The sequence below is a fragment of the Hyaena hyaena genome, unplaced genomic scaffold, assembly GCF_003009895.1.
Source record: "Hyaena hyaena isolate Hyena2069 unplaced genomic scaffold, ASM300989v1 scaffold_37, whole genome shotgun sequence".
Taxonomy (NCBI): domain Eukaryota; kingdom Metazoa; phylum Chordata; class Mammalia; order Carnivora; family Hyaenidae; genus Hyaena; species Hyaena hyaena.
Window position 1 is genome coordinate 5,622,771 of NW_024080669.1, and position 72,089 is coordinate 5,694,859.

Sequence of the window (72,089 nt, forward strand, 5' to 3'; positions counted from 1 at the left end):
TGCTTCTTTATTGACTTTTCTGTCTGAATGATCCATCCATTGATAGAAGTATATTGTTAAAGTCTTGTGCTAGTATTGTGTTACTGTCAATTTCTCCATCTGTCTGTTAATAACTTATTTATGCATTTAGGTGCTCCTACATAGGTGTCTCCGACATAGGCATTTATAGTTTTTATAATTCTCTTGTTGGAATAATCCTTTTATCATTATGTAATGCCTTTCTTTATCTCTGGTTACAGTTTTTGTTTTAAAGTCTATTTTGTCTGATGTAAATATTGCTATCACAGCTTTTTTCTTCTTTTTTTGCTTCCATTTACGTGGAATATTTTTATCCAGCCCTTAAACATTCAGTCTGCATATGTCTTTAGGTCAGAAGGGAATCTCAAGTAGGCAGCATATACATGAGTTGTGTGTGTTTAATCACTCAGCCACACTGTGTCTTTTGATTGGAGCATTTAGGCCATTTACATTTAAAGTAACTATTGATAGGTATAAATATTGCCATTTTGTTGTGGTTTTTGTAGTTCTTCTGTTGCTTTCTTCTCTTGCTCTCTTCTCTGTTTTGATGACTTTCTTTAGTGTTCTGCTTGGATTACTTTCTCATTTTTTGTGTATCTAATAATAAATTTTCATTTACAGTTACCGTTGGGTTCATATGAAACATCTTATGTATATAGATATCTACATGAAGTTGATGACCACTTAAATTTAAACACATTCTGGGGCACTTGGGTGGCTCAGTTGGTTGAGCTTCTGACTTTTGATTTCAGCTCCGGTCATGATTTCATGGTTCATGGGTTCAAGCTACACTTCAAGCTCTGTGCTGACAGCATGGAGCCTGCTCAAGATTCTCTATCTCCTTCTCTCTCTGCCCCTCCCCTGCTCACTTGCCTTGTCTGTCTCTCAAAATAAACATTTTAAAAAATTGAACATATTCTAAAAGAACTACATTTTTACTGCTCCCTCCATGTTTTATATATCGGTCATTTTACATCTTTTTACTTTGTGTATCCCTTGAGTAACCTTTGTACTCCTACCTGATTTTATTATTTTTAAGTTTTAATCTCCATACTGGCTTTATAAATGATTATTTTACATTTACTATGTTTGCCTTTACAGTGAAGTTTTTTTCTTTCATAATTTTCTTCTCTTTTTGGCCTTTTCTTTCCATTTCAAAAATTCCCTTTAACATTTCTTGAAAGGCAAATTTAGTGATGATGAACTCCTTTAACTTTTACTTGTCTGGAAATCTCTTTATCTCTCCTTCAATGCTGATTGATGATCTTGTAGGCTATTTTTTGTTGCAGGCTTTTTCCTTTCAGCACTTTGAAGGTACCATGCAACTCCTTTCTGGCCTGCAAAGTTTCTACTGAAAAATCAGTTTATAGCTTTATGGGATTTCTCTTGTATATGACTAGTTTCTTTGTTCTTACTGCTTTTAATATTCTCTTTATCTTTTTTTTTTTTTTTCTAGGAGAGAGAGAGAGAGAGCATGAGCAGGGGAGGGTCAGAGAGAGAGGGAGTCACAGACCGAAACAGGCTCCAGGCTCTGAGCTGGCAGTCAGCACAGAGCCCGACGCGGGGCCCGAACCCACGAACCTCGAGATCATGACCTAAGCGAAAGTCGGACGCTTAACCGACTAAGCCACCCAGGCACCCCAATATTCTCTTTATCTTTGACTTTTGCTTTTTTCTTTTCTTCTTTATTTTTGAGAGAGAGAGAGTGCACAAGCATGAGTGAGTAAGGGGAATAAAGAGAGGGGGACAGAGGATCTGAAGCAGGCTCTGCACTGATAGCAGGGAGTCCAATGTGGGGCTCAAACTCATAAACCATGAGATCATGACCTGAGCCACCCAGAATTTTTACTTTTTTTTCCTGCACCAATACTTCATATTTTGACCAAAAATAGATCCTGGGAGAAAGTGCAAAATGCAAAATCAAATGACCGAAAAATGCTGAACAAACAGCATTATTAATATACAAAATATTTATATTACTGGACTAGTAACAGTTGATATTCTCCATGTTTGTAAAACTTTGGAACCACATAACCGATTTGTTAAATCTAGTCCATGCCAGCTTCCAAACACCAGAAAAAAATTTTTGGTTCGCTTTATTCTTCGATGTCTCATCAAAATTTTCTACAAGACCTATAACATCATCCTCCTCCTCATCATCAATGTCTTCTGGCATTGGTGCTTTGCTGTCCAACACTTGCCGAAGGAACTGTTCAGCTAACTTCTCAAGACTGGTTAAGCTGTCAGCACCAAACTGACTTAATATTCCAGGAAGAATTTCTGTGATTGGTTTGGCTTCTGCATGATCAGTAATTGCAAAGGTTTTAGAAGAAAGAGAAGCTTGGACTTTGTGATTGTTGAAAAGAATAACTGTCCCATCATCTTTAATCATGTTCACCTCTTCAATACCAGCAGCATTATTCACAGCCAGTTTTTTTAGAGAACGCTGAAGTTTTTTGTCATCAGCTATAGCTATTCTATGTACCACCTTCTTCTTTGAGCTGTACCCTTGCCCCCTATCTGGATCTAAATTTGGCTAACTTCTTGATTCATACTGTTGGTAAATTTGAGGGTCCCCCCTTAAAAGCAGAGTTCAGTTTTTGGCATTCAGTAAAACCTGAAGCAGGGAGGGTTCTCCAACACTAGCACATGGCAGGAGCAAGATGGCTGCCTCCTTTACTTTTTAAATTATGTGTCTTGGTATGGACCTCCTTGGGCTCATCTGTTTAGAACCTGGATATCTGTTACCTTCCCCTGTATTATAGAAGTTTTCAGCTATTTATTTAAGTTTTCTGCCCACCCTCCCTACCTCCCTCTCTCTCTCTGTCTCTTTCTCTCTCTCCAGAGATCTCTGTACTTGGACCGTTATTATGCTTGATGATGTCACATAGTCCCTTAATGTATTCTCATTTTTTTAATTCATTTTTCTTTTCAGCATGGTTGGTTTCCACTATCCTTTCTTCTATATCAATGATCTAGTCTTCTGCATCCTCTAATTTGCTATTGATTTCCTCTGGTGTATTTTTCATTTCAGTTGTGTATTCTTCAGCTCTGACAGGTTGTTTTTTATATTTTCTATCTCTTTGTTGAAGTTTTTCCTCAGTTTACCAACTCTTCTGTCAAGTCCAGTGAGTATTTTTTATGGCCATTACTTTGAACTCTTTTAACAGGCATATTGCTTATCTTTCATTTAGCTCTTTTTCTATGATTTTTTTTTCTTGTTCTTCATTCAGAACATAGTCTTCTGTTTCTTCATTTTGTTTATCTTTCAGTTTGTTCCAGCTATGTCTACTGATCTTGAAAGCAGTGGCCTTGTATAGAAGGATTCCTTTGATGATCTGTAGCATAATCCCCTTTGGTCACCACAGGTAGGCCCTCCATGGATTTCCCCTATGTAAGCTACATATAGCATCCAGTTATGGCTGAGTTGTAATTGCTGTAAGGATGCTGAGTGGTTAAGCTGACCCTCAGCCCTACTTGCTGTAATCAGCCACCTTGCTTGTTGTAGGAGAACTGGGCAGCCACGTTTGCTCTTTGTGCTGTTAAGAGGCTCAGCTGCAGACCCACTGGTGGTAGGACCAGACCTTAGTCTATCTGTTCGCCATTATCCACTGTGACAGCTGTGGGTGCATCAAAGAACAGAGCTTGCTCACTGAAAAGCCAGGTGAGAAGCCCAGTTGCGGGGACTAGAAGGTGCTGGTGTATCAGGTTAGTTTCCCACATCCACAGGGCAGGATGCCCTGCCCACTGGATGTGATAGGGTGCTTTGGAGATGGGGTGAGGAGTTAGGTGAGGCAGGTCTACAGGGTAATGCTGGGGAGGGGCATGAAGTGCTAGCAAGGTGAAAGAGAGTATTAGAACTGGCTCCAGCAAGCATTTGGCTATCTAGACTGGAGGAGGGTAAGAAAAATGGCACTCACAAGCACTTTCATTCCTGTAGAAAGCTCCTACAGACCCTTGCCCTTCTCCAGCACACATCCTAAAATTAGTCAATAAATCTCTTTCACATATACTCCATACACTTTTCAAACTGCTGCTCCTGTACTATGTCTCAGGCTGAGTTATTTAGTGCTAGCTCTTTAAGGGATGAGTCTCAGTTTCCTATTGCCCACTGACTCTCCTGGAGTTAAATCCTGCTGGTTTTCTTTCTTTTTCTTTTTAATTTTTTTTTAACATTTATTCATTTTTGAGACTGAGAGAGAGAGCATGAGCGGAAGAGAGGCAGAGATGGGAGACACACAATCTGAAGCAGGCTCCAGGTTCTGAGCTGTCAGTACAGAGCCCATTCTGGGGCTCGAACCCACAGACTGCAAGATGATGACCTGAGCTGAAGTTGAAGTTGGATGCTTAACCCTGAGCCACCCAGGCACCCCTAATCCTGCTGATTTTCAAAGCCATATACTACAGGGACTGGGCTTCTCAGTACAGGTCCTCAGGACCAGGGATGTCTGATGTGGAGTCTGCTTCTCTTGTTCCTCCATGTGTGTGATGTCCCTCCCATTTGTGGTCAGTTGTACCTGGAGGTTTGGTTTCCAACTGAATCTGTACCTCTCCTACCATTTTTGATGTGGCCTTTTCTCTACAACTAGCTATGGAAAATCTGTTCTGCCAGTCTTCAGATTGTTTTTGGAGTTAGTTGCAATGTGTATAGTTGTTGCCTCATTGTGTCTGAGATGAGGTGATTTTAGGATTTTCCTAAACCACCATCTTTCCTCTTTCAAGATTGAAGTCAGTTATATATTTTGGCACTTAGGCAGCATATCTTTTTTGTCAGCTACCTACATTGTTGGGATTTGTAGTATATGTTTAGGCAATTAAATTTATGCATACTGAATTATATCAGACTTATAAATGGCTCCAAAAATAACAATCTGGCAAGAAACTGCCTGGTTGCATTAGAAATTATGGTCCAGGAAATAAGGAAACCACAGAGGTGTAAAGAGGCCTCAAGTTGCTTCAAGTCTAAGAACATTTTTGGGTGTAATAGTTGGGCATGGATGATGGTTGCCATGGCAGGGATAAGGGATCTGTTTTTTCCATAGCCTGAGCTTTCAGCGGGTTCATGATTTATTTATATGTTCTCCACAGAGTTTCACAAAGTTCTTTGCCTACAGTAGGCCCTCAGTAAACATTTGCTGAATATATGAAAAAGGGGCAATTATAACCATTGATTGTTATAATGAAAGCCATTCATTTGCTTTTCTGAAATTCACTTAAATTCCAGTATAGCAGAACCATCACTTTTATGAGTGAGATGGCTTTGTGTTGACCACTGAATTTCCTGTGATAAAATGAAAATATCCACAGAAATTTCTAGTTCATAGAACTTTAATTGAGATGGGTTGACTGAAACAGATATGAGAAGCCACCAAATAAATTTTCTAATTCTGTAGCTTATCTGAGACATTTTCACATTACCCAATTATTGGATTTTTAGGAATAAATCTTAAGTTTAAATAAAAATAACTTGTACATTTTGAGAGAAGACAGCTGAAATTAAGGGTTGCTTTGACATTTAGATATGACTCAGGATTAATATTGGTTTAAATTGATAAGAAAATAATTTCTAAGAATAAAATTCCTCCTGTAAAAACCAAGATGACTGATACTCTTTGTCCCAGGAAATGAAAGATTGAAATGGTTAATGTGAAAGAAATTTCTCAAAGTAAAAATGTCATTTAAATGGATAAATTGTGAACATGGCAAGCAACAGCACAATAGACTTACTATTACGTGGTAAGACCTCAGTGTAAGTTCTTTATCATTTCAACCCCCATGTTTGATCTTCAAATAAAAAAAGGGAAAATAAATTATCCTGATATCTGCCCATATATTAAAGTAAAAATGAATCACTGGTTTCATTTTGATGAGATTGAGCCACTCTTAACTCTCTATAAATGGTTTATTTTCCTTTGCTTTGATATATTTAAGATATTCTGAGAAAGTAAATGGGTCGGGATTCTGGAAAATCATTCTCCTGGTGAGGGCAGGGATCCAAAGATCCAGAGAGAGATGTGGAATTAATCAAACATAGGTCTTTGGTTTTATCTTCTAAATGATTGTCTACTGCAAGCCAGCCTTTCCATCTTTACCACCTGTGGTAATTCAGACCTTCATCAACATTTTCGTATGCCAGTACTTCTCAAAATTGAGTGTACATCATGATTATCTGGAGAGGTTATTACAACTCAGATTACTGAACTATATCTCCAGGGCTTCTGGTTCAATAATTCTGGGGCAGTTGAAGAGAGAGCTAAATCCCGTATTTATAGCCTCATTAATTCACAATAGCCATGATATGGAAAGAACCTAAGTGTCCACTGCTGGATGAATGAATAAAGATGTAGTCAATATATACAATGAAATATCATTCAGCTTTAAAAAAGAAAGAAAGCTTGCCATTGACAATAACATGGATAAACCTGAAGAACATTATGCTAAGTGAAATAAGTCAGATACAGAGAGACAAGTTTCACTTGTATATGAAATCTAAACAAGTCAAATTCATAGAAATAGTAGAATGGTAGTTGTCAGGGTTTTGGGGGTGGGAGAAATGGGGAGATGATGGTTAAGGGTATAAACTCTCATTTATAATATGACTAAGCTCTGGGGATCTAATGTACAGTGTAATAACTATTGTTAACATAGGTTTGAAATTGGCTGTGAAAGCAGATCTTAAGTGTCCTTACAAAACACATGCACACGTGTGTACACACACGCACACACACACACACACACACACACACACACAGGAGCACCTGGCAGGCTCAGTCAGTAGAGCATGTGTCTCTTGATCTCAAGATTATAAGCCCTGCATTGGGTATAGAGATTACTTAAAAATAAAAAATAAAGCACACACACAAATGCAAACTATGTGAGGTGATGGATATGTTATTCAACTTGATTATGGTAACTATTCTGCAATGTATATGTATATCTAAATATCTTATTGTATACCTTAATGTATAAAATGTCCATCATACCTCAATAAAGCTGAAAAGAAACAGTTTTGAGGTGAGATCCAAGAATTTGGATTTCTCACAAACTTTCAAGTGAAGCTGAAGCTACTGATCCAAGGTCATTACTTTGAGAACCTCATTCTAAGTTATTATATGTCTGCTCCTTAGGTTTGTCCCACCTAAAAACATCCTCTGTGATGCCTGTTTTTCCCTAGACAATATTTCCATTACTTTCCATCATCAGGATAAGGACCAAATTCCTTGACTTGCTTACAACCTTCTATGAATGTCCACTTGTCCAGCCCCTTATTCATGCACTTTTGACCTTCACAAGATCTCCAGAGGCTATTTTCTGTACTTTGTCATATCCTTGAGTGTAGAACTTAGGTCAGTCTTATTCATTATAATGTTTTAATTGCCTAGCACAGTGAACTTCACCTCAAAGTATATAGGTCTTCTGAATTAAGATGGTGACTATATCTAGTCAACTGAATTCATTCCATCCACATAAAATACATCTAGGGAAAGGAAGGATTTCCAGGGCCAGAGCCACAGAGACCTCCAGAAAGGACAAAGGAAGTCATGAGAGTAATAATCCCCTCATCAAGGACACCATAGGGCTGCAGAAGTGAGGGGTCAGGGCCTCTGGACAGTGACAGCTGCATGGAGTGGTGGAGTCATGGGAGATAATGCTATAGCTTCTTGACTTTAGAATAAAGTAGATTGAGGTGAAGGTTCTGACTGCTTCCTGCTTGGTGTAACTTATTTTGGCCAAGCTCTTTAATATATCTGTGCTGAAATTTCCACATATGTGAAATAAGCCTAATAGTCACTCCAGATTGTTTTTACTGAGGATTCTGTCAGACATATCTTTGGCACAAGGTTAAAATTTGTCTCAGTGGGGAAACTTGATTTCTGAAATTTGAAGCATTTATTCTTCCCCATCTATTCAAGGTAAAGTTGAAGTTGTCAAGAGACAACCTTGTGAATTTGATTACCAAAGTCACTTTGGGACATTAAAAATAGGATAAAAAAGGGGCACCTGGGTGGCTCAGTTGGTTAGACATCCAACTTCAGCTCAGGTCATGATCTCATGGTCCATGAGTTCGAGCCTGATGTCAGGCTATGTGCTGATAGCAGAGCCTGCTTGGGATTCTCTGTCTCCCCCTCTCTCTCTGCCCCTCCCCTGCTTGTGTGCACTTGCTGTCTCTTGCTCTCTCAAAAATAAACACTTCAAAATCTATATAGTAAAAAATATATATTTATGATATGACATTCATGTCAATGGGTCTTATTAAGTATGCCTATATATATATATATATATATATATAATATATGCATATTACATTTAAGAAGGGGGTCTGTAACAGACCATGACAGAAACTGAAAATTTGTCAACACCTGTGTTTCCTGTATGAAGTCTTCTCAGGTGGCAACCCCTTATTTTCTCATCATGATTATCAATAAAAATATTAAAAATTAAAAATACATTTATATTTTTAACTTGGAAGAAGTGAGCATTTGAGGAGGTAGCACCTGATTCAGTAACTAGGGATGAGAGGGAGAACACCAGGGAGAAACTGTATTTATTATGTGACAAATGAAAGAAAACAGCTTAATCCTTGGTCTTATGGGAAGGAATGATGTCCTAGAACCTGACTTGGGCCTAATAATGGGGCTTAGAGTTCAATGATAAAATGATCTGCAAGAGTTCTTGGATATGGAATCAACTGTGAAACCGACTATTCACCTGTGAGGAAACCTATCTGTATTTCCATGCAATAGGAGAAAAAAACTGGACATTTTTAATAAAGCTTGGAATCCAGAAGTAAATGTGTGTATTGGAAAGTGAAACAGGGTCAGGCAAATTGTCATAAGTATAGTCCACTTTAGAAGCATGATTGAACCAAAAATATATGCAGATCTGCTGGACCAGGAATTTAGGATTTCCTGAGAACAAGGGAGGAGAGTGTGTAGGAGAATTCCCCCTAACCCAGGCTGCAGTGATGACCTCAAGAGGGAGCTGTATGTGGCCAACAGGGAAAATGGAATCAGCACAAGTAGACTCTGCTGTAGAGTTAAAACATGGCCTTCAAAATGAAAAGGAATCTACATCTCCATATTTATGCTTCCTTTCATTTATTTTAAGTCCAGTCTCTTTTGTCTGAGCCATAGGATAAAAGAATTGTTCCACATCTTGATCAGGAAAACAAAAAAGTGAAGGTGACATAGCATGAAAAGGAAATCTTGTAGAAATGTAGGGTCAGTTGTGCCCTGCCCTCTGTCCTGGTATCATCATAATGTTGGAAATGGAGTTGAACTTACATTTCTAAGATACTGTATTATTCCACTTGCTTTTCTGAACTCACGTCACAAAAAGAAGGCCTTTCTATAGTAGCAATGACCAAACTGTGGAACCAAAGTCTTTTAAAATGATGTAACTATTTCATGTTCAAATAATTTTGAAGTTCTGTCTTCTATCCCCACTTGAAGAGATAGATACTAAAGTTACTGAAAAGGCCAGCTGAAAATAAACGTATTTAATTATTTTCCCAGATTGTATTTCACTTTTTTTCCATTCAGCAGTTGAGAACCTTCCAGGTGTTAGGCATCACTGGACTATGAGACAAAGTGGTGACTCTCAATAGCTTCCTATCATATATAGATGGCCTCTGAGCTCTGCCTACCCATCTGACCTCCTTGCTCCCTCATTCATTGCATTCCAGCCTCAGTGGTTCCCTTCACCATTTCTGAAACATTCTGGTATGTTCTCACCTCAGTTCATATACCCTCTCTTGGGAATGGTATTTCCCCAAAAATTCATCTGGCTCAATTCGTCACTCCATTCAAGGTGTTGTTCAAGTGACCCATTCTCAGGTTAGTGTCCAAAACAGGCCTCACCTGCCTTTTCTAAAATAGAATTCACCATTTCATTAACATTCTTTATTCTGGTGACTTTATTACAAACTTGTTTGTTGTCTTTTTACCCCACTAGAATGTAGAATTCCCAATGTTGCAGACTTTGAGTCTGGAGTTCTCTCTTGTCCAGCAAGAAAACATATACAAAATTAAATGTGAGAGAGGCTAATGTCTGGGAGGAGACAAGAGCCCTGAGTAAGGGTCCTTGCTCTGTTTTTATTAGGATCAGAAGGCTTGCAATGTGATGGACATGCAGAAAGAGAAAAGGAAACCGTGATCATCAATTCATGCTTGTGAGAAAAAGGGAGTTTCAAAGATTTGTCGTGTTAGGGATTTGGGTCAATAGGAAACAAAATCTTGGTGTAAGCACTGAAGTGCTGAGTCTGTTTATCTTAACTTGCCTTAACTAGGGGATAAGACAGAGCCTGCTATCTTAGTGTCAACAAGGCACCTTTTTTTTTTTTTTTTGCTAATTAGCTATGCTCTGGGCCTCAGCAGTCTATGGCCCTGTTTATCTGCTTACCTATTCTTGACCTCTGGTCCTGTGAAAGCAGCTTTCTGCTCTTGTACTATGTTGGGTGTTCTTCCTCCCTGTTTACCTAATCTTGAATGCTTTCATTCAAAGCCTCACTAACCCATTGGTGCAAGCCCAGGGAATTCCTAAACCTATTTCCCACAATTCAGAGCTATGTCTGAAACATAGAAAGTCCTAACTATTTATAAATTGAATAAATAAATGGCAAAAAAATAGTTACAGCTATTGACTCACAGAGCTTACAATTCAGCAGAAGATATAAAAATAGGTGTGTGATTTAATAGTATAATGGGTATTATCATTGGGGAAAACCAGAATGTATTGAAAGAATATGGGAATAGCACTTTACCCAAACATGAAGGAGATGCTGTTTAAACCAAGACTTGTAAAATATCAGAGTTGAAAGAGCACATGGTCCATTTGTGAAACAAAAGTTTAGCTTGTCTGACAGAGCAAGGCAGCACAAGGGTGAGACAAACAAGCTTCAGAACTAGGCAAGTCCTTGTAAACATTAAAGAGTATGGATTTCACCCTCCGAGCAATGGGGTCATATAAAGGATTTTAAGCAAGGAAAAGTAAAAGTCATCCAGATTTTAGAAACCTTAGTTTGAAGACAGTAGATTGAAGGAAACAAGACTGTGGACAAGGAAGCCAGCTCTGGGATTGTGCAATAATCTAATTGAGGTACAATGATAGCTTATCCAAAGATAAAGGCAACAGCAATGGAGTGAAATGGCTGGGTTCAGGAGCTATATGGGAGGTACAATTCATAGGATTGGGTGATTTATTTAATGTATGGGGTGAAGTAGATTAATGATAGCATTCATCCCCTCCTTTTTTTTTCTTTTTACATAGCATCTACTAACTTTCTGTAGGATTAGTGTTCAATAGAATATGTGATAGAAAATACTGATCTCTTAAAAAGTTACCAAATATGGAAGTATTATAAACCAATGTAAAGTGTTTCATTCATTATACTCCTTAAAACTATGGGTATAGAGATGATCTGTATGAGGTCTGTGAGTATACTCACAGCTGAACTGAATCTGAATAATAGATAGAATTATAACCAAAGCCACATTCATTTGACATTAGGGAGCTTGATTAGGAGAAGTTTCTAGGCAGGGTTGGTCTGAACCTAAGCCTACCTCTTTGTATCACCTACCGTATATGATGGACTGTTACCTGTGGAAAAGACTGTTTTTCCTTTCTGAGATAGCAAATATTTCCACTGCTGGTGGTCAGATGGGTCAGACCTCACAGGGAACACGTGGAGGCCTCATACAGTAGAAGGCTTCTTGTCTTCATAGTCCAGGTCTTCACACAGTTCAGCACTTGAGTTCAGGGTCAGACCACACAGAGAAGAACTAGGAGGTGCCATTGTCAAACTGGCCTGTGGAAATCACCTTGTCATAGCCTTGATTCCTTGCCCTCCAGAGAGCTGACACCCCTTCACTGGGGTGGATGAGCAGGAGACAGAGAGATCCAGCCCTCCCAGAAGAAAATGAAGCTGACAAGATAGGTGCTGTTGTTGAAGTCTGTCACCTTTTCTGAAGCCTTCAGGGGTAGGAAGGACATCCTGGTCCTCAGGAAATCTCCACCATATATCTTCCTGTATCTGAAGTGGTCTTTCACCTCCATTAGGATGTCTAGCTGATCCCCATGGAGTAGACATCTTGAGGATGGAGGATGGCGGCTGTGCTGTGTGTCACACTGGTCATGGTGGTCATGCGGGTGAAAGGTCTGGGTCAGATCAGCTGATTTACTTTCTCTGATTCCCTTTATTCTCAGCTCAGTCTGTTAGTGAAACTGCTGGATTCAGTGCTACTTCAAGATGTAAGGACTTGCTTAAGATGTTCCATTGATCCAGGGCAGTAAGGTTTCTCACACTGAACAAGAACTGAAGTATTAAGGGAAAAGGAATGTGCTATCAACAAATAATATGGTTTGCTTTCAGTATAAATTATTATGGTCTGACTTACACACATTTCAATTGGTGTAAACACCTATCAAAAATGGATTCTAACAGTTTTCAATTTTGGAATCCTAAGAATCAATTTCCATGAAATGTGACTTCCTCTGTTAACAATAGATGATTTTTTTGGAAGTCATTGGCTTAAAAATTAATGACATAAAATAAGCATATATCACATTGTGATAGAATTTTAAAGTGTTTCCCTTTCAAACCACTGTAAGCTGGGAACTCTGTAAGAGTGAATCCTGTAACTCTGCTTCCTTTGTGTGGGTGTATTGAAACTGCACCTTTAATGAAAAGGACTCTGTGCATCTTACTTCCCCCCCAAAAAAGTGGGATTTTGGATGCTGAGGGAACTATCTGCTGACCCCATGTGTGTGGGTTGTGCCCCTTCATTCATCAGGTCATAATCTACATATTCTCAGTTCAATACACAATTCCAGCTTCTCAAAACATGAAGTATAAAAGTTACACATAGTGCTCCTTAATGAGAAAACGGAGATAAATATTTAATCAAATGAAATATTTGTTTAACTGACATTGAATGTCATTGTGTTCACTTGGACAACAAAGTAACTAAAAGGAATGTCATCACCAATTTAATTTCTGTACATCTTGCGCTCACGTTGGGAGCACATACAATAAAGTCTGTTCATCTGTTAAGGTCCCAGCAGCCTCCTAAGCCCCATAGAGGTATATTTAGCCATGGCCTAAAATAATATGGGGGAAGCTGCTGTTTAATATTTATCCAGAAAGCCTTGAAGCCCAGGTATACTATTTCCTCTGTCATAATCATTGTCAATAATTTATTGATAATAATAATTTATTAGTTATTATGTATATTATATATTTATATTTATATGTAGAATAAGAAATTTAATTATGCCAAAATTAAAACACCTCCTATATTACATGCTACTAATTAGATAGTTGCCGGAAATATTCTTAGAAAATCCATCTTTTGATTGATAAATGAACAGCTAAATGCTCACCATGATTGTACTTGGATATGTATCAGTTTAAATATTTTGGTTAAATTATAAAATGCTATTAAAGATATTTGCAAATATTAGAGATGAAAATGGAGACTTACTATTTTAAATTACTTTTATTTATTTATTTTTTTAATGTTTTTATTTATTTCTAGGAGAGAGAGAGAGACAGCGTGAGCAGGGGAGGGTCAGAGAAAGAGGGAGTCACAGACTGAAACAGGCTCCAGGCTCTGAGCTGGCAGTCAGCACAGAGCCCAACGCGGGGCCTGAACCCACGAACCGCGAGATCATGACCTAAGCGAAAGTCGGACGCTTAACCGACTAAGCCACCCAGGCGCCCCTAAATTACTTTTATTTTAATACCAGGGTATTTTAGCTGTATTTCTTCTCAAATACTTTTTTTTTGCCAACGTATTTTTTCTGAATGGTCTATTTCCTTTGCCCGTTTTTTTAAATTTTGATGTCAACGTCTTCAATTTCTGAGTTGACAGTTTTATATAATAAACACCTTAACACTCAGTCTCTCAATTTTGCAGAAAATATTTTATTGTTTGACATTTTAGAAGCATTTAATATTTATAGCTAAAGCAGTAAAGAATTCCTTCGTGACATATTTCTATTGCTTCTAAATTTAGACTCTTCTCCAAACTTTCATTTCTAAATATTTAATTTTATTTTTTAAATATCTTCTGTGATTGGATTTTTTATTTTGCATGCCTAGATTCAGCCAAGTGGATAGAAAGGTCTGTGGGGTGCCTGGGTGGCTTAGTCGGTTAAGCGTCCGACTTTCGCTTAGGTCATGATCTCGCGGTTCGTGGGTTCGAGCCCCGCGTCGGGCTCTGTGCTGACTACCAGCTCAGAGCCTGGAGCCTATTTCAGAGTCTGTATCTCCCTCTCTCTCTGACCCTCCCCTGCTCATGCTGTCTCTCTCTCTCCTAGAAATAAATAAAAATATTTAAAAAATAAAAAATAAAAAAAAATAAAAAAAAAAGAAAGGTCTGTTCTACTGGTTATTATGATAACAATGCTCTCTGCTCTCTTACTGATCTTATTAAATTTAACTTAATTATTACTAATTATGAAGGGGATACACAATTGTTATTTTTAGCTGATATGATTATACCCTCAGGAAAACCAATATCAGGAGAAGAGCAAACATGCACACTTATTACAAAAAAGTAAATAACCTGAAAGATACATAAGCAGAATGTCATGGTACCTAAAAGATTGTAGCAAACTTGGCCTGGGACAGTTACGACTGGCTTCATGGGGCTGGGGGTGGAATGGAAGTTATAGTTTAGTGGTCATGGGATTTCCATGTGGATAGTGGTGATGGTTGCATAGTATTGTAAATGTAATTAATGCCATTGTTTTATACACTTCAATGGCTAAAATAGAAAAGTTTTATGGTATCTATGACCACAGTATTTTTGAGATAGGGGGCAGTGGGAGAAAGAGAATCTTAAGCCGACTTCATGCCCGGGGGCACCTAGGTGGCCAGTCAGTTAAGCATTCAGCTTTGGCTCAGGTCATGATCTCACCATTGCTGAGTTCAAGCCCTGTGTCGGGCTCTGTGCTGATAGCTCAGAGCCTGGAACCTGTTTCAGATTCTGTGTCTCCCTCTCTATCTCTGCCCCTCCCCTACTCGTGATCTGTCTCTCTCTCTCTCTCAAAAATAAGCAAAAATTCAAAAATAATAAGAAATAAATAAGCTAAAAAAAAAAAAAAAAACCAGACTTCATGCCCAGCGCAGAGCATGATGCAAGGTTCAGTCTCACAACTGCAAGATCATGACTTGAGCCTAAATCAGGAGCTTAACTGATGGAGCCACCCCAGGGGCCCCTATAACCATAATTTTTATAATTAATAATACAATATACCAGAAACCATTGAATTATAGACTTTACATAAGGATTAGGTGGTAAGTAAATAAATTAATCAAAAAGCTTTTTTTCTTCTTTAAAGAATGACTGTACAGGGCTGATGACCTTTGATTCTCAAAAGACTAGAAGGAGATTATCAGAAAGGAGGAAAAATAATCTTTTAGGTAGAGAAAGCTATCTTTGGCATGGGATTTTTCTTGTTAGAAAAGTCTTATTTTCACTGTATCTGTGAACTGTGTAATTGTAGCCTACACATTGTAAACTGTGTCCATAAATCCAGAACCACTAAACTTCATTTAAGAACAAATTTTTTGAGGCAAGGTGATTAGTGTCCAAAAAAGAGAGATTAATCTAAATATTTTGAAGAGTTTAGAGAAGCTCTGAGGAGCAAACTTCATAAATACAGTCAGCCATCTTGGTTTCCTTGTGTCTGACACAGTCATTGATTATAACCAGGCAATTCTCCTCCCTGATCCTTTTATAATAACAAATATCCTGTGGGGCACCTGGTTGACTTATTCAGTTAAATGTCAGACTCTGGATTTTGGCTCAGGTCATGATCTCCTGGTTCATGAGATGGAGCCCCACTTCTGGCTCTGTGCTGATGGCATGGAGCCTGCCTGGGATTTTCTCTGTCCTTCTCTCTATGCCCCTACCCACTCTCTTTCTCTCAAAATAAATAAATGTGAAAAAAAATATTAACAAATATCCTAATGTTCTTACATTAAGAAGATTCAATTAATAACCAAATTAAGAGTCTGGGCTAAGAGGTGATAAAGATATTCTGGTTGGTTTTGAAGAATTGCAATTTTTTAAATTGAAGTATAATTAACATCTAGTGTTATACTGATTTCAAATGTACAGTATAATTTGAATTCAAATGTACAGTATAATTTAATAATTCTGTACATGACTCAGTGGTCATCACCATAAGTATACTCTTAATCCTTTTTATTTCACTCATTCCCCATCTCACCTCTGGCAAGTACCAGTTTTTTCTTGTGTTAAAAAGTTCATTTTTCTGTCTCTCTTGTTTGCTTATTTGTTTCTTAAATTCTACATACAAATGGAAGCATATGGTGTGTGTGTTTGTCTAATTTATTTCTCTACATTATGCCCTCTAGGCATAATGCCCTCTAGGCCCATCCATGCCATTGCAAATCACAGGATCTCATTCCTTTTTATGGCTGAGTAATATTCCATTATATAATACACCATTTAGATGGCATATATTTGGCATACATTTGGCATATGGCATACACACACACACCACATCTTCTTTATCCATCTACTGATGGACACTTGGGCTGCTTCCATATCTTGACTATTGTAAACAATGCTATAATAAACATAGAGGTGCATTATTACATTTTTGCTAGTCTTTTTGAGGAGAACGGTAACTTATTCTTGACATGGAACTTCGAGATCAGAGTGTTCATCTGATTCCTCAGGGCTATCATATGTTCTTGAGCTTGTTAAAATTCTTAGCTTCAGGACTCATTTTCTAATGTTGGGTCCTAAATGATTGAAGGGACAAACTAGAAGTTGAAGAGTTGGGATCTCTTCCATTAGCCAGTGGTCATACCTGAAACTCTGAAATCTAGCTTAGTATTACTGAGAGTGACATTATCAAGGACTCAGAATAGACAGTTTAAGACATTAGATACTCCAAGAAAATAGGAATTTTTTCCCTTCAACACAGATATAGTGATTATATGCTCCAATAAAAACACTGAGTTTTGATTCTTGGTATCACCATTGACTATCTGTGTGATAATGCATTAGACAAGGTTCCATTTCCTCATTGTGAAAGCTGGGTTCTTTACACATGGGACATTTGTGTTGAAACAACATAATAGAATACATCTATTTAATTCCAGAGGTACCATGTAAATAGCAAATCACTGGATCATCTTTAAAAAATTTTTTTTCTTTGGCCCATTTTTGTGTTGCGTTAAAACATACATACAAAATTTACCATTACAACTCGTTTTTAAGCATACAGTTTAGTGGCATTACACATATGAAGCTATATGCTATCATTTTAAAGATATGTTGGCTTTTTATTATGGATATTTAGAACATACAGATGCAGAGAGTAATGTAAGCAACTCTTACTCCTGCAATGTACTCATCACTCAGCCTCAGAAATGTGTGTCTGCCTCCCCAGAATAAATCCCACCTGCTCACTATGAATGATCCTTTTAGTGTATTGTTGAATGCAGTTTGCTAATATTTTGTAGAGAATTTTTGCATGTTGTTCATCAGAGACGATAGCCTGTAGTTTTCTTTTTTTATAGTGTTTGTCTGGCTTGGGTATTAAGGTAATGCTGGCCTTGTAGAATGTATTTAGAAGTTTTGCTTTCTCTTCTATTTTTTTTTGGAATAGTTTGAAAGAAATAGATATTACTCTTTTAAATGTTTGGTAAAATATATCTGTGAACTCATGTAGCCCTGGAATCATTGTGAGTTTTCAATTATTGATTCCATTTCTTTACTAGCAATTTTAGATTTTTCTATTTCTTTCTGACTCGGGTTTAGAGAATTGTACATTTTGAGGAATTTATTTATTTCTTTTACTTTGTCCACTTTGTTGTCATATGATGGCCAATCCTAGTTCATTTACACTGCTTTTCACTTCCCATTCTCCTCTTACTGGATTATTTTTTAAAAAATCATATTGTTTAATCTATGTATACTTCATCTTTATAAAATATGAATACTCATTTATAAAAGCATAAGAATAAAATATCATTTTATCCAAATACAGAATAATTTCTTAAGGTTAGTGTACAAATTTCCCTTAGTGTTTCATAAGGGATTTTTTTTAATTACAGTTGAACAATATTATATTTCAGTTGTACAACATAGTAATTCAACAATTCTATACATTATAAAATGCTCACCACAATAAGTATGGTTATTAATGTCACCGTACAAATTTATTACAATATTAATAGCTGTATTTCCTGTGCCATACTTTTCATCTTCATGACTTATTTTATAACGAAGTTTGTACCTCTTAGTATCCTCCACCTATTTTGTCCATCCTTCGTTCCCCCTCCTTCTGGCAACCACTGGTTTTCTGTATTTATGTCTATTTCTGAGTTATTTTTGTTTTGTTTGTTCACTTGTTTTTTATATTCTGTATATAAGTAAAATTGTATGGTATGTCTTTATCTGACATCTTACTAAGTATAATATCCTCTAGGTCCCTCCATGTTTTCATGACTGGCAATACTTCATCTTTTTTAATGGCTGAGTATTCCACTTATAATATACCACATCTTTATTCATTAATTTGTTGATGAAAACTTTAGTTGCTTCCATATCTTGAGTACTGTAAATAATCCTACACTAAGCATAGGGATGCATATATCTTCTTTAATTAGTGTTTTGGTTTTCTTTGCATAAATGCCCAGTAATGCAATTACTAAATTATAAAGTTTCTATTTTTTTTAACTGTGTTTTAAGGGTTTTTTTGTTTGTTTTTTGTATTTTATGATCCTAATTTTATTCTTAAACCTGTTCTTTTTTTAAAATAGTTTATAGTCAAGTTGGTTTCCATATAACACCCAGTGCTCATGCCCACAAGTGCCCTCCTCCATGCCCATCTCCCCCTCCCCCCCACACCCATCAGTCCTCAGTTTGTTCTCAGCATTCAAGAGTCTCTCATGGTTTGCCTCCCTCCCTCTCCCCCACTATTTTTCCCCTTCTTCTCCCCCATGGTCCTCCGTTAAGTTCCTCCTAATCCTCCTATACGTGCAAACATATGGTATCTGTCCTTCTTTGCCTGACTTATTTCGCTCAAGTAATAACACCCTCAAGTTCCATCCATGTTGCTACACATGGACAGATTTGGTTTTTTGAAAAAATAAACAAAATTGACAAACCTCTAGCCAGGCTTCTCAAAAAGAAAAGAGAGAGTGCTCAAAGAGACAAAATCATGAATGAAAATGGACTTATTACAACCAACCCCTCAGAAATATGAACTGTTTTAAGTTTTAAAAAAGAGATAAATTTCATTTATACAGTGACAACACATTTAAAAGCTATCTTATATATCCCCATCTATCAAATTTGAGTCTCCTAAAATGATAAGAAATAGAAAGTTCACTTTAAATATATTAATGTCAGGAATCAAAGTTGGGCATAAACAGAATATTGTTATGAGACGTGTTTGTTCTTGATTCTTAACGTGAGCACCTTTTCTATTATGTAGAAAATTGTGGGCAACGTAATCTAAGTTTTATTCCTGTTATCTTCTAGCTAATTTAAACATGATCCACAAACTTCTTGATGCTAAAAATCTTACTGTTACCAGTAGTTTATCAGGTCACTAGAAGCTTAGATTTGGTGCTAATAACAATACTCAGAATTACTCTGGACAACTCTATTTCCTTTTCAAGTGAGGGAAACTCACTTTGAGTTAGGGGGATATATGATTGGAAATAGCATATATAAGAGGTCTGTATTATAAATACAAATTCATGGAAGATATTTTTGATTTTTCGAGGAACCTCCTTACTGTTTTCCACAGTGGCTGCACCAGTTTACATTCCCAGCAACAGCGCACAAGAGATCTCTTTCTCCATATCCTCACCAATACACTACTTCATATCTTTTTTATTCTAGCCATTTTGACAAGTGCAAGGTGATATTTCATTGTGGTTTTGATTTGCATTTGCCTGACAGTGTGTGATGTTGAGCATCTTTTCATAGGTCTGCTGGCCATCTGTGTGTCGTCTTTGAAAAAATATTCAGGTCATCTGCCCATTTTTTATTTGGATGGGGGGGTTGTATAATGGGGTTGTATAATGGTATGTATTTTGGATATTAACTCCTTATTGGATATATCATTTACAAATATCCTCTCCCATTCAGTTTTGTTCATGGTTTCCTTTGCTGTGTAAAAACTTTCTATTTTGTTGTAGTCCCAGTAGTTTCTTTTTGTTTTTCTTGCCATTGCCTGAGGAGACGTAGCTAGGAAAATGTTACTAAGCTGATGTCAGAGATTAATGCCTGTGATTTCTTCTAGGAGTTTTATGGTTTCAGGTCTCACATTTAGGTCTTTAATCCACTTTGAGTTTATTTTAGTGTATGACATGAGAGTGGTCCAATTTCATTTCTTTAGCCTATTGCTGCCCAGTTTTCCCAGTACTATTTATTGTTTTCTGCCCATGTATATCCTTGCCTCCTTGGTTGTAGATTAATTGACCATATAAGTGTGAGTTTATTTTTGCCCCTTTATTTTGTTCCATTGATCTATGTGTCTATTTTTGTTTTAGTACTATGGTGTTTTGATTTTTACAGCTGTGTAGTATATCTTGAAATCGGGGATTGTGATGCCTCCAGCTTCATTCTTCTTTCTCCAGATTGCTTTGGCTATTCGGGGCTTTGGTGGTTCCACACAAATTTAACATTATTTCTTCTAGTTCTGTGAAAAATGCTATTGATATTTTGATAAGGATTCCGTTGAAAGTGTAGATTGCTTTGGGTAGTGTAGCTATTTTAACAATATTTTTCCAATTCCTTAGCATGGATTATCTTTCCATTTGTGTCCTCTTTAATTTCTTTTGTCAGTGTTTTATAGCTTTCAGAGAACAGGTCCTTTTATCTCCTTGGTTAAGTTTATTTCTATAATTTAATTTTTTTCATGTACTTGTAAATAGGATTATATTCTTAATTTCTGTTTCTGCTATGTTATTAGCATATAGAAATATGACACATTTCTGTATATTAATTTTGTATCCTGCAACATTACTGAATTCATTCATGATTTCTAATGGGTTATTTGATGGCGTCTTTAGGGTTTTGTATGTACCATATCCTGTCATTTGGAAAAAATGAGTTTTATTTCTGCTATACTAATTTGGGTGCCTGTTATTTCTTTTCCCTGTCTGATTGCTGTGGCTAGGACTTCTATGTTGAGTAAAACTGGCAGAAGTTGACATCCTTGTTCTCTTCCTAATCTTAAAGGAAAAGCTCTATTTTTCACCATTAAGTTTGATGTTAGCTGTGGGTTTGCCATATATGGCCATTATTATGTTGAGATATAGTCTCTCTAAACCCATATTGTTGAGGATTTTATCATGATAATGCTTTTTCTAAATCTGTTGAGATCATCAGATAATTTTTATCCTTCATTTTCTTAATGTGTTGCATCATGTTAATTGATCTGTGGATATTGAACCACCCTGGCATCTCCAGAACAAATCCCACTTGATTGTTGTGAATTCGATTCTTTTTTTTTTTTTTTTTTTACAAATAGTTTATTGTCAAATTAGTTTCTACATAACACTCAGTGCTCATCCCCAAAGTGCCCTCCTCCATGCCCATCCCCCCCTCCCCCCCACATCCATCAGTCCTCAGTTTTTGTCAGCATTCAAGAGTCTCTCATGGTTTGCCTCTCTCCCTTTCCCCCACCATTTCCGCCCTTCTTCTCCCCCTTGTTCCTCCGTCAAGTTCCTCCTAATCCTCCTATACGTGCAAACATATGATATTTGTCCTTCTCTGCCTGACTTATTTCGCTCAGCATAACACCCTCAAGGTCCATCCATGTTGCTACACATGGCCAGATTTCATTGTTTCTCATTGCCATGTAGTATTCCATGGTATAGATAAACCACATCTTCTTATAGTGTACTGTTGAATGCAGTTTGCTGATATTTGGTTGAGAATTTTTGCATCCTGTTCATCAGAGATAATAGCCTGTACTTTTTTTTTTTAATAGTGTGTTTGTCTAGCTTGGGTATTGGGGAAATGTTGGCCTTGTGGAATGTAGTCAGAAGCTTTCCTTTCACTTTCATTTATTTTCATTTTTTTGGAATAGTTTGAGGAATAGGTATTCTTTTTTTAATTATTTATTTTATTTTTGAGAGACAGAGAGAGAGAATGAATAGAGGAGTGGCAGAGATAGAGGGAAACACAGAACTCAAAGTGGGCTCCAGGCTCAATGCTGTCAGCACAGAGCCCAAGGCAGGGCTTGAACTTACAAACTATGAGATCATGACCCAACCCAAAGTTGGATGCTTAACCAACTGAGCCACCCAGGTACCATCTTTTTTTTTTTTTTTAATATTTGCTAGAATTTGTGAACTCATCTGGTTCTGGAGTCACTGTCAGTTTTTAATTATTGATTCCATTTCATTACTGTAATTGATTTCATATTTTTCTATTTCTTTCTGACTCCAGTTTGGAAAATTGTACATTTTGAGGAATTTATCTATTTCTTCTACTTTGTGCATTTTGTTGGCATATGATTTTCTGAGTAGTCTCTTTGTGTATCTGTAATATCTATTGTTACTTCTCTTTCATTTCTGATTTTATTTAGGTCCTGTTTTTATTTTTTTTTTCCTTGCTGACTGTAAAAGTTTATCAATCTTATTTCTCTTTTCAAAGAACCAGCTCTTGATTTCATTGATGTTTTGTATTGGTTTCTCAGTCTCTATTTTATTTGTTTTCACTCAGATCTTTTATTTCCTTCCTTCTACTAACTTTGGACTTTGTTGTTTTCCCAGTTCCTTTAGATGTAGATTGTTTATTTGAATTTTGTTCTTATTTCTTGAGATAGATCTGTATTGTTATTAAGGTCCCTCTTAGAACCATTTTTGCTTTGTACCAAATATTTTGAGGCACTGTGTTTTCATTTTCCTATGTTTTTTATGTATTTTATTTCTTTGATTTCATGGACCCAGTGGTTGTTTAGTAGCATATTGTTCACTTCTTTGTGTTTTTTGCCAGTTTTCTTTTTCTCATGATCTGTTTCTAGTTTCATACCACCTTGGTTAGGAAAGATGGTAAATATCATTTCAATCTTTTAAATTTATTGAGACTTGTTTTGTGGCCTAACATGATCTATCTTGGAGAATGTTATATCTGCACTTCAAGAGGAGGTGTATTGTGGTAGTGGTTTGTTGTTGTTTTTTTTAACTTTATGCAATGTTCTGTATATATTTTTAAGTCCATCTGGTCTAATTTGTCATTCAAAGACATTGTTTCTTCATTGGTTTTCTGTGTGGATAATCTATCCATTGATATCAGTGTAAAGTCCCCTACTATCATTGCATTACTATCAATTTCTTTCTTTTTATCTGTTAATATTGCTTTATGTATTTAGATGCTCTAGTGCTGGGTACTTAGAATTGTCTTATCCTTTTATTGACTTGATCCTTTTACCATTATATAATGCCTTTTTTGTATCTTGTTACAGTTGCTGTAAAAATCTATTTTTCTGTAGTATTGCTACTCTATTTTGTTGTTTTGATTGTTAGAACAACTCAGCGAGATAGATTCCAGTTTACTGTTAGAAAGCATTGTTTCACACATACATCAAACAGGCTAAAATAAAATAAACAGCAATTTATAGTAAAGCCAAGTACATACACAAAAAAAGTATGGAATGCTTGGAATAAGACTGTTTTTTAGTTTTTGTTCTACAAGATTTTATTTCTCTCCTTTGAGATTGTAATGAACATGGCCACACCACAGTACAGTCAGAAGTAGGACAGACAATGCCCTGAAGGCCCCTTTGGTCCTCCAAGATCATTGAAAATGGTTGACCCTAACAATAGATACAAAAATATAAAATGTAAATTAAAAATACACATTTTCTTTTCTTAAATACTTTTAAGGAAAAAAGCAGGGCCTTGGGAGTTTGGGTTCTTTTTTCCTCCCCTGTTGCAAATTCATGTTGTGGGTTTGGATGGGAGGAGAGTGTTGGTCATCTGTGGGGGGTGCTGCCTAGGTTGGGTGACCGGGGAAGACTCTGTACTTAAAGGTGAAGATCTTCAGATTGTGAGACAGGAAGTGGAGGGTGAATAGGTCATGGTGCTCTTTTTGTTGTTGTTGTTTGGTTTAACTATTCCTTTTTGCTGTCTAGTCACTTTCATCGGTCTTCTGCTGCTTGGTGTGTTCCTACTGCATCGTTATCCTCCTCATCTTCAGCGGCCCATTCGTCCCTTGCTGCCTCAGGCTCCTCATCATCATCTCCATCCTCTCTGTCCTATTCTTCATCATTGTCAGCTTCCTCTCTTCATTTTCCTCATTTGTGTTCAGCCTCAGCAGGTGTCTCCTCCATTCTCCACAGCCTTCTTCTTTAAGTCCTTGGTGGTGATCTTGGAGCCAGCATTTAAGTCTCTGGAGTTTTTTTTTTTTTTTTTTTAATCCATTCCATCACCCTAAGTCTTGACTGAAGCATTTAGGACATTTGTATTTAAAGTAATTATTGATAGGTATGTACTTATTGCCATGTTGTTCATTGTTTTCTGTTTGTTTTTATAATTCTTCTATTTTCCTTTTCTCTTACTCCCTTCCTTTGTGATTGATGACTTTAGTGTTAGGCTTGACTTCTTTCTCTTTGTTTATTTATTTTTGTATCCTAGGTTTTGGTTTGTACTTACCATGAAGTTCATATATAACATCCAAAGTACATACTATTTTATATTAAGTTAATGTCCACATAAGTTCAAACACATTCTAAAAATATTTTGGTTTTACTCCTCCCTACATATTTTATGTATATGCTGTCCTATTTTACATCTTTTTATTTTGGGTCCCTTTATGGAATTTCTTAGCTCTGATTTTATAATCTTTGTCTTTTAATCTCTATACTTGCTTTATAAGTCGTTAATCAACTACCCTTATGTTTGCTTTTACTGGTGAATTGTTTATCTTTTATAATTTATTTCTTCTATTTATAGCCTTTTCTAATATTTCTTTTAAGCCTGGTTTAGTGATGATAAACTCCTTTAACCTTTTTTCCTTCAAATTTTTATTTAAGTTCCAATTAGTTAATATGAAGTGTAATATTGGTTCACAGCACTGAGTGCTCATTGGAAGTGCCCTCCTTAATACTCATCATCTATTTAACCCATCAATCTCCACCCCTCGACCTCCCTTCTGGTAACCATCAGTTTGTTCTCTATAGTTAAGACTGTTTCTTGGTCTGCCTCTCTCTTTTTTTTCTCCTTTGTTCATTTGTTTCTTAAATTCTACATATGAGTGAAATCTTATGGTATTTGTCTTTCTCTGACTTATTTTATTTAGCATAATACTCTCTAGCTCCATCCATGTCATGGCAAATGGCAAGATTTTATTCTTTTTTATGGTTGAGTAATCTTCCATTGTACATATATACCACATCTTAATTCATCAATTGATGGACATTTGGGCTCTTCCTATAATTTGGCTATTATTTATTAATGCCTCTATAAATATTGGATGTATCCCTTTGAATCAGTACTTTTGTATTCTTTGGGTAAACTCCTAGTAGTGGAATTGTAAATTATAAGATATTTTTATTTTCAGTGTTTTGAGGAAACTCCATACTGTTTTCTAGAATGGCTGCACCAGTTTGCATTTCCACCAACAGTATAAGAGGCTTCCCCCTTCTCCACATCCTTGCCAGCACCCGTTGTTTCCATTTCCTATGTTTAGCCATTCTGAAAGATGTGAAGTTATAGCTCATTGTAGCTTTGATTTGTTTTTCACTGATAATGATTGATGTTGAGCATTGTTTCATGTGTCTTTTGGCTTCTGTATGTCATTTTTGGATAAATGTCAATTCATGTTTTCTGCCTATTTCTTAACTGGATTATTTGTGTTTTGAGTGTAAAGTTTGATAAGTTCTTTGTAGATTTTGGATACTAACCCTTTATTCAATATGTGATTTGCAAATATTTTCTCCTATTCTGAAGGTCACCTTTTAGTTTTGTTGATTGTTTCATTTGCTGTGCAGAAGGTTTTTTATCTTGGTTAAATCCCAATAGCTTACTTTTGCTTTTGTTTACCTGGCCTCCAGAGAGCTACCTCGTAAGAAGTTGCTACAGCCAGTTTCAATGTGGTCACTGCCTGCATTTTCATCCAGGATTGTAATGGTGTCCTGTCTCTCATTTAGGTCTTTGATCCATTTTGAATTTATTTTTGTGTTAAGTGTGAGACAGTAGTTTAGTTTCAGTTTTTTACATGTTGCTGTCCAGTTTTCCCAGCACCATTTGTTGAAGAGACTGTCTTTTTTCCATTGGATATTCTTCTTGCTTTGTTAAAGATTAGTTGACCATATAGTTGTAGATTCATTTCCAGGTTCTCTATTCTGTCCCCTTGACCTGTCTATATTTGTTCCAGAACCATACTGTAAAGCCCTGGCCAGACTTCTCAAAAAGAAAAAATACTCAAATAAATAAAATCACAAGTAAGAAAAAATAACAACCATACCACAGAAGTACAATTATGGGAATATTATGGAAAACCTATATGCCAACAAATTGGACAAACTGGAAAAAATGGACAAATTCCTAGAAACCTATAACTACCAGAACTTAAACAGGAAAAAATAGAAAACCTGAACAGACTGATAACTAGCAAAGAAATTGAATCAGTAATCAAAAATCTCCCAAGAAACAAAGTCCAGGGTCAGATAGCTTCACAGGTGAATTTTACCAAACATTTAAAGAAGGGTTAATACCTATTTTTTTAAACCTATTCCAAAAAATAGAAATGGAAGAAAAGCTTCCAAATTGATTTTGAGGCAAACATTACCTTTATCTTTAATCTTTGACGTTTTAATTACTGTGTGTCTTGGCATGGACCTACTTGAGTTAATCTTGTTTGGAATTCTGTTTCCTTTCCTAGGAATGTTCCTGTTAGAACATTTTGCATCTGTTATTTCTTCAGATAAGTTTCCTGCCCCATTCTCTGTTTTCTCCTTCATGAACTCCCATGTTTGTTGACATGATGTTATCCAAGATCTCCTGTAATCTATCCTCATTTCAAAATTTTTTATTTTGCTGTTCACCTTGGGTGCTTTTCATTACCCTGTCTTCCAAACCACCAAGCCATTCTACATTCTGTAATCTGATATTTATTCCCTCTAGTGTGGTTTTCATTTCTGTTATTGTATACTTCAATCTGATTGGTTCTTTTCTATATTTTTTCTTTGTTAAAGTACTCTTATCTCCAGTCCAGTTATCATCTTTATGACAATTACTTTGAAGTCTTTATCAGGTATATTGCTTACCTCCATTAAATTTATTCTTTTTTTTTTTCTGAATTTTTTGCCTGTTCTTTCATTTGGAGATAGTCTTCTGTCTCATCATTTGCTTGTTTTCTGTGTTGGTTTATATTTAAATTAAGTGGAATAGCTACTTAAACTTGAAGGAATGGTCTTATGTGTGGTTGTTCACTGTGTAAACTGTGTGTGCCTTGCAACTTTGGCTTGCTGCCTGGAGCTGTGGCTGCTGTGGGCTACCAGCCTGAGTCACTCCATACAGAAGCTGCCCAGGTGGGATGGCCAGAGCTAAAGTGGGCACAGGCTCAGGCAGTCCTAAGCTCTCATACAGAGCTCCCTGGAAGGACAGCTGAAGCTTACTAAAGTGGGTGAAGCTAACTAAAGTACCTGAAGCTTCAGTGGGCCCAGGCCAAGGTGGTCCTTGGATTGCTTTGCACAGGGGATGCTCTGGTGAGTGGTCTGGAATCAAAGTCAACATAAACTAGGAGGTCCCAGGGCACTCTACACTGGGCATGCCCTCACAAGTTGTCTGAAGCCACGGTGGTGTGGGCCTGTTCTAATGTGTTTTGCACGGTGTTACCTTGGCAAGATGGCTGGAAATGTACTAAGAGCTGATCAGGGATGTCCCATTGTGTACCATGCTGGGGCTGGCTGCCTTGGTGGGACCGCTGGGGCTGTTATGGGCTGGTGGTCTGGGGCTCGCTGAGGTGGGACGCCAGGTAGGTCATCCAATTCCTGCTTCTGTCCATGCTAACATGGTGGAAGGGGAACATAACTATAGTGCTCACCAGCCCCTCCTGTTTGAACAGAATTTCAGCAGCTTCTCTGCCATTTATTAGAGTTCTAGGGCTGAATCTTTTATATTCTAGTTTCTCTTTTAAATCATGGCCTTTTCTATGTACTTCATGGCATCCAGAGCTGATAGGGGCCAAGGGACCAGGGGTCATGGAAGCAGCAGCCAACTACGGCACAGGGACCCTGCTTCTATCTGCACTATTAAGGTGGAGAGAGCAACATAAAGAGTGGTGTTCACCAGCTGCTCTGACTTGGAGAGAGTTCCAGCAGCTTTCCCGACATTTGGCAATATTCTGTCTTTGGTTCCTTTGTATTTTAGTTGCTCTTTTTAAACTGCAGCTTCTTATTTTTCTCTGTCCCAGGGTATATGTATCTGCTCAGAGATCCTTATTCCTACCTTTCCCCACTGGAGTTGGTAGGATCAGAGGTGGAAGTTCCCTTTGTCGCAGTGCCTCCGTCTCTCTTGCCATTTTCTATGTGGTCTCTTTATCTTTTGCTGTGCATAAGCCGTTCAGTTAGCCCTCAGTTCTTCAGGCTTTCTCTGTACATAGATGTAGATTTGGCTTATCCATGGAGGAGATGATTCAGGGTCTTCCTACATCCCCATGTTAGACTAAAACTCTATATGTTTTGAATATTAACCCTTTATGAAATAGATCATTTGAAAATATCTTTTTTCCATTCAGTAGGCTGCCTTTTTATTTTGCTTATGACTTCCTTTGCTGTGCAGAAGATGGTCTTTTGTGGTTTCATATAAATTAGGATTATTTGTTCTAATTCTGTGAAAAATACTATTGGGATTTTGATAGGGATTGCATTGAATCTATACATTGCTTTTAATAGTATGGATATTTAAAAAACAATTATTCTTCCAATCCATGAGCATGGTATATCTTTCCATTTATTCATTGGGTCTTTAATTTCACTCATTCATGTCTTATAGTGTTCAGTGTACATTTTTTTTTACCTTCCTGGAGAATTTCTTTTGAGATCTTCTTTATGCATTTGTAAATGGAATTATTTCCTTAATTTCTGTTTCTGGCATAGTATATAGAAAACAACTTCTGTATCCTGCAACTTTATTGAATTTGTTTATTAGTTATAATAATTTTTGTGAGTCTTTAGGTTTTTCTATATATAGTATCATATTCTCTGCCAATAATAATAGTTTTACATCTGTCTTACCAATTTGGATGACTATTACTTCTTTTTCTTGCGTTTTTGCTATGGCGAGAACTTCTAGCACTGTGTTGAGTAAAAGTCATGAGAGTCAACTTCCTTGGTCTTATTTCTGACCTTACAGAAAAAGCTTTAAACTTTTCATCATTGAACGTGATATTATGGGTTTTTTATATATGGCCTTTTTCATGTTAAGATCTATCTCCTCTAAACCCACTTTGGTTGAGAGTTTTTATCATGAATGAATGTTGATTTGGTCAAATGCTTTTCCTGTATCAATGAAGATAAATTTTATCCTTCATTTTGTTACTGTGGTAAATCCTACAGTATTGGTATTTTGATTGATTTGGGAATATTAAACTATCCTTGCATCCTTGAAATAAATCTTTCTTGATTGTTGTATATAATCCTTTTAATGTACTTTTGAATTCAGTTTGCCACTATTTTATTGAAAGTTTTTTCATTTATGTTCATTGGGGATATTGGCCTATAATTCCCCTCTACCCTACTTTTTTTTTGTAAGGCCTTTGTCAAGTTTTGGTATTAAGGTAATGCTACCCTGCTAGAATGAATTTGGAAGTCCCTTTCCTCTTTTTGAAATAATTTGAGAATAATATTTGTTAATTCCTCAAATGTTTGGTAGAATTCACTTGCAAAGCCATTTGGTCTGGGACTTAGGTTTGTTGGAAGTTTTTAATCACCAATTCAATTTCATTACTAGTTTCAGTCTGTTCAAATTTTATATTTCTTCCTAGTTCTAGAAGATTGTATGTTTCTAGAAATTTATCTTCTAGGTTATCTAATTTGTCTGTATATAATTTTTTGTAGTTGTCTCATAATCACGTGTATTTCTGTGGTGTTTTTGTAGCATTTCCACTTTTATTTTTTGAGTCCTCTTTTCTTGATGATTCTGACTAAAAGTTTATCAGTTTCATCTTTGAAGAGCCAGCTCTTTGTTTTACCAATCTTCTCTCTCTCTCTTTCTCTCTCTCTGTGTGTGTGTGTGTGTGTGTGTGTGTGTGTGTGTGTGTGTCAATTTTATTTCCACTCTGATCTTTGTTATTTCTTTCCTTTAACTACATCTGGGCTTTGTTTATTCTTTTTCTAGTTCCTTTAAGTGTAAAGTTAGATGGTTTGACATTTTTCTTGTTTTTCAAGATAGGCAGGTTATTTCCTTAAACTTCACTCTTAGAACCGCTTTTGCTTTGTACTAAAGATTTTGAACCATTGTATTTTTATTTTATCTCTTCTCAAGGTATTTTTTAGATTGTTCTTTATTTGACCCACTGAGTGTTTAGTAGCGTGTTTTCTTAATTTAAAAAATTTTTAATGTTTATTTATTATTGAGAGAGAGAGAGAGAGAGAGAGAGACAGAGCATGAGCTGGGGAGAAGAGAGAGGAGGAGACACAGAATCCAGAGCAGGCTCCAGGCTCTGAGCTGTCAGCAGAGATCATGACCTGAGCCGAAGTTGGATGCTTAACCGACTGAGCCGCCCAGGTGCCCCAAGTAGCATGTTTTCTAGCCTCAATATGTTTGTATTTTTTCCAGATTCTTTTTCTTGTAAGTTTTAGTTTCACACCATTGTGGTCAGGAAATATTCTTGATATAATTTCAGTTTTCTTAAATTTATTGAGATTTTTTTGTGACCTAACTTGTGATCTATCCTGGAGAATGTTTTATGCACCTTTGAAAAGAGTATGTATTTTAGATTCAATGTTCTGTATATATCTGTTAAGTCCATATAATCTAGTGTGGTGTTCAATTCACTGTTTCTTTATTGATTTTCTTCTGGATGATCTTTCAGAAGTAAGTAAAGTGTTAAAGTCCCCTTCTTCGTTTTATTATTGTTAATTTATCCCTTTATTAATATCTACTTTATATTTAGGTGCTCTAAAGTTGGGTGCATAGATATTTATAATTGTTTTTATTCTCCTGTGGGATTGTTCCCTTTATCATTGTGTAATGCCTCTTTTGTCTTTTGTTAGTCTTTTTTTTAACATTTCAAGATTTTATTTAAATTCTAGTTAACATACAGTGTAATTTTGGTTACAGGAGTAGAATTTAGTGATTCATCATGTACACAGCCTCTATTTTTTTAATCTGATTTTTTTCTGATAGAAGTATTGCTCCAGCTTTTTTTTCTTTGCTTCAGTTTGCATGGAATTTTTTTCCACCCTTTCACTTTTAGTTATATGTGTCTTTAGATCTGAAGGGAACCTCTTGTAGGCAGCATGTAGATGGGACTTGTTTTTATCCATTTAGTCACCCTATGTCTTTGATTAGAAAAGTTAGTCCATTTACACTTAAAATGACTATTGTTAGGTATGTACTTATTGTCATCTTGTTAATTGTTTCCTGGGGGTTTTTTTATTGAAGTATAATTTACATATAGCATTATATTAGTTTCAAGTGTACAATATAATGATTCACCAATTCTATACATTTCTTAGTGCTCACCAAGATAATTATACTCTTGATCCTCTTTATTTCACTCATCCCCTCACTCATGTTTCTTCTGAAAACCACTAGTTTGTTCTCTGTATTTAAGAGTATATTTTTGTCTCCTTTTTTGTTTCTTAAATCATACATATAAGTGAAATCATATAATATTTGTCTTTCTCTGTTTTATGTCACTTAGCATTATATTACTCAAGTTCCATCCATATTATTGCAAATGGCAAGATCTCCTTTTTACAGTCAAATAATATTCCAGTGTGTGTGGTGTGTGTGCGTGCGCATGCACACGTGCATGCATGCATGCACGTGCATGTGTATCACACCTTTTTTCATCTATCCATGGACACCTAGGTTGATTCCTTATCTTGGCTATTATAAATAATACAGGTGCAATAAACATAGGGGTGCATATAGCTTTTTTTATTAGCATTTTCATTTTCATTGAATAAATAGCAGTAGTGAAATTACTGAGGTAAATGGTGTTTCTTTCTTTAATTTTTTTTTTTTTTTTTTTACTTATACAATCTTTTATGTCACCAATTACTATGTACATGGAGCCTCTGAAACAGTCCAGTGTAATGTTACTGTTCTCGGGGCATATAAACAAATAGGTTTACAAATTTCAGTTAATAAGCTTGAAAACAAACTAGAGACAGATTAATGTACAATTCAAGTTTTTCATAATCAACCCCTAGATACAAGAGTCTAGACAGGCAATAATAAAGATTAACAATCTTATCGGGATTATGAGGCAGCAAATTATTGGAAAGGATATCTTTGATTTATTATAGTCATCAAAGGAATTATTCCAGAGCTGTAGAAATGATGTGAGTCAAACTCCAGAAGAGACAGAGTCAACTGTTAATCACTAAAATGACTTGTATATTGGTATCTCAAAAAGTATTTGAAAACACAACAAAGAAATTAATTTTGTCTATCTCAGAAAGGAGGATATGTAGCCAAGTTATCAGTACACATTTGTAAGGGCCTGAACTACATCAGACCACATTATGTCTTTTGACATAATTAACTGAGTACACAGGAGTATCAGAATAATGACAATGTATTTACACCTTAACAAAGCCCTCAACATTGTTTTGTGATGAAAATCCATGAAAAGTCTGTAGATACGTGCATAAAGGAGTTGAAGGTGACATCGTAACTAATTAATTGGCTTTTAGAAAGGCTTAGGTAAATAACAGTATTGCTGCCTGTTACCTATTTTCTTTTTTTTTAACTTTTTTTAAGTTGTAAAAGTTTGTTTTTATTTATTTTTACTTATTTATTTTAAAATATAATTTATTGTTAGCTAACATACAGTGTGTACAGTATGCTCTTGACTTCAGGAGTAGATTCCCATGATTCATCACTTACGTACAACACCCAGTGCTCATCCCAACAAGTGCCCTCCTCAATGCCCGTCACCCATTTTCCCCTCCCCTGCGCTCCCCCATCAACCCTCAGTTTGTTCTCTGTATTTAAGAGTCTCTTATGGTTTGCCTCCCTCTCTGTTCGAAACTATTTTTCCCTCTTCCCTTCCCCCATAGCCTTCTGTTAAGTTCCTCATGTTCCACGTATGAGTAACAACATGTCTTTCTCTGACTGACTTATTTCGCTTAGCATAATACCCTCCAGTTCTACCCACATTGTTGCAAATGGCAAGATTTTATTCTTTCTCATTGCCAGTAGTATTTCATCGTATGTATGTATATATATCTATACACACATATATATACATATATACATACATGCACATATATGTGTACATATGTACACACACACACAACATCTTCTTTATCCATTCATTAGTTGATAGACATTTCGACTCTTTCTATAATTTGGCTATTGTTGACAGTGCTGCTATAAACATTGGGGTACATGTGCCCCTATGAATCAGCTCTCCATATCCTTTGGATAAATTCCTAGTAGTGCTATTGCTTGGTTGTAGGGAAATATATTTTTTTTTTTTTTAAGAACCTCCACACTGTTTTCCAGAGTAGCTGCATCAGTTTGCATTCCCACCAACCGTGCAAGATCCCATTTACAATTGCACCAAGAACCATAAAATAGCTAGGAATAAGCCTAACCAAAGAGGTAAAAGATCTCTATGCTGCAAACTATAGAAAACTTATGGGAAAAAAATGAGGACACAAAGAAATAGAAAAATAACCCATGCTTATGGCCTGGAAGAACAAATACTGTTAAAATGTCAATAATACCCAAAGCAATATACTTATTCGTTCATTCATTCATTTTACATCCAAGTTAGTTAGCATATAGTGCAATGATTTCAGAAGTAGATTCCAGTGATTCATTCCCTATGTATAACACCCAATGCTCATACCACGTGTCTTCCTTAATGCTCCTCACCCATTTAGCCCATCCCCCCACCCACAACCCTTCCAGCAACTCTGTTTGTTCTCTCCATTTAAGAATGTTTTATGTTTTGTCTCCCTCCTTGTTTTAATACTATTTTTGCTTCCCTTCCCTTATGCTTATCTATTTTGCAACTTAAATTCTTCTTATGATTGAAGTCATATGATATTTTTCTTTCTAATTTTGCTTAGCATAACACCCTTTAATTCCATCCACGTTGTTGCAACTGCCAAGATTTCATTCTTCTTGATTCCCAAGTAGTACTCCATTTGTGTGTGTGTGTGTGTGTGTGTGTGTGTGTGTGTGTGTGTACCACACCATTATACATTCATCAGTCAATGGATGCTTGGGCTCTTTCCATACTTTGGCTATTGCTGATACTGCTGCTATAAACGTTGGGGTATATGTGTCCCTTTGAAAGAGCACATCTGTATCCCTCAGATGAATACCTAGTACTGCAATTGCTAGGTCACAGGGTAGTTCTATTTTTAATTTTTTGAGGAACCTCCATACTGTTTTCCAGAGTGGCTGCACCGGTTTGCAATCACACCAGGAGTTCAGAGATTCTTTCTTCTCATCCTTACCAACATCTGTTGTTGCATGAGTTTTTAATTTTAGCCATTCTGACATGTGTGAGGGGGTATCTCATCGTAGTTTTAATATGTATTTCCCTGATGATGAGTGATGTTGAACATTTTTTCCTGTGTCGGTTGGCCATCTGGATGTCTTCTTTGGAGAAATACCTATTCATGTCTTTTGCCCATTTCTTCACTGGATTATTTGGTTTTGGGGCATTGAGTTTGATAAGTTCTTTATACATTTAGGAAACTAACCTTTTATCTGATATGTCATTTGCAAATATCTACCCCCATTCTGTCAGTTGCCTTTTAGTTTTGCTGATTGTTTCCTTCCCTGTGCAGAAGCTTTTTATTTTGATGAGGTCCCAATAGTTCATTTTTACTTCTGTTTCCCTTACCTCTGGAGACATATTGAGTAAAAAGTTGCTGTGGCTGAGGTCAAAGAGGTTTTTGCCTGCTTTCTCCTTCAGGATTTTGATGGCTTCCTGTCTTATGTTTAGGTCTTTCATCCATTTTGAGTTTATTTTTGTGTATGGTGTAAGAATGTGGTCCAGATTCTTTTCTCTGCATGTCACTGTGCAGTTTTCCCAACACCGTTTGCTGAAGAGACTGTCTTTTTTCCAATGGATATTCTTTCCTCCTTTGTCAAAGATTACTTGGCCATATGTTTGTGGGTCTATTTCTGGGTTCTTTATTCAATTCCATTGATCTATATGTCTGTTTTTGTGCCAGTAACATACGGTGTTGATAATTACAACTTTTAAATACATCTTGAAGTCCAGGGTTGTGATGTCTCCAGCTTTGGTTTTGTTTTTCAAGATTGCTTTGGGTATTTGGGGTCTTTTGTGTTTCCATACAAATTTTAGGATTGTTTGTTCTATCTCTGTGAAGAATGCTGATGTTATTTTGCTAGGGATTGCATTGAATATGTAGATTGCTTTGGGTAGTATTGTCATTTTAACAATATCTGTTTTTCCAATCCATGAGCATGGAATATTTTTCCTTTTTTTTTTTTTTTTTTTTTTTTTTTTTTTTTTTTTTTTTTTTTTTTTTTTTTTTTTTTTTTTTTTTTGGTGTCTTCTTCAATTTCTTTTATAAGCTTTCTTTAGTTTTCAGTGTATATATATTTTTTTACCTCTTTGGTTGTTAGCTTTATTCCTAGGTATTTTATGGTATTTGGTGCAACTGTAAATGGGATCAATTCCTTGATTTCTCTTTCTGTTGCTTCTTTATTGCTATATAGGAATGCAACAGATTTCTGTGCATTCATTTTATATCCTGCAACTTAGCTGATTTCATGGATCAAACCTAATAGTTTTCTGGTGGAATCTTGGGTTTTCCATGTAGAGTATCATGTCATCTGTGAAAAGTGAAAGTTTGGCTTCCTCCTTGCCAATTTGTATGCCTTTTATTCCTTTGTCTGACTGCTGAGGCTAGGACTTAGAATACTGTGTGGAATCATCGTGGTGAGAGTGGACATCCTTGTCATGTTCCTGACCTTAGGGGGAAAGCTCTCAGTTTTTCCCCCATTGAGGATGATAGTAGTGGTGGGTCTTTCATATATAGCTTTATCATCTTAAGGTATGATCCCTCTATCCCTACTTTCTTGATGGCATCAAGAAAGGATGCTGTTATGTTCTCTCTGCATCTGTTGAGTGGATAATGTAGTTCTTGTCATTTCTTTTTTTGATGTGATGCAAATTGTTTTGCAGATAATGAACCAGCCCTGCATCCCAGGTATAAATCCCACTTCGTCATGGTGAACACTTCTTTTAATATATTGTTGGATTTGGTTGGCTAGTACCTTATTGAGGATTTTTGGATCCATATTCATCAGGGAAATTGGTCTGTAGTTCTCCTTTTTTGTAGGGTCTTTGTCTGGTTTTGGAATCAAGGTAATGCTGGCTTCATAGAATGAGTTTGGAAGTTCTTCCATTTCTATTTGTGGAACAACTTCAAAGAATAGGTGTTAACACTTCTTTAAATGTTTGGTTAAGATTTCCCTGGAGAGCCATCTGGCCTTAGACTCTTGTTTTCTGGGAGATTTTTTATTACTAATTCAATTTCTTTATGTGGGTCTGTTTAAATTTTCTATTTCTTCTTGTTTCAGTTTTGGTAGTTTATGTTTCTAGGAATTTGTCCATTTCTTCCAGATTTCCCAATTTATCAGCATATAATCCTCATAATTTTCTCTTATTCTATGTATTTCTGCAGCATAGATTTCTTGATTTTATTTATTTGGGTCTTTTCCTTTTTCTTTTTGATCAAACTGGCTAAGGGTTTATCTATTTTGTTAATTCTTTCAAAGAACCAGGTCCTGGTTTCATTGTTCTTTTCTACTGGGTTTTTTGGTTTCAGTAGTGTTGTTTTCTGCTGTAGTCTTTATTATTCCCTGTCTTCTGCTTGTTTTGAGTTTTATTTGCTGTCCTTTTTCCAGTTCTTTAAGGTGTAAGGTTAGGTTGTGTATCTGAGCCTTTTCTTCTTTCTTTAGGAAGGCCTGGATTGCTATGCTATATACTTCCCGTTTATGACCACCCTTGATGCATCCCAGAGGTTTGGGGCTGTGGTGTGATCATTTTCATTGGCTTCCATGTATTTTTTAAAATTTCCTCTTTAACTTCTTGGTTAGCACATTCATTCCTTAGTAGGATGTTATTTAGTCACCAAGTATTTGTTGTCTTTTCAAATTTTTTCTTGAGGTTGATTTCAAGTTTCATAGCATTGTGGTCTGAAATATGCACGGTGATCTTGATATTTTTGTACTTGTTGAGGGCTGATTTGTGACACAGTATGTGATCTATTCTGGAGAATGTTCCATGTGCACTTGAGAAGAATGTTTTCTGCTCCTTTAGGATGAAATGTTCTTAATATCTGTTAAGTCCGTCTGGTCCAGGGTGTCATTGAAAGCCATTGTCTCCTTGTTGATTTTTTGTTTAGGTGATCTGTCTATTGCTGTAAGTGGGGTGTTGAAGTCCCCTACTATTATGGTATTATTATCAATGAGTTTCTGTATGTTTGTGAATAGTTGATTTATATATTTAGAGCACAAATGTTTACAATTGTTAGATCTTCTTGGTGGATAGTCTCCTTAAGTATCATATAATGCCCTTATTCATCTCTTGTTACAGTGTTTACTTTTAGATCTAGATTGTCTGATACAAGTGTAGCTACTCTAGCTTTCTTTTGATGACCATTAGCATGATAGACAGTTCTCCATCCCTTTACTTTCAATCTGAAGGTGTCTTTAGGTCTAAATGAGTCTCTTGTAAATAGCATATAGATGTATCTTGTTTTCTTATTCTTTCTGTTACTGTATATCTTTTGATTTGAGAGTTTAGCCTATTGACATTTAGAGTGAATACTAAAAGTTATGAATTAATTACTATTTTGCTGCCTGTAGAGTTGGACTTTCTGGTAGTGTTCTCTGGTCCTTTCTAGTCTTTGTTGGTTTTGGTCTTTTTTTGTTTGTTTGTTTTTTGGATTTTTTTTCCATCTTTTCTCCTGTCAGAGAGTGCCCCTTAAAATGTCTTACAAGGCTGGTTTAGTGGTCATTAACAGAGTTTTTAGTGGTCATTAACGGAGTTTTTGTTTGTCTAGGAAACTTTTTATCTCTCCTATTTTGAATGACAGCCTTGCTGGATAAAGAATTCATGGCTGCATATTTTTGTAATTCAGCACGTTGAATATATCCTGCCACTCCTTTCTGGCCTGCAAGTTTCTGTGAATAGGTCCACTGATCTGTCTTCCCTTGTAGGTTATAGATTTTTATTCCCTTGCTGCTTTCATGATTCTTTCCTTACCTAAGTATTTTGTGAATTTAACTATGATGTTAAATTGTTGATGGCCAGTTTTTGTTGAGTCTAATGGGATTTCTCTGTGCTTCCTGGATTTTGATATCTGTGTCTTTCCCCAGGTTAGGAAAGTTTTCTGCTATGATTGGCTTACATAAACCTTCTACCGCTTTTTCTCTCTCTCCATCTTCTAGGACTTCTATGACTTGGATGTTATTCCTTTTCAATGATTCACTGAGTTCTCTAATTCCTATATCGTGTTCTTTTGCCTTAGTTTCCCTCTTTTTTTCTGCTTCATTATTCTCCATAATTTGTCCTCTGTATTGCTGAGTTCGTGCTCTGCTTCATCCAACTTTGCCACCATGGCATCTATTCGGATTGCATCTCAGCTATAGTATCTTATTTATTTACTTAACTTTTTAATGTTTTATTTATTTTTTAGAGAGAGAGACAGCATGAGCAGGGGAGGGTTAGAGAGAGAGGGAGACACAGAATCTGAAGCAGGCTCCAGGCTCTGAGCTAGCTGTAAGCACAGAACATGACATGGGGCTCAAACCCACAAACCATGAGATCATGACCTGAGCCGAAGTCAGCGCTTACCAACTGAGCCTCAGCTATAGCATTTTAAATTCCATCTTGACTAGATTTCATTTTTTTTATCTCCACAGAAAAGGATTCTAATCTATTTTCAACCCCAGTTAGTATTCTTATTATCATAATTGTAAATTCTGGTTCAGAAGTCTTGCTTGTATCTGTGTTGATTAGATCTCTGGCTGTCGTTTATTTCTTCCTGTTTTTTTCTTTTGGAATAAATTCCTTCATTTCATCATTTTGAAGGGAAAAAAGAATAAATAAAAATACTAAAATTTTAAAAAAGCAACACACAAAAAAATCAAAAGATGGTAGATCCTAAGTGTATTTTGGTCTGGTTGTTGAAAAAAATTTGATAGAGACAAAAAGGGAAAGAAAAGAGATGAAAAAAGCGGGGGAGGAAAATGTTAGAAATTAAAAAAATAAATACAGTAAAATAGAATAAAATGAAATGATGAAAGTAAATAGAATTTTAAAAATTTACCAAAAAAGTTAAAAATATAGTAGAAAAGGGGCGCCTGGGTGGCTTAGTCGGTTAAGCGTCCGACTTTCGCTTAGGTCATGATCTCGCGGTTCGTGGGTTCGAGCCCCGCGTCGGGCCCTGTGCTGGCTGCCAGCTCGGAGCCTGGAGCCTGTTTCAGTCTGTGACTCCCTCTCTCTCTGACCCTCCCCTGCTCACGCTGTCTCTCTCTCTCTCCTAGAAATAAATAAAACGTTAAAAAAAAAATTTAAAAAAAAATATAGTAGAAAAATAAGGAAGAACCTTTTTTATAAAAATGGAAAATAAAAAATTGTTTTCTCTTTCTGTATTCAAGAATAAGAAAAGAAAAAGAAAAACATTAAATAAATGGACCAGTGAACAGAATGAAATATGATTGAAATTACATTCAGTTTCCCCCACAAGTCATCCTAATAAGCACTCTATAGTCTGTAAACTAAGCAGGCAGAGAGATTTGTGGTGTTCCTCTAGAGTGTGGTTGGCCCAGTTTGAGAAGGCTTAGTGTAATGGCTCTATTCTCCACTAGATGGCACTGCTTAGCTTACTGGGGGGGGATTGTTATGGTGCATATCAGCATGTATGCACATGCGAAAGAGAGGGGTGAAAATAGTGTCACCCAGCTACCCAGTCTCTAGTATCAGAACTCTTTGCTCTCACCTGCCACAATCAATCACCCCTCCTTGGTCTCTGGCTTCCACCCATTCCCAGCTTCTGCACTGTCCATGACCAAACTGTCAGCCTGCCAGGCAGCACCTTGCTCCCAAGTTTTATCTCAGATGGGGCTGTTTCCAAACCCCTCACTTCTGAGTTTTGTACAGTTTTGACCTGCTCAGACTCCATAGGGGCGAGGGTCTTCTGGAATCTTTGCAGGTGAGGAGGTCACAGCCTCTACCAAATGTCCTCCCATCAGGGGAACTGTCTCTCCCCTATGGCCCAAGTACCCCTCAGACCTCACTGTCTGCTCCTGGGAATTGGCCCTTCCCACCAGAACTCTGTCAGATATTGAGCTGTGGAGTTTCAGACTCTGTGCTCCCCTGTTTATAGAGTCTTATGAAATTTAAACTCTCTCCTTGTTTCTTTCTCCTTTTTCCCTTTTTTGATGAGTCTCTTGTGGGTGTTTCCATTCTTTTTCTTTCTCTCTGGCTCCTTTTGGAAGAATTGCTTTTCCTGTACTCTCGCCCCTATATCCATTCTCTCTCTGCAAGCAAAAATAGCTTCCTACTCTCTGTGGCATCTCTCTCCCCCAGTTCATCTCTCCACCCTTAGTACCTTCCAGGTTCAATGGTTCAAGTTGTACAGATTATTGTGTTAATGCTCAAATCAGTTTTGTAGGTGTGCAAGATGGTTTGGTGTTGATCTAGCTACATTTCAGGGATGAGAGAGGCAAAAAAAAAAAAAAGAAAGAAAAGAAAAGAAAAACAAAACTTCCATGCTGCTTCACCATCTACACATTCAGTGCAATCCCAGTTTAAATTGCACTAGCATTCTTCTCAGAACTAGAACAAACAATCCTAAAATTTGTATGGAAACACAAAGGACCCCAAATAGCCAAAGTAATGTTAAAAAAGAAAACTAAAGTGGGAGGAATCACAATCTTGGGCTCTAGCCTCTACTATAAAGCTGTGATAATCAAGTATGGTATCGGCACAAAACAGACATATAGGCCAATGGTACAGAATAGAGAACTCAGAATTGGATGCACAAATATATGGCCAACTAATCTTTGACAAAGCAGGAAAGAGTATACAATGGAAAAAAAGAAAGTCTCTTTAGCAAATGGTGCTGGGAGAAATGGACAGCATCACACAGAAGAATAAACCTGGACCACTTTTTTTTTTTTTTTTTTTTTTTTACAATATACACAAAAATAAATTCAAAATGGATGAAAGACACAAATTTGGGACAGGAGCCGTCAAAATCCTAGAAGAGAAAACAGGCAGCAACCTATTTGACCTTGGCTGCAGCAACTTCTTTCTAGACATGTCTGTGGAGGCAAGAAAATAAAAGCAAACATGAACTATAGGGACCTCATCAAGATAAAAAGCTTCTTTACAGTGAAGGAAACAAGAAAACTTAAAGGCAACCAATGGAATGGGAGAAGATATTTGGAAATGACATGTCAGATAAAGGATTAGTATTAAAAACCTATAAAGAACTTAACAAACTAAACACCCAAAAGGCAAATAATCCAGTGAAGAAATGGTCAGAAGACATGAACAGACACTTTTCCAAAAAGGATATCCAGATGGCCCGCAGACACACGAAAAGATTCTCCACATGGCTCATCATCGGGGAAATACAAACCAAAACCATACTGAGATACCACCTCACACCACTCAGAGTGGCTAAAATTAACAACTCAGGAAACAGCAGATGTTGGTGAGCATGTGGAGAAAGGGGAATTGTATTTTTAATTTTTTGAGGAGCCTCTATACTATTCTCCACAGTGACTGCACCAATTTGCATCCCTCTTTCCCCTCAACAGTGCATAGATGTTCCTTATTCTCCACATCCTTGCCAACACTTATTCTTGTGTTTTTATTTTGGACATGCTGGCAGGGGTGAGGTGATATCTTATTGTGGCTTTGATTTGCATTTGCCTGATTATGAGTGATTTTGAGTATCTTTTCATGTGTCTGTTGGCCATCTGGATGTCTTCTTTTGAAAAATATTTATTCAGGCCTTCTGGCCATTTTTAAATTGGGTTTTTTTGTGGGTTTTGATGTTGAGTTGGTTGTATAAGTTCTTTATATAGTTTGGATATTAACCCCATCCCGGATATATCACTTGCAAGTATTTTCTCCATTCCAGTAGGTTGCTTTGTCCTTTTATTGATGGTTTCCTTCACTGTGCAAAACCTTTTTATTTTTGTGTAGTCCCAGTAGTTTAATTTTGCTTTTTGTTTCCTTTGCATGAAGAAACATATCTAGAAAAATTATTCTATGGCCAATGTCAAAGAAATTATTGCCTGTGTTTCCTTCTAGGGTCTTATGGCTTTAGGTTTCACATTCAGGTCTTTAATTCATTTTGACCTATTTTTGTGTATGGTGTAAGAAAGTGATCCAGTTTCATTGCTTTGCATGTTGCTATCCAGTTTTCCCAGTAACATTTGTTGAAGAGATTATCTCTCCCCCATTGTATATTCTTGTCTCCTTTGTTGTAGATTAATTGACCTTATAAATGTAGGTTTATTTCTGGTCTCTCTATTCTGTTTCATTAATCTATGTGTCTATTTTGTACCAGTATTATAGTGTTTTCTATTATTATAAGTTTGTGGTATATCTTGAAATCTGGGATTCTGATACCTCCAGCTTAGTTCTTCTTTCTCAAGATTGCTTTGGTTATTCAAAGTTTTCTGTGGTTCCATACAGATTTTAGTATTATTTGTTTTAGTTCTGTGATAAATGTTGGAATTTAATAGGAATTGCATTGAATCTGTAGATAGCTTTGAATAGTAGTGACATTTTAACAATATTAATTCTTCCAACCCATGAGCATGGAATACCTTTCCATTTGTTAATATGTTTTTTTAATGTTTTTTATTTATTTCTAGGAGAGAGAGAGACAGCGTGAGCAGGGGAGGGTCAGAGAGAGAGGGAGTCACAGACTGAAACAGGCTCCAGGCTCTGAGCTGGCAGTCAGCACAGAGCCCGACGCGGGGCTCGAACCCACAACTGCGAGATCATGACCTAAGCGAAAGTTGGACGCTTAACTGACTAAGCCACCCAGCTGCCCCATCCATTTGTTTGTCATCTTTAATTTCTTTGATCAATGTTTTATAGTTTTGAGTAAGTCTTTTCACCTCTTTTGTTAAGGTTATTTGTAGGCATATTGTTTTTTGGTGGAAATATTACTTTTTTGTTCTTTTTGCTGTTCAGCTTGGTTGCTTTCTGTTACCCTGACTTCCAGATCACTGATCCATTCTTCTGCTTCCTCTAATCTGCTTTTTATTCCCTCTAGTTTGTTCATTTCAATTATTGAATTCTTCACCTCTGACTGGTTCTTTTTTATATTTTCTATCTCTTTGTTGAAGGTCTCACTGAAATCCTCCACCTTTATCTCAGGCCTGGTGAATAATTTTATGACCATTACTCTGTTTCATTTAGCTCTTTTGCTGTGGTTTTGATCTCTTCTTTCATTTGGAACATATTCCTTTGTTTCCTTATCTTCCCTGTCCCTATCTCTGTGCTTGTTTCTAAACATCAGAAAAGTCAGATACATCTCTTGATCTTGATAGTAGTGACCTTATGAAGAGGTCATTTGGTGCCCTGTAGTGCAATGTCCCCTGTTCACCAGAACTAGGCATTTGAGTGGTGTCTCCTATGTGGGTTGTGTGTGTCTTACTATTGCAGCTGATCCATGTTTGCCTTTAAGCCAGCCAACTGCAATGTTCCATTTCACCTTTTGTGGGTACACCAGGCAGGGTTTGGTCCCTGTGTCTTCAGACGCCAGTCTGGAGCTGCTGTGGGCCTGCAGTTGAATGGTATCAGCAGTCAGATAAGATGCCTGCCCTCAGTGCATCTGCCGTTGTTGTGCTTGCATCAACCTGCCAGATGTCCTCCCTACATTGACCCTATGAGTCTTGTATTGATGGTCAGGGCTAGGAATCAAACAAGATGCCTGTCCCGAGTCCATCTGGCATGGCTGCAGTTGCACTGATTGGAAGGGCATTCTCTTTGTGCTGCTAGGTATAAAATTCAGCTACTGGGACTGAGGGCACACTGGTGTGTGTGGTTGTCTTCCCCTCTCCTCAGGGCAGGGGTCACTTTGGAGTGGTGTTTGTCTGCCAAGGCTTCTTATAGGATCTGTATGGGCAGGAGACACTTTGGAGGAAGGCCTGCAGAGTGGGGCAGGTTGATGGGGGACAGAGTCCTAGGAGCACATGAAGGCAATGGAATGTGCACTGCTGGCAAGACAGGTGGAGAGTGTTTTCTCTGGGTCCTGCAAGTGTCTGGATATGAGGTTTAGCGGGTGGGGTGGGAGAGAAATAGTACCCCCAGCACTTTTGTTTGTGGGGAAGTTTCCTAAAGATTTCTGCCACCCCAACCTCAGAACCTGTTCTAGCATTAGTAAATAAATCTTCTACGCAGCAGGTGCTTTTCAAACTGCTGCTTCTATGCTGTACCCTAGCCAGGTTATTTGTTATCCTGGCTCTTTAAGGATGACGAAGCTGTTTCCTATCACCCTCTGGCTCCCCCAGAGTTAATATGCTGAGTTTTAAAGTATGCAGAGTTAAGGGGCAATGGGTGGCTCAGTCAATTAAGTGTCCAACTTTGGCTCAGGTAATGATCTAGAGTTTCATGAGTTGGAGCCCCACATCTGGCTGTGCTGACAGCTCAGAGCCTGGCCTGCTCCTGATTCTATGTCTCCATCTCTCGGCCCCTTCCCTACTCGCACTCTGTCTCTCTCTTTCTCTCAAAAATAAATAAACATGAAAAAATTTTAAGTATGCAGTTAAGCCCTGCTGATAGTAAAAACTCACAAAGCTAAGCCCCCGTGGTTTTCAGAGTGAGAGTGTTATAGGGACTCCTCTTCCCATTGTAGATATCCCATGTCTGGGATACCTGGAGTGGGGTCTGATCCTCTCCTCCACACTTGTGGTATCCCTCACATTTGTGGTTAGTCTAGCAAGGGGTTTGGTGTCCATCCCTCCTATGCTTTTCGATGTAGCCTCCTCTGTACAATTAATTGTGCAAAGTTCATTCTGCCAGTCGTTTGGTGCATTTTCAGAGTTAGCTGCTCTAATGTGGCTGCTATTTCAGTGTGTCCATGTGATGGAATGAGCTCAGGATCCCCCTGCTCTGTCATTTCTGCAAACTCTTTTCCCTTATTATGTTTAAAGTCCATGATTTAGGTAGTAATAGTCCTTCTTTAATTCCTAATATTGCTTATTTATGTCTTATTTTAAGTTAGGATCACATTTTATCAATTTTATCACTCATTTGAAAGAACCAGTTTTAGTTCTATTGACTTTATTGTGTTTTTCTTTCCTATTTTGATAATTTCTACTATCATATTTCCTTCTTGCTTTCTGTAGTTTTTTAAGATGGAATATTAGGTTTTGAACAGATAATTTTTTTCTTTTCTAGAATAACAATGTTTAAATTTCACTCTAGGTACTATTTTACCTGTACATAAGCATTATTATATTGCAATTTTTGTTCAGTTCAAAATATTTTCTAATATTCCCTGAGACTGTTTCTTTGATCCATGGATTACATAGAAGTGTGATATTTAATTTTCAAATACTTGAGATTTACCAGTTATTCTGTTATGTGTTTCCAGTTTAATTTCATTGTGGTCAAAGGACTTATTTTGTATGATTTCAGTTATTTTAAAATTTAAAGTTTGTCTTATGATTGAAAGTATATTCTATCTTGGTGAATGTTTCATGTGCATTGAAAAAAAAGTATATTCTGCTCTCATTTGGTGAACTATTTTCAATGTCAATCAGATCAAGTTAATTGATTGTATTCTTTAGTTCTTTTATATTTTTGCTTATTATTAGTTTCCTAATGCTCCCATCAAAATTACCACAAATTTGGTGACTTAAAACAACATTGTTCTCTCATAGTTATGGAGGCCAGAATTCTTAAATCAAGGTGTAAACAGAATTGATTCCTTTGGAAGCTCTGGGGGAGAATCTATTCAATGCCTTTTTCCTAACTTCTATTGGCCTCTAGCAATCCTTGGTATTCTTGACTTGGAGATCTATCTTTTCAATATTTGCCATTATCTTCACATCATCATTCCCCTCTGTATATTGTCTCCCTTTCCCTTAAAAGGACACTTAAATTTAGGGTCCACCCTAATCCAGGATGATCTTGTCTTGAGATCCTTAACTGCATTACATCTGCAAAGAGTATTTTAGTAAATAGCTTACATTCAGTGGTTTTAGGTAGACCTGTCTTTTTTGGAGGATACCATTCAACCTACTACATGACTTTCTGACCACTTGTTTGTCAATTACTGAGAGCACTGTTGAAGTCACCAGCTATTACTAATTTTAGATATGTCCTTTCTCCTTTTATTTATATGTGCTTTTATATGCTTTGAAGATCTCATGTCAGTTGAACAAAAATTTATGGTTAAGAATTTAGGGTGAATTGTTCTTTTTATCATTACCTAATGAACCAAATCACTTCTGGTGATTTTTCTTTCTCTGAAATCAACTTTTTCTGATATTCATAAATCCTTATAAGCATTATTTTGGTTAATATTTCTATGGCATACTTGTTTCCAAGACTTTTAGTCTACCTATATCTTCATATTTAAAATGTAAGTGTTTGTTTCTTTTTTAAAAAATCATTTGATATTCCCTATCTTTTAACTGATATGTTTGACTTTATATTTACTTATTGATATGCTTTCACTTAGGTCTGCCATTTTATTGTTTTCTCTTTGTTCTGTGTGTGTGTGTGTGTTTATTTCCTCTAGAACTATTTTTGAAATACACTCAGAGCTTTCTGTTCTCCTTAACAAAGTTTGCCTTCAAGGGAAAGTCTTTCACCAGAGCTTAAATAACTTGGGTTTACCAAAGCCTAACCAACCTTGGAGAAGGAAAATACCTAAGTCCAGGTCCTTTTTAGCCTTCCTATTTTATTTAATGAGTGAGGTGGAGAGTAGAGGACAGGAAGCTGAGAAGCACTTATAAAGCTTAGGAGCACAATCTCACTAAAATACTAAGACTAAAATCATAGTACTATAGAATGCTTTCCCTCTCCCACCCTTTACCACCACATCAACAGAAATCTTGTATGAAAATGGGTGAAAGCTAAAAGCATTATAAGCCTCAGACCCCTAAAAGAGCATCTAGGAAAAACTAAAGACAGTCTCTAGGGGAAACAAACCAACAGTCCTAAAGAAATTTTAGCCTTTGACACCATATCTGTAATAAACAGTAAACACCGTCTAATTCCTATCCAGAAAAACATAACGTCTCACACTAAAAGCTAATCTATGTCAGTTGTAGTTATCTAATATAACATGTACAGCTTTTGTTTAAAAATTACAAGGCATGTAAAAAAAAAATTCTAAAGAAACAATGTAAGCATCAAAACCAGACTAAGCTATAGTAGAGATTTTGAAATTATCAGACCAGTAATTTAACTATAATTTGCTAATGGTTCTAACGGAGAAAGTAAGAAACAGACAGAAATGAACGTGTAACCAAATAGAATGGAAACTGTAAGAATCAAAAGCTATAAATTTATATATTGTAAAAGAAATGAAGAATGCTTTTGATGAACTCACTAGTGAACTGACCACAGCTAAGGAAGGAATCAGTGAGTTGGAAGGTGTGTCAATAGGATCTGCCCTAGGTGAATAGGAAAAAATAAGAAAAAAAAAAAGGCAACAAGGTATCTGAGAACTGTGGAACAAATACAAAAGATTTACACATATTGGGAATACCAAAAGAAAAAGAACAGACAAAATATTCAAACTAATATTTGAGAATTTTCCAGAATTAATAACAAAACTAAACCATAGACTTAGGAAATTCAAAGAATACCAAGGATGATAAATACCAAAAATATCTACACCTAAGTATATCATTCAAACAGTGGAAAATCAAAGAGTAGAATCATGGTAGAAAGCAGAAGGAGAAAAGCATCTTCCCTATTGAAAAACACGTATAAGATATCTATGTCCTATTCTACAAACTTATGAATATGTTAGATTACATGTTGAAGGGAAATTAAGATCAACAGTGAAATTAAAGTTGCTAATTAGCTGACTTAAAATAGGGAGAGTATCCTAAGTTATCCAGGTAAGCCTACTGTCATCACAAGAGTCCTCACAGGTGAATGAAGGAAGCAGAAGGGGGAAAACCAAAGAGAAATGTAAGAACTCAGTCCAATGTAGTGGCTTTAAAAATGGAAAAGCCAAGGGGCGCCTGGGTGGCTTAGTCGGTTAAGCGTCCGACTTTCGCTTAAACCGTGATCTCGCGGTTCGTGGGTTCGAGCCCCGCGTCGGGCTCTGTGCTGACTGCCAGCTCAGAGCCTGGAGCCTGTTTCAGTCTGTGACTCCCTCTCTCTCTGACACTCCCCTGCTCATGCTGTCTCTCTCTCTCTCTCTCTCTCTCTCCTAGAAATTAATAAAACATTAAAAAAATTATTTAAAAAAAATGGAAAAGCCAAGGAAAACAGCCTTCCGAAGCTAGACACGGCTAGGGAATGAGTTCTCCCCTGGACTGTCCCAAAGGGCACAGAACCTGCCAACACCTTGATTTTAGCCCAAGTGAGGTCCATCCTAAAATTCTGACATCCAGAAATGTAAGATAATACATTTGTATTATTTTAACCACTGTCTTACTCTTGGATAATTCCCCCATCTTTGTTACCTCCGTGTTGGTGACTTGTTTATTCCCTTTTAAGTGGTGATTTTCCTGGTTCTTCAGAAGCTGAATAGTTTTGGCTCACATCCTAGGTATTTTAAATATTAGACTCTAAGATTCTGGGTCTGATTTATAACCTTAAGGATAATGTAGATTCTTTATTTTTAATCAGGTAATTGATTTAGCGAAGACCACAAGTTCCAACCCTTCTTTGGTGAGCTTAATTTAAGGTCTGTTCAGTTCTAAAACCTTTGCTATGCTATTCAAATCTGTCCCATGTGTGTGACATCAGTGGCCAATCTGGGGCCTGGACAGTGGTCCAGCCTGTAGGTCAATCCCCAAATCCTTTGGTGTGTTTTTAGGGTAAGATCAACAATGCTAAACTCTAGAGTTGAGCCCAGAAGTTCATCCACTTTGAGCTTTGTCTTCTCTGCAATTTCACTTACACTTTTCCACTCTCCAGGTTTCCTACTTTTGGTCTTTTGCAGACAAAGGGGCAGGAAGAAGGATTCCTCTCCTGAGTTTAAGACCTAACATGGTTCCCTAAATTTTCTGCAGCACCTGAGATTAAGCAGGAACATTTGAACATGGTCTGACAAAGGCAAGCTTAGAACTACACTGAGTTCTAAACTCTAAAGAGAAATATTTTTTGGATAAGAGACCGGATATAATAAGGCTTTAAACTTGAACAAAAGTATAGTAAAGAGAAAAAATTAAGCTTTTAATATTTATATAATTGTAAATTTACTTGTACTTGTTAGAAATAATAAAGAAATTCATGTACCCTTACCCAGTTTCCACAACATCTTACAAAAGTCGCAAAATATCATAACCAGCATACCAACACTGATAGAGTCAAGATCCAGAACTTTTCCTTCACATTGCTCTTTTATAGCCACGCCTACTTCCTCCTACCCTAGTCCTTCTTAACCCCTTTTGCTTCTGGTAACAATTTACCTGTTCTCCATTTCTATCATTTTATCATTTAAAAATATTACGTAGGGTCCCTTGGGTGGCTCAGTCGGTTAAGTGTCTGACTTCGGCTCAGGTCATGATCTCATGGTTCATGGGTTCGAGACCCACGGCAGACTCTGCTGACAGCTAGGCTCAGAGTCTGGAGCCTGCTTCACATTCTGTATCTCCCTCTCTCTCTGACCTTCTCCTGCTCATGCTGTCTCTCTCTCAGAAATAAATAAAAACATTCAAAAAAAATTTTTTAATATTATGTAGTGGAATCACACAACATATGAGCCATAAATATGAGCAAAGAAAAACAATGAATTTGCTGCAAGATCCTTAAAGTAAGGCATATAAAGGGGAAACACTCTTTAAAATAGTAGTAGCAGAGCTAGAGTCAGCAGTCAATGATTAATTTCACCCTTAACTCAATTTCCTCCTTTTTTAAATAATTCATCTCAAATAAGTTAATACATACATATATACATACACATATGTAAAAGAGAAAAATATATATTTAATGAACAAAATTATACACACATTTCAAATACATGTTTCATATTATAGACCCTAATATACATGATCTTTTTCAGAAGACTCTAAGCTTTTTTGTTTGCAGGATACATCTGATCAAATATCACCTATTTCTACACAACTCTCCTTTCTCTGTCATTTTCCAATTCATTGATTTTTTTTCTCACTCATTTACTGAAGAATTTGAAGAATTTTACCTTATAGTCTTATTTTATTATTAAAATTTTTGACATCCCCCAGGTAGACTTTGATGTCCATGTAGACAATTCCTTCAATACCTAGATCTCTTTGCTCCTTAATCTTCTTAGCTTTAAAGACCCATAAGAGTAGCCAAATGGCAATTCAACTTCCTTTTACCCTGGCAAGCTTAACTGTAGCCACCCCTTTTCTTTCCTACTTCCTAGATCTTTCTGCTAGCTTTTTTCCATAAGAATTTAACTGTATTCATTGTAGCAATGTGGATGGAACTTGAGGGTGTTATGCTGAGTGAAATGAGTCAGGCAGAGAAAGACAGATACCAGATACTTCCACTTATAGGAGGATTAGCAGAAACTTAATGGAGGACCATGGGGGAGGAGAAGGGGGGAAAGGGGGAGGGGTTGGAGAGAAGGAGCGAGGCAAACCTTGAGAGACTCTTGAATACTGAGAACAAACTGAGGGCTGATGGGTGGGGGGAGAGCAGAAGGGGGGGATGGACATAGAGGAGGGCACTTGTTGGGATGAGCACTGGGTGTTGTATGGAATCCAACTTGACAATAAACTATGAAAGAAAAAAAAAGAATTTAACTGCATTCAAATATCTCCCATATGGGGAAAATAAACTTTTTTGAGCCTTCTCTCCTCCCTTTAACTACTACCCTAACTTTTACTTATTCCCCAATGTCACCTAATTAATCTTCTCACAAGTTCTCTTCAATCCCTGTGCTCACTTTCTCTCTCACTCACTTCTTTAACCAGTGCTTTTTGTTATTGTTGTTCCTTAAGGCAATATCATTAGCAACTTTTCCTCCTCACTCTAGACGTCACCCAGGGACCACACAGGCTCCAGTGATTTGAACTGCCATTTATATTCTGATTCTTCCTAAATCATTTTTTTAAACCAGGTCTACTCCGCTTCAAATCTTTATATTCAGCAGTCTATTGAAGCAACATCTCCATTTGGATGACCTAAAGGCACCTCAAACACAGACTGTTCATATCTAAATTTCTTTTCTTCCAAAACCATTTCTCCTACTGTTCTATACTTGAATGAATGGCAGTATTAGCCATGCATCTATACATACCTGAAATAACCCCACCTCTTTACCCTCATAGTCAGTCACTATTTCTGTCAATTCTATCTCAAATTGACTTTTCGCCATCCTCATTTTTAGTACATTATTTTAAATCCCCATTACCTCTCATCTAGATCACTTAACAGCCTTCTGTTATTTGACATTTATTAAGCCCTTACTATGTGCCAGACACTGTTGTGGGCATTTGGGGTATACCAGGAAATCAATACAGATAAAAATGCTTTCTCTTATGCAGATCACCTTTTAGTAGGTGAAGATGGACAACAGTCAATGAACGTAATAAATACATAAATTATGTAATACTTTGGAAAGTGAAAAGTATTGTTGCAAAAAAATAAACAGTAAGGGAAATGCTAACATTCAAGTGTGGCTGTTTCTAGTGTTAAATAAAGAATATGACACTTGAGCAAAGACTTGAAGAGTTTTACCAATGTGAAAACCTGGAGGAAGAGAACCCAGAGGAAACAGCCAGTGTAGAAATGTCTGGGGCACTGTAAGTAGGTTTTTGTTTCCTTTAACTGAGTCTGAAGCACTGTACCAAGGAGTTTGGACTCTGTCATACTACGTGAAGAGCCACTAACATTGGTTAGAGTAACATATCCAAATTTTCATTTTAGAAAGATCATCTCAGATTCTTGAACACAAAGATGATGTCCTGTATTTCTGTATCTCTAATCCCTACTTCAGTGCTAGACACACCATCTGTATTCAACAAATATTTTTTGAATAAATAATGAGAGTAGGCTTAGACTGGAAGCAGGGAAATTAATTAGAAGACTACTATTTCAATACTCAAGATGAGAAATGACAAAGGACTGAACTAAATCAAGACAATAGGGATGGAGAAAAAGGAACAATTTGAGAGATGTTTAGGAGGTAGAATTTATGAGGCTAAGTGGCAGCTTGCTTGTGAAGAGAGTTTTAGTTTTGTTAACTAATGAGCTGTGGCAACATAGGAGAAATGGGAGAAAGAGCGGGGAATTTGTTTTCATTTTATTTTGTTTGTGCCAAGAAGGGTGATAAAAGAGATGATAAATTCAGTGTGCATTTCTTTGGTAACAACACTAGTAGAAGACTGAGGTGAAGAAAACTGATGAGCAGCACATACTCCAGTGTGGGGCACAGAGGAAGTCTCGGCTCTGGGGCTACATAGGCAGATACTCTCAAACTTTAGCAGGCATAAGAATCAGCAGCGGAGCTTGTGAATACTTTGTAATTTTAGGTTTAAGCCCAGAGATTTCTTTTCAGTGGGTCTGAAGCAGGGCCCAGGAATCTGCATTTTGCACACACACAAACACAGCTGCTGCTCCAGTGCATAGAATGTCCAGACCTCACTTTAAAAAACACTAATAGTAGTAGTAGTAGATAATGGGACCTGAGCATGTGAATTAAAAGGTGTAAGTGTGGGGGCGCCTGGGTGGATCAGTCAGTTAAGCGTCTGACTTTGGCTCAAGTCAGTTGGTTAAGCATCTGACTTTGGCTCAGGTCATGATCTCACAGTTCGTGGGTTCAAGCCCTGTGTCAGGCTCAGAGCCGGGAGCCTGCTTTGGAAATTCATATTCATTCTCATTCTCTCTCTCTCAAAAATAAACATTAAAAGTTTTTAAAGGTGTAAGTGTGAAAGAGAAAAGGATCAGAGGGAAAAATCTAGAGAGCACAGATATTACCGAGAGGACTTACGAAGGGAAACAAACCTTCTGAGCTATAGTCTGAATGCTGTATTATTTACCAGGACACATCCTACCCAGTGTAGGACTTGAATTTACAACCCCAAGATCAAAAGTCACATGCTCTACTGACTGAGCCAACCAGCCACCCCTTATGGTCCTTTTTGTTTGGATCTGGAAATTTGCATTAGACAAAGTTAAGAGAGAACCTTTTAAAAAGAAGTTGTGTTCAAATTTAAAAGTGTCTTGAATGGCTAAACTAAGGAATTTTATCTCATTGGTCTGTCATCTGTGCAAGCCATTGATGAAAATTTTTGATTGGGACAAGAAGATTATGAAAGCAGAAGTTTTGATAGATCAATTTTGTACTAAATAGTTGAGAGAAAGTGTAAGCAAGATCAGTTAAGAAAGACTGCAGAAAAGGAATTTTAAAAATAAAAACGGCTGAAATATGCAAAACAAATAAGAAAATCCCTATGGAAATAGACTAGAGCTGAAACAGATTTAACTGGATTGTAGTCTCAGAGCCAATGTCAGAAAGAATTTTTAGGCAAGATGGTTGGTAGCACCAAATACTACAGAGTAAGCTGCAAATCTACCTGCTGCTGAAAAATCACATATACACCATTAAAAGGACTAATAATAAACAGAGAAGCCTCTTTTTCACATCTGTTTCTAAGATGACATGCTTGTAACTTTTATATCTTCCCTTGATAATCAAGGTGAGGTTTCAAAGTATATGACTATTCCTGAAATTTTGAAAAAGAAAACAATTCCTACTTTGGTGTGGTCTTTTTGTTTTTGTTTTTGTTTTTGTTTTTGATCCTTGGTAAAATTTTATCCAGGAAATAGAATAGATCAAGAAAAGGAAAGAAAACATTGCAAGCCCATGAGTGAAGCCCTTCCTTCCTTCCTTCCTTCTTTCTTTCCTTCCTTCCTTCCTTCCTTCCTTCCTTCCTTCCTTCCTTCCTTCCTTCCTTCCTTCCTTCCTTCCTTCCTATGTGGTCTTTCACAGAGAAATAAGTGACACAGAAAAGCAAGAAAAATATCAACATCAGCAGTGATTTATGAGCTATGGCATTTAGAAGCAAAGTAAGTATCCTTTAAGAGAAGACAGGAGAAATAATCACCATCAGCTAAAACAAGCATAATATTGCTTTACATACATTCCTCAAGCTTTCCAGAAAAGGTTATTTATGTTCTATACAGCTGCTATCTCTGGATTTTCAGAAAGCTCTATTGTATGCTCTACTAGAAATCAAACACAATGATCCTTCCTAAAGCCAGGAAATGAACTTGTTAAAGGACTCCTGGTTCCTGACTCAGGTTAATTCTTCCATTTGGAGTGACATGAGGGCTCTGAGCCTTTTCTTTCATCAAGTGCTCAGGGGTATAGCAAAGTTTTAGCAATGGCTTACCCTAAGAAACACTTTTTTTTTTCTCTGTGCCCTCCAATGCATTCTGTCTACATCTCTCTCAGATACACAAACATATGTATTATTTGGTGCTCTCCCTCCCTGATCTTGCCTGCTTCATGAAACTTCATTTTATTTTTATTTTGATGTTTCAAGTTTGTGTTTCTGTAGAGAGTCTCTTATGTTTGTCTCCCTCTCTTTTTTTCTCTTTCCCCTATATTGATCTGTTTTGTTTCTTAAATTCTACATATGAATGAAATCATATGGTATTTGTTTTTCTGACTGACTTATTTTGCTTAACATAGTGCACCATAGCTCCATCCACATCAATGCAAATGGCAAGATTTCATTCTCTTTATGACTGAGTAATATTCCACGTGTGTGTGTGCGTGTGTGTGTATATGCCATATCATTATCCGTTCCTCAGTCAATGAACACTTGGGCATTCCATGGTTTGGCTATTGTTGCTGCTGCTATAAACATCAGAGTGCATATCCTCCTTTGAATTAATATTTTTGTATCCTGTGGGTAAAGACCTACTAGTGCAATTTCTGGATTGTAGGGTATTTCTGTTTTTAACTTTCTGAGGAGCCTCCATACCATCTTCCTAACTGGCTGAACCGGTTTGCATTCCCACCAACATTGTAACGGGGTTCCACTTTCTCTACATCCTCACCACCATCTGTTTTTTCCTGAGTTTTTCATTTTAGTCATTCTGACAGGTGTGAGTTCATTGAGGTTTTGCCGTGTATTTCCTTGATGATGAGTGATGTTGGGCATATTTTCATGTGTCTGTTAGCCATCTGGATATCTTCTTTGGGAAAATGTCTATTTATATATTCTGACCATTTCTTAACCAGATTATTTGTTTTTTGGGTGTTGAGTTTGATAAGTTCTATATAGATTTTGGATAGTAATCCTTTTTCAGATATGTCATTCATAAATATCTTCTTTTATCCCATCAGTTGCCTTTTATTTTAATTTTTTAAAAATGTTTTATTTATTTCTAGGAGAGAGCGAGAGACAGCGTGAGCGGGGGAGGGTCAGAGAGAGAGGGAGTGACAGACTCTGAAACAGGCTCCAGGCTCTGAGCTGGCTGTCAGCACAGAGCCCGACGCGGGGCTCGAACCCACGAACCGCGAGATCATGACCCAAGCGAAAGTTGGACGCTTAACCGAATAAGCCACCCAGGCGCCCCATCAGTTGCCTTTTAGTTTTGTTGTTTCCTTCACTTTGCAGAAGGTTTTTATCTTAACTAGAAAATTAAAGGAGAAAAAGAAAAGAAAACACGTGGAAACAAATGAAAATGTAAACACAACACTCCAAACATTTGAGATGCAACAAAAGAGGTCATAAGAGGGAAGTAGATAGCAATACCAGTCTACCTCAAGAAGCAGGAAGAATCTCAAAATGCAATCTAACGTTACACCTAAAGAAGCTAGAAAAAGAACAACAGATGAAGACTAAAGCCAGCAGAAAGGAAGTAGTAAAGATTAGAGCAGAAATAAATGTTATAGAAACAAAAAACAGAACAGATCAATGAAACTATGAGCTGATTCTTTGAAAGAATTAATAAAATTGATAAACCCCTAGCCAGACTTATCAAAAAGAAGAGAGAGAGGACCCAGATAGATAAAATCATGAATGAAAGAGGAGGTGTCACCAACACCACAGAAATACAAGCAATTAGAAGAGAATACTGTGAAAATATATGTGCCAACCAATTGGGCACCCTAGAAGAAATGGATACATTCCTTGAAACTTCATTTTAAATCTCCCATTTGATTGTTAGGCACCTTGTTTCCACCTCAGGTTTTTAATCTCCTCATGTTGAAGTAGTTGAGAAATATTGCCATAAGGAGCAAGGGTGTATTCTTTTAAAAAGTCCATTGTTGAATGGCCAGAATTTTAGTTTACTTTTTAAACTTAGAATCCCAAAAGTATGTGGCAAAGACCTAAATTATGGAAGTGCTTCTCAAACTTTCTTTCCTGGCATCCACAATAAGAAAGCCCTAACAAACTTCATTTCAGAGCATATCCAGAAAACACTCGTCTATTAATGCTTATCCTAACTGCTCGCAATGTACTGTAATATTTTCTAGTTATCTTATTTTACTCCATTCTATTTCAGTTTTAAAGTATTTTCCATGCCCAAATAAAATAATTTTACTAATGCACCATTTGAAAAGCACAGACTGACCAGCCTGTGAGTTCTCCTTCCTGTCTCTGCTATTAAACCTAAAAATAAAAGTTGAAGAGTACTGCATCTCTGCATGCACACATTCTCTATAATATTTTCTCAGAGGAATTACAACCATTTAGAGTTTCTTTGATTCCAGCAGTCTTCATTTCCAGTGTTAGATTTTCCCTCTAAGCTTCATTGGTCAAAAACTGAAATGCCGGGGCGCCTGGGTGGCTTAGTCGGTTAAGCGTCCGACTTTCGCTTAGGTCATGATCTCGCAGTTCGTGGGTTCGAGCCCTGCGTCGGGCTCTGTGCTGCCAGCTCAGAGCCTGGAGCCAATTTCGGAGTCTGTATCTCCCCCTCTCTCTCTGACCCTCCCTTGCTCACGCTGTCTCTCTCTCTCTCTCCTAGAAATAAATTAAAAAAATTAAAAAAAAAAAAACTGAAATGCCATATGTGGCCAGTGTGCCACACATGGCATCACAAAATTCCCCTCTGTGACCTGCCCCTGATCACTTTACAGACCCAGAAGGAAGTGGCCAGGAGGAAGTTCTTCAGGGTGTTTTAGATAATAGATGTAATTACAGCCTATTGCCACCTGTGGTTGAGTCCTTACATATGCTTTCCTTTTACCTCTCACCCACCTAGCCCATCTCCCACCCACCTTCCTCCATCAATCCTCAGACTGTGTTAAACCCTCGGACTGTATTAAGAGTCTCTTGTGGTTTGTTTCCCTCTCTCCTCTTCCTCCCAACTGCCCATATGGTCATCTGTTTTGTTTCTTAAATTCCACATACGAGTAAAATTATATGGTATTTGTCTTTCTCTGATTTATTTCACTTAGCATAATATATCCTAGCTCCATCCATGTCATTGCAAATGGCAAGATTTCATTCTTTTCAATGGCTGAGTAATACTCTTGTGTGTGTGTGTGTGTGTGTGTGTGTGTGTGTGTGTGTGTTTGAGAGAGAGAGAGACAGACAGACAGACCGAGATAGAGACGAGGGACAGACAGAGACTCTGTATAGAAAACCCAAAATACTCCATCAAAAACTTGCTGGAACTAATACATGCATTCAGCAAAGTTGCAGGATATAAAATCAACATACAGGAATCTGTTGCATTTTTATACAGTAATAATGAAGCAGCAGAAAAATAAATCAAGGAATCAATCCCATTTGCAATTGCACCAAAAACAATAAGATACCTAGGAATGAACCTAACCAACAAGGATTTAAATTAAATCTCAGGTCATAAAAGGAAGAACCATAGGTAAATCCCAGTACAACTTGGAATGGTGGCAGGATAGGATGAATCCAAAAGAGCAAATTCTGTGGACATGAGTGTCACTGCCACTAAAGGTGGTACGTGGTCACAGTACAGCCACCTACCAGGTGGCCTATTACCACCATATTACACCAGCCACGCTTCACTTGCATTGCTCTGCATGGGAGTATCTGTATAGATAGAAATACAGAGAAAGCTATAAGAAGATATAGATCTAGTTATAGAGATATCTAGATATAGATATATAGATATACATGCATGTTTCTCATATATATGATCTGTGTATATACATTTGATGCTTGTTTGCTAATCTCTCCAGGCACATATCTATATAACCGCATGGATATCAGAGCTGTGATCATAGCATGTTGGAGGTTGGCCCAGAGATATGATAGGAATTTCTAAAGGAATTTACTGGAGGCAAGGGGGTGGGAGGAAAGATATGAATAGATCCTGCCAGTCCTTCTTCTCCCTTGGCAGTTTCTCTACTGCCCTGTACTACAGTATTGTGACAGTTATAATGGTGGATCAAGGTTTCTTAAATTAAACCCTGGTGTCTTCTCTCCTATGTGGAAAAAAATGAAAACATTTGACTCCATAAATCCTTGATGACAAATGTGTGTTTTGAGCTACTGGCATAATTACCATGACCACACAGATAATAGCATAGTAAGCAGACAAGTGCTTTGCACCCCTAAAACATATAATTAACTCATGTTGTTTTTGTAATAGGTGTTGAGCTGGTCAGGACAAACACTATGACCCCTTGTAACAAAGAGCCAGGGACATGGAGAGAGGCCACAAAACTGGTCTGAGCTCACGGTTCAGTAATTGAGTTGAGGCTGGAGCTCCAGGACCATTACCTTTGTGGGCCTGCAGCCCACAGAAAGGAGGTTTTGGCTCCAAAATCTTTGAGACCAGATTGAGAGGAAATAAACATGATGGAGAGCTGACTTTTGGTTGAAGTAACATAGTCCTGACTTGTGCTTCTTGAAGTCATTTTGCCTGATGGTGGAAGGAGTGAGGCCACATTTGGGGGAAAGGGTGTTAGATACTCCACAGCACATTTTCCAATAGTGTTAATTATACTCAATTATTTTGTGTTGGGGGAGGGGATTAAAGCTCTTTAATTGGTAAATAAACTTCACCATAGGGAAAATGCAGCATATGCTTGGTTTTGAAGATAAAAGACCACTAAGAAATTTTAATCTCTTAGCAGGATCTTTTATAGCATATCCATAGGCCCCTGGAGATCAGAGTTTATTCTTCTTTACTTTTGGAATACATTCATGGAGAAGTCTGAGCTAACCTCTAAGAAACTCTCCTGGCACACACTCAGAAAAAACCACGAGAATGTGTGAGTGTGTTGCCAGCACCTTGTGAGAGAGGTTGCTCTGACTTCATGAACTTAACTACCAGTCTGGGGACAGTGGGGGAAGATAACAAACATTTGTTCTAGACAGAACATTAAGAACCCATTCCTGATATTTCCATCCATTTGGAAGAACATTAATAATTTTTTCTTAAGAAAGTACCCTATCTTCTCTGCTGCTTCCTGTTCCAGAAAGCCTGGCTTGGTCTAGTGCTGCTTGGACAGGACAGGTAAGCTCCTCTGATTCTAGGATTCAATATTAAAAAGATCACTGGCCTGTAAACATGCCACATTCTCCAACTTCAGCTTGCTTACATGTAACAGTGAATTTTGGGGGTGGTTCTCCATTTGCTTACTCTTTTTTTTTTTTAATTATTTTTAGAGAGAGAGAGAGCACACAAGTGGAGGAGGGAGGGAGGGGGAGAGAGGAGAGAGAGGGAGGGAGGGAGGATCTCAAACTGACAGCACAGAGCCTGACACAGGGTTCAAACTCATCAACTGTGAGATCATGACCTGAGCCAAAATCAAGGGGTAGACCCTTAACTGACTGAGCCACCCAGGGAACTCTGCTTACTTTTTTCTAATTTCTAAACTCATTCAGAACAGCTGAGAGGAAAGAATATATTTATTAGAACTCATTTTTAAAAACCATTAATTTCCTCATTGTTATATGCCATCGCCTGCACTTAACCTTTTTGTTCATCTTCTCATGGAACTGCTATAAACTTGAGGAGGTAGAAAGTATTATTCCCATGACATACATGGAAGAAGGGAGACTCAGAAAAGTAAAATAATTTGATTGTATTCCTATAAGCCTGTGTCTCCGTCTGTGTCTCAGCCAAGGAGAGAGAAGTACACACTGTGTCCCATGGACCAAATCTAGTCCTTGGCCTGTTTTATAAAGGTTTTTCTGGGGCGCCTGGGTGGCTTAGTCGGTTAGGCGTCCGACTTTCGCTTGGGTCATGATCTCGCGGTTCGTGGGTTCGAGCCCCGCATCAGGCTCTGTGCTGACTGCCAGCTCAGAGCCTGGAGCCTGTTTCAGTCTGTGACTCCCTCTCTCTCTGGCCCTCCCCTGATCATGCTGTCTCTCTGTCTCTCTCCTAGAAATAAATAAAACATTAAAAAAAAAAAAAAGTTTTTCTTAGAGGACCACCAGACTCATTTACTTCCTTGTTGCCTATTGTTGCTTTTCCCCTCAACAACAGAGTAGGGCACAGAGCTGCATAATTGCAACAGAGATCATATGAACCACCAGCCTAAACTATTTACTACCTGGCTCTTGACAGAAAAAGTTTGCTGATGATCCCTCGTTTAAACAATCTAATAGTCAGTTGGATTGAGAAGAGTAAAAATAAGTGGGCAACAAGAAGAGAAGGCTGTGAAGTGGAAGAGAAATTATGGCTGGTGACAAATTGTAACACGTGCCTATGGATCTGATAATCCAAAGTGGTATAAAGAAGGAAGGTCACTGGATTGAAGACAGGTAAAAAGCACTTAGACATAGAAGACATCTATGAGGACTTAGATGTCAGATGTGTCATCTTTGAGGCTATTAAAACCTCGTGGAGTAAGAATGAGCAGGAAGGTTGTGAACTCCACACTGAACCCTATTACAGTATAAGAGAGAGATTGACAGAAGGGAAAGGGGGGGGGTGGTATTAGCAAAAGAGAATGGCCCTCAATAACAGGAGGAATTCCACAGAAGAGGGTGGTCTAGATGAAACCAGAAATGGTTTTCATTCCACATTTTATATTCAGTGTCCTCTATCCTCAAACAGAGTGAACAGATCTTCCCTTAATTTGTTCCCAACATGCCATGCATTCCACTATCAGAGCATATATCCCACATATGTTTTTTGTTTTAACAGCATTGTTGAGCTAGAATATATATACCATGAAATTCACCCAGTGTAAGCGTAAAGTTCACTGAATCTTAATAAATGTACCTAGTTATGAAACCGTCACCAAAAAAAGAATTTTAGAGCATTTCCATTGTCCCCAAAAGATCCCTCATGTCCATTTACAGTCCCTTCTCATTCCCACTTCCAGCTGCAGATATCTGTTAACCTGCTATCAGGCTTTTTATCCAGACTTTTCTGGATGTTTCCTATAAATGTAATCATTCAATATACGGTCTTTTATGTCTTTTTTTTCCCCACTCAGCATAAAAGTTTTTATGAGGTTTTATTCAAAAGGCAGCATGACTCAGTACTTTATTCCTTTATATTGCTGAACTCTAATCCACCGCATACATAGACCAAATTTTATTTATCCATTCATTAGTTGATGGATATTCAGGCTGTTTCCCCTTTGGAGATCTTGCTAATAATGCTGTCATGAACATTTATGTACATATTTCTGTGTACAGGTATGATTTTGTTTTTCTTGGGTATGTACCCTACGACTGGAATTTCTGAGCATATGGTAACTCTATGTTTAATATTTTAAGGAGCTGCTAGACAGTTTTCCAAAGCAATCATGCCATTTTATACTCCCACTAGCAATGTATGAGGATCCCCATTTCTCCACATCCTCACCAACACTTGCTATTGTCTTTTTATTTACAGCTATTCTACTGGATATTCAGTGGCATCTCATTATGATTTTGATTGACATTTCCCTAATGTCTAATGACGTTGATCATCTTTTCATATACTGATTGGCCTTGTGTATGTCTTCTTTGGTGAAATGTCTATTCATCTCTTCTGTCCATTTTTTAAATTGGTTTGTTTGTCTTTTTATTATTGAATTGGAAAAGCTCTTTATATATTCTAGCTACAAGTACCTAATTGGACATATGGGGGCAAATATTTTCTCCCATTCTGTGGGTTGTTTTATTTGTTCAAAAAATATACGCTTCACAAATTTGTGTCATCCTTGCACAGGGGCCGTGCTAATCTTCTCTGTATCATTCCAATTTTAGTATATGTGCTGCAGAGGCAAGCAGTGTTTTATTTATTTATTTAATAGTGTCCTTTGAAACATAAACATTTTTTATTTCAATGAAGTAGATTTTTTTTTTTTTTTTTTTTTTACTTATTTCTAGGAGAGCGAGAGAGACAGCGTGAGCAGGGGAGGGTCAGAGAGAGAGGGAGTCACAGACTGAAACAGGCTCCAGGCTCTGAGCTGGCAGTCAACACAGAGCCCGACGCGGGGCTCGAACCCACGAACCGCGAGATCATGACCTAAGCGAAAGTCGGACGCTTAACCGACTAAGCCACCCAGGCGCCCCTGAAGTAGATTTTTTTTTTGTTCCTTGTGTTTTGGTATCATAACTCAGAAGGCTTTGTGTACCCTAAGGTCACAAGTATTTTCTTGTATATTTTCTTTTTAGGAGTTTTGTAGTTTTCCTCTTTATTTGGGTCTATAATCTAGTTGGAGTGAATTATTACATATGCTGTGAGGAAGTAGTCCAGGTCATTCATTTGCTTAGGGATACAGAGTTGTCCCAGCACCGTTTGTCGAATAGACTATTCAGACTGTTCTTTTCCCATTGAATTGTCTTGGCACCCACACGAAACATAAAGTAATTATACATGTAAGGGTTTATTTCTGGCCTGTGAATTCCATTCCATTTATTTGTAAGTCTGTTCTTATGCCAGGACCACACGGGCTTGATTACTATCACTTTGTAGAAGGTTTCAAATTGGGGAGTTTGAATTCTCTGATATTTTCCCCCCAATATTGTTTGCGCTATTCTGTATCCCTTGAATTTACTCATGAATCTTAGGGACTAGATTGCTACTTTCTACAAAAAAAAAAAAAAATCTAGGAATTTGATAGAGACTGTGTTAAATCTAAAGATCGATTTGGGGAGGAATGTCATCCTCACAGTATTAAGTTCTCTGGTCCATGAATGAGGTATGGATTTCATTTTTTTAAGGTCCTCTTTGATTTCTTTTATTTTAATTTTTGTTTATTTTTGAAAGTGAGGCACAGCATGAGAAGGGGAGGGGCAGAGAGAGAGGGAGACACAGAATCCCAAGCAGGCTCCAGGCTCTGAGCTGTCAGCACAGAGCCCGTCATGGGGTTCAACCCACGAACTGTGAGATCACAACCTGAGCCAAAGTCAGATGCTTAACTGATGGAGCCACCCAGGTGCCCTAGGTCTCCTTTAATTTCTTGCAACAATGTTTTCTAATGTTCAGATGATAAGATTTGCATTTAATTTATTCTCAGGTATTTAATTTTTTGCTACTATAACTAGAATTGTTTTCATTTAACTTTCAAATTGTTCATTGATACTTTATAGAAATTCAATTGAGTTTCATAATTTGATCTACCCTGCAACCTTGCTGAACTCATTTCTTCTAATAGATTTTAGTGGATTGCTTAAGGAGTTTCTGTATAGGTTATCATCACGTCACCTGCAAATAGAGATAATTTTACTTTTTCTTTTCCTGTCTGAATGCCTAATTCCTTCTTACTGCCTAATTGCCCTGCCTAGAACTTCCAGCACAATGTTGAGTAGCAGTGGTAGAAGCAAGCACCCTTGCCTTTATCTTGATCTTAGGGGAAGCATTCAGTATTTCACTTACTTATTTCAGTAAGTATGATGTTAGTTGTGAGTTTTTCATAGATGGCCTTTAGCAAGTGGAGGAAGTTCCCTTCTATTAATAGTATGTTGAATGTTTTAATCATGAAAAACTGTTCCATTTTGTCAAATGATTTTTTGGTGTGTGGTGAGATGACCATGTGGGATTTGTGCTTTATTCTATGAATAAGTTGCATTACACTGATTTCCACATGTTAAACTCATGTTGTATTCCTGGAATAAATCCTATGTGGTCATGGTGTATAATCCTTTTTAAAGTTAATGGATGTACCTTGTTAATATTTTATTGAGGATTTATCTCTATTCATAAGAGATTTTGGTCTGTGGTTTTCTTGTAGTGTCTTTGTCTAGCTTTGAGATCAAATAATATAGGCTTCATAGAATGAGTTGGGACGTAATTCTTCCTCTTCTATTTTTTAAAGGGGTTTATGAATAATTGGTATTGATTTTTTTCTTAAATATTTATTGTAAAGTTGGTTTCCATTTAACACCCAGTGCTCATCCCAACAAATGCACTCCCCCATGCCCATCACCCCCATTCCCCTCTCCTCCACCCACATCAGCCCTCAGTTTTTTCTCAGCATTCTAGGGTCTATCATGGTTTGCCTCCCTCCCTCTCCCCCACTATGTTTCCCCTTCTTCTCCCTCATGGTCCTCCATTAACTTCCTCCTAATCCATCTATATGTGCAAACATATGGTATCTATCTTTCTCTGCCTGACTTATTTCACTCAGCATAACACCCTCTAGTTCCATCCATGTTGCTACACGTGGCCAGATTTCATTCTTTCTCATTGCCATTAGTATTCCATTGTATAAATATACCACATCTTCTTCATCCATTCATCAGTTGATGGACACTTAGGTTCTTTCCATGTTTTGACTATTGTTGAGAGTGCGCTATGAACATTGGGGTATATGTGCCACTATGCATCAGCACTCCTGGATCCCTTGGGTAAATTCCTAGCAGCGTTACTGCTGGGTCCTAGGGGAGTTCTATTGTTAATTTTTTGAGGAATCTCAACACTGTTTTCCAGAGGGGCTGCACCAGTTTACATTCCCACCAACAGAGTAGGAAGGTGCCCATTTCTCAACATCCTTGCCAGCATCCAGAGTCTCCTGATTTGTTCATTTTAGCCACTCTGCCCGGCGTGAGGTGGTTTTGATTTGTATTTCCCTGATGATGAGGGATGCTGAGCATCGTTTCATGTGCCTGTTGGCCATCTGGATGTCCTCACTGGAGAAGTGTCTGTTCATATCTTCTGCCCATTTCTTCACTGGATTGTTTGTTACTTGGGTGTAGAGTTTGGGGAGTTCCTTATAGATTTTGGATACTAGCCTTTTATCTGATAAGTCATTTGCAACTATCTCTTCCCCTTTTGCAGTGGCCTATAAGTTTTATGGATTGTTTCCTTTGCTGTGCAGAAGCTTTTTATCTTGATGAGGTCCCAGTAATTCATTTTTGCTCTTGATTCCCTTGCCTTTGGGGATGTGTCAAGTAAGAAATTACTGTGGTTGAGGTCAAGGAGGTTTTTTCCTGCTTTCTCTTCTAGGGTTTTGATGGTTTCCTGTCTCACGTTCAGGTCCTTTATCCATTTTGAGTTTATTTTTGTGTATGGTGTGAGAAAATGATCTAGTTTCATTCTTCTGCATGGTGCTGTCCAGTTCTCTCAGCACCATCTGTTAAAGAGGCTGTCTTTTTTCAATTGGATACTCTTTCCTGCTTAGTCAAAGATTAGTTGGCCATACATTTGTGGGTCCAATTCTGAGTTCTCTACTCTATTCCATTGGTCTATGTGCCAATACCATACTGTCTCGATGATGACAACTTTGTAGTAGAGACTAAAGTCTGAGATGGTGATACCTCCCGTTTTAGTTTTATTCTTCAATATTACTTTGGCTATTCAGGGTCTTTTGTGGTTCCATACAAATTTTAGGATAGTTTGTTCTAGTTTTGAGGAGAATGCTGATGCAATTTTGATTGGGATTGCATTGAATGTGTAGATTGCTTTGGGTAGTAATGACATTTTAACTATATTTATTCTTCCAATCCATGAACATGGTTTGTTTTTCCATTTCTTTGTGTCGTCTTCAATTTCCTTCATAAGTTTTCTATAGTTTTCATCATACAAATCTCCTATATCTTTGGTTAGATTTACTCTTAGGTATTTTATGGGGTTTTGTGTGTGTGTGTGTGTGTGTGCGTGCGCGCGCAATTGTGAATGGGATCAGTTTCTTGATTTCTCTTTCTGTTGCTTCATTATTGGTGTATAAAAATGCATTCGATCTCTACGTTGATTTTGTACCCTGCAACTTTGCTGAATTCATGGACAAGCTCTAGTAGGCTTCTGGTGGAGTCTGTTGGGTTTTCGATGTAGAGTATCATGTCATCTGCGAATAGTGAAAGTTTGCCTTCTTCTTTACCAATTCTGATGCCTTTGATTTCCTTTTGTTGTCTGATGGCTGATGCTAGGACTTCCAGCACTATGTTAAACAACAGTGGTGAGAGTGGACATCCCTGTCGTGTTCTTGATCTCAGGGGGAAAGTTCTGTGTTTCCCCATTAAGGATGATGTTAGCTGAGGGCTTCTCATAGATGGCTTTTATGATGTTTAAGTAAGTTCCTTCTATCCCGACTTTCCCGAGGGTCTTTATTAAGAAGGGATGCTGTATCTTGTCAAATGCTTTTTCTGCATCTGTCAACAGGATCATATGGTTTTTATCTTTTCTTTTGTTGATGTGATGCATCACATTGATTTGCGAATATCGAACCCACCCTGTAACCCTGGAATGGATCCCACTTGATCGTGGTGGATAATTCTTTTTATGTGCTGTTGAATTCGATTTGCAAGGATCTTGTTGAGGATTTTTGCATCTGTATTCATCAAGGATATTGGCCTGTAGCTCTCTCTTTTTGCTGGATCTCTCTCTGGCTTTGGAATCAAAGTGATGCTGGCTTGGTAAAATGAGTCCGGAAGTTTTCCTTCAATTTCTATTTTTTGGAATAGCTTGAAAAGAATTGGTATTAATTCTGTTGTAAATGTCTGGTAGAATTCCCCAGGGAAGCCATCTGGCCCAGGGCTCTTATTTGTTGGGAGATTTTGGACAACTGACTTGATTTCCTCACTAGTTATGGGTCTGTTCAGATTTTCTATCTCTTCCCATGTGAATTTTGGTAGTGAGTGTGTGTTTAGGAATTTTTCCATTTCTTCTAAGCTGTCCAATTTGTTGACATATAATTTTTCATAATATTCCCTGATAATTGCTTGTATTTCTAAGGGGTTGGTTGTAATCAGTCCATTTTCATTCATGATTTTGTCTATTTGAGTGCTCTCTCTTTTCTTTTTGAGAAGACTGGCTAGAGGTTTGTCAATATTGTTTATTTTTTCAAAAAACCCACTCTTGGTTTCATTGATCTGTTCAATTGTTTGTTTGTTTTTGTTTCTATATTGTTTATTTCTGCTCTGATTTTTACTATTTCTCTTCTCCTTCTGGGTTTGGGGTGCTCTTGTTGCTCTCCCTCTAGTTCCTTTAGGTGAGCTGTTAGATTTTGTACTTGCACTTTCTCTAATTCCTTGAAGTATGCCTGGAGTGCAATGTACTTTCCTCTTAGGACTGTCTTTGCCACATCCCATAGAGTTTGGATTGTTGCATTTTTGTTTTCATTTGTTTTCATACATTTTTATATTTCTTCTCTAATTACCTGATTGGCCCATTCATTCTTTAGTAGGGTGTTCTTCAACCTCCATGTTTTTGGAGGTTTTCCAGACTTCTTCCTGTGAATGATTTCAAGTTTCATAGCATTGTGAGCTGAAAGTGTGCATGGTATGATCTCAATTCTTTTATATTTATTGAGGTCTGCTTTATGTCCCATTATGTGATGTATATTGGAGAATGTGCCATGCGCACTTGAGAAGAAAGTGAATTCCATGGCTTCAGGATGTAGAGTTCTAAATATATCTGTCAAATCCATTTGGTCCAATGTGTCATTCAAGTCCATTGTTTCTTTAGTGATTTTCTGTCTAGTTGATCTATCCATTGCTGTAAGTGGAGTATGAAAGTTCCCTGCTATTAGCACATTCTTATCTGTAAGATTGTTTCTGTTTGTGATTGTTTTAAATATTTAGGTGCTCCCATATTCGGTGTGGAGACATTTATAATTGTTAGTTCTTCCTGATGGGTAGACCCTGTAATTATTATATAATGCCCTTTTTCATCCCTTGTTATTGCCTTTAATTTAAAGTCCAGTTTGTCTGATATAAGTATAGCTACTCCAGCTTTCTTTTGACTTCCCTTAGCATGATAGATATTTCTCCATCCCCTTACTTTTAATCTGAAGGTATCTTCCAATCTAAAATACGTTTCTTGTAGACAGCAAATAGATGGATTTTGTTTTTTTATCCATCCTGCTACCCTATGTCTTTTGATTGGAGCATTCAGCCCATTTACATTCAGTGTTCTTATTGAAATATGTGCATTTAGAGTCATTGTGTCCTTTGTGGGATTCATGCTTGTGGTGGTGTCTCTGGTACCTTGCATTCCTTGCAACATTTCCCTCATAGAGTCCCCCTCAAGATTTCTCGTAGGGCTGGTTTAGTGGTGATGAATTCTTTCAATTTCTGTTTATTTGGAAAGACTTTTATCTCTCCTTCTATTCTGAATGACAGGCTTGCTGGATACAGGATTCTTGGCTACATATTTTTTCTGTTCCTCACATTGAAGACCTCCTGCCATTCCTTTCTGGCCTGAAAAGTTTCAGTGGGTAAGTCTGTCACCACTCTGATAGGTTTCCCTTTGTATGTTAGGGCCCTTTTCTCCATAGCTGCTTTCAAAATTCTGTCTTTGTCCTTATATTTTGCCAGTTCCACTATGATATGTGCAGAAGATTGATTCAAGTTACATCTGAGGGGAGTTCTCTGTGCCTCTTGGATTTCAACATCTATTTCCTTCCCCAGATCGGGGAAGTTCTCTGCTATAATTTGTTCCAGGACTCCTTCAGCACCTTTCCCTCTCTCTTCCTCTTCTGGAATTCCTATGATACGGATATTGTTCCATTTGTTTGTAATGCTGAGCTCTCAATCTCTCCTTTCGTGTTCCTGGATCAGTTTCTCTCTTTTCCTGAGCCTCCTCGTTTTCTATAATTGTGTCTTCTAAATCACTTATTCTCCTTTCTGCCTCTTCAGTCCGTGCATTGGATACCTCCATTTTATTATGCAACTCAGTTATAGCATTTTTTAATTCATCACAACTATTTTTAAGCTCCATAATGTTTGTAGCAATAGTTTCTCATATGTCTTCCATGCCTCTTTCAATCCCAGCAATTAATTTTATGACTATTGTTCTAAATTCTTGTTTAGTTATGTTGCTTATATCTGTTTTGAGCAGTTCTTTAGCTGTCATGTCTTCCTGGAATTTCTTTGGAGGAGAGTTCTTCCGTTTCATCATTTTGGTTAGCTTTCTATCTCTTGTTAATTTTAAAAGCTTGTTGTACACTCTGCCCCTGTGAGTGCTGCTGTATTAAAGAGGGCTCTTTGTTCAGGGCCTGTCTGTTCAGGAAGTGTTCTTTGAATGGTGTCTCTTGGTTTCTCTTTTTGAGAGTTTGGTTATTTTGTTTCCCTACTCATAGAGGTATTTGGGACTCTCCACCATGTGTAGTTTGGCTTGTTTCTTGAGGTAACCCTGGAAAAGAAAACAGACAGACAACCACACAGGGAACAAAGATACACAAACACACAGACAAATCCACCAAACATGCAAACTGAAAGGGAAAATGAAAAAGAAAAAAAGGAAGGGACAAAAAACAAAACAAAAAAGAAGAAAGAGGAAGGAGGGAAGACAAATAATAAAAATTAAAATTAAAAAAGAAGCAAAGAAAAAAGAAACTCAAAAGCAAAGGACAGTCTAAAAGCATAGAACCAGAATTGCCAGCTACAAATAAAGAGCCAGGTGTATGCAGTGCTGATGGAAGAGCACATACAAAAGGAGAAATGACCAGGCAAGGAGGAAGCAATATTGGAAATGAAATGACCAGGCAGAGAGACTAAGAGTCTTAATTCAGAGGGAGAAATCATAGAATATGTTTAGAGGCGAGGAGAAAGAAATAAGATGTTACTCAGAGAAACTATATAGTCTGATTACTCCAGAGAGAGAGATAAAAAGGTAGCGGTGGAGGTGTAGAATGTACATCTAGAGAATGAATTAAATGTGACTGTTTAAGCAAACCAGTGACCAGAGTTCCCCATCCAGCAGAGTGGAAGGTTACGAATGAGAAAAGAGAGAATATATCTGAATAGAAAGAATTATCTAAAATTAATCATGGCAGTGCCATGTTGCCATCCATGTTGGTCTTGCCCTGGGGCTTCAGTTTAAAAAAAAAAAAAAAAGCAGCTCTCTGGAGAGGATGGGCGTGGTTCAGTGTAGGCAGGTCTGGCCTTCACTGTGTCTGCTGGCAGCTCCCTGAGGCCCCTCCTTGGCGGTTGTGGGGAGAAAAATGGCGGCGCCTCAATCCGTTCTCGAACCAAGCATTGCAAATCATTCCTTTGGGTCCAATCTCCCTGTGCTGTGGGTGTAGCCAAGGTGGGCTGTGTTCTGTGCCCCACACCCCGCCTTGTTTCCAGGTCCTAGTCCACATGCTGCTTCCCTGCTGCTGGGGGTCGAGTGGGGGGTGGGGGGACACAGCCTCAGGCCTGCAGCATCCACGCCGCTGGGCATGGTGCCAGAAGCGCAGCAGAGCAGATTTTCCTGGCGCCCTCTGAGACAGGGCACCTAGTTCAAAGTCAGAACTAGAACTAAAAACACTAGAACCCCAGCTAGAACTAAAAACACTCTCCTTCCAAGCTGAGGTTTTTCTCTTCTCCAGGGAGAGTTCTATGAGCAGCTTCTCTTTTCCCCTCAACTCACCGCGTCTGCCGGGCTCCCTCCCCTCCCTCTGTGTCTCCGGTCCCAGCCAGCTTTTATCTTCCCCAGTTCACACTCACGCACTTAAGATGTTGCCTTCCCAGTGTATACTCTCTCTTCTCTTCCCAAACCCCTGTGGCTCAGTGTCCAATGACTTCAGGCCTTGTCTGTTTGAGAGATGGGGGTGAGCGAAATGCACAGAGCTCCCTATTCTCCGCCATCTTGCCTCCCAACCCCGGTATTAATTTTTTTAAGTGTTTAGTAGAATTCAGCAAGATCATCTGAATCTAGGCTTTTCTTTACAAGAAGTTTTAAAAATACTAATTCATTTTTTAAAATTTGTTATAGGTCACTAACGGTTTCTGTTTCTTTTTTACTCAGTGTTGGTAGTTTGTTTCCTTAGGAATTTATCTACTTCGTGTAAATTACCCAATTTGTTAGCATAGAGTTATTCATGGCATTCCTTTATAATCCTTTTTATTTCAGTAAAATTAACAGTGATTTACCCTTTAATTCTGAGGTTAGTAATTTAGGTCTTCTCCTTTTTTCCTTTCCCAGCCTAAATTAAAGTGTGTTAATTTTGTTGGTCTTTACAAAGGAACCCTTTTCTGGTTTTATTGATTTTTCTCTGTTGGGTTTTCTGTTTCCTATTAATTTCTGCTCCAATCTTTATATTTCCTTCCTTCTTCTTGCCTTAGATTTAATTTGCTCTTTTTCCACTTTGTTAAGATGGAGGTTAATTTATAATTTATCGATGTCTTTCTCAAAAGATTCTTATTTTCCTTTTTGTTTCTTTGACACATTGATTATTCAGTAGTATTTTACTTTCCACATATTTGTGAATTTTCCAAACTCATTGTCATTACTAATTTCTAATTTCATTCTATGTAGTTAGAGAACATATTTTGCATAATTTAAATTTATGTATAGGGAGAGACTTGTTCTTTGCCATAGTACATGTTCTATCCTGGAGAATATTCCACAGGTACTTAATAAGATTGTGTAGTCTTCTGAGTGAAGACTTCTATAAGATGTCTA

The 72,089-nt window shown here is 37.4% G+C and overlaps 1 non-coding gene and 2 pseudogenes across 1 annotated transcript; all 3 read right to left on the reverse strand.

The window, feature by feature from the left end:
* Positions 1 to 2,002: 2,002 nt before the first annotated feature.
* On the reverse strand, positions 2,003 to 3,399 carry LOC120229955 (annotated as a pseudogene).
* Positions 3,400 to 3,603: 204 nt separating this feature from the next.
* On the reverse strand, positions 3,604 to 43,644 carry LOC120229956 (annotated as a pseudogene).
* Positions 43,645 to 62,443: 18,799 nt separating this feature from the next.
* LOC120230051 lies at positions 62,444 to 62,548 on the reverse strand. Its single transcript, XR_005527910.1, has one exon. It is a non-coding gene; the product is annotated as a U6 spliceosomal RNA (small nuclear RNA).
* Positions 62,549 to 72,089: the final 9,541 nt, after the last annotated feature.